Source organism: Amblyomma maculatum, chromosome 3 (genome assembly GCF_055883805.1).
Source record: "Amblyomma maculatum isolate TAMU_Amacu chromosome 3, ASM5588380v1, whole genome shotgun sequence".
NCBI lineage: Eukaryota > Metazoa > Arthropoda > Arachnida > Ixodida > Ixodidae > Amblyomma > Amblyomma maculatum.
The window spans coordinates 80,733,004-80,805,092 of NC_139346.1; the positions used below are offsets into that span (position 1 = coordinate 80,733,004).

Sequence of the window (72,089 nt, forward strand, 5' to 3'; positions counted from 1 at the left end):
CAGCTATCTTGAAACATACATGCTTCAGGATGACACGGGGGGTTGTCCAGGAGGAAATGAAGTGTAGCTATAGCTATAACAAGTGGGGAAAATAAAGCTATTGACCTGCGCACATTAATTTTTTTTAAGGTTGTTTTTTTTTCAACATGAGCTCACGTGAGTAACTTAACTTGTAATGTGGGCAGTTCGGGAACACGGAGGGGACAGCTGCCCAGACGGCCATAGACGTCCGACGGTCGACCGACGGACGTCCTTTTTCGGACCTTCGGACATCCGACGGAAGTCCGGTTATGTTCGATATACGTACAGCGGACGTCCGTCGGACTATCGTTCGTGGATCCGGATCGCGTCCCACGGACGTCCGACGGGCAGCCGGAGGCGGACATTCGGACGTTTCCCGGAACATGCTTGCAGGGCCCGCTATTGGTGTAAAAACTTGCCAATAACATTTGTGTAAAGCTCAGCAAGCATGTGCCATGGAAATTTCAGTCACATACTAGTGCTCAATGCCTTTGTCGTGAGAGTAAAGCAGACAATAGAATATGCAACAGGTTCAAGTTTCCTGTTGTCTGCTTTACTTTCACACACAAAGCACTGAACAGTAGTGTGCAATTAAAACTTCCATCAAAGAGGCACATATGCTAGCTGAGCTTTACACAAATGCACCATTCCTGAAAACATGCTAAGTGCATAGGCATACCAGCATGCGAGGTTGTAAAAAAAAAGCATTTTTTGGCTTTATTGCAAAAACTGCATGCATAAATAGTCTACACTAAACAAATATCGATGTTAAGGAATGGCATGGTAAAATGCAGGCCAACTGGAGTATTAAGAATCTGCTTGAATAATTTTTTTTTAATTATCCTTGGCCGTGACAGCTCTTCCCTTGGGGAGGTGGTGGAGGAAAAGGTATTTATTGAAACCTAATGTTTCGGAATTAGCGAGGAGATGATCGAGTTCTCTGTGGGCGGCCTCCGCAGGCCGGGATTCCAGGAGCAGTTACTATCCTGTGCATTTGCTCGATCAGCTGTTGCTGGTCTTTCAGGCCTAAGATGGAAAGAGCAGGCTGGGCTCCTCCTGCAATAGAAGGGGAAATGAAATTCAAGTTATCTGTGCTGAACTTTGATTACACATCTCCAAGGGCAACTGCCAGTTTCTCTCAATTGCTTTTTCCAGGTGGCACTGTACGCATGCATCTCCATTCAGAACTGTCACATACTATATAGAAAGGTCATATAACTGCAGCAAAACCCATGCAGAATAACAAAAGATACAAACGTCGTTTGACCAGAACCTGGCATTCAGTATTTTAATGCTTTTATGTCGTCTTTTTGAACATGCCACTCTGACCAAACATGGCATGTTATGCTTGCTGCTATGCGCCCTCAGCAATGCCCAAGACATGGAGTGCACATGCAGAGAAACTAAGCATAAAGGATGCTGTATATGAACATAAAGCACAGCCAGAGCATTGCAGTATTACACAGGTACGCATTGGCGGCAGAAACCTGCATTTTGAGCGGTTTAACAGGCAGATTTCTAAAGTCATTGTTCCTGCTCTGAAAAGAAGTGATCAATAATAACATCATTTAAAATTGTTACCTTTTTGTTCTATAAACTGCACATTTCGCTGGTTTCCATGTGCCCTCTACCGAAGACATTCCCTGGGCGTGTCGGGGGTATATCGACATCAACATCTAGGCTACAAGCGTCTAGAAAGCGTCTCCTTAGAGCAGCTGCGACGAAGTAACTTATCTGATAACATGCAAGCTGCTGCAGCAGAATAAAGATAGACATTTGACATGTGGCTAAAGCCCAATGTGGAAGCATAGCCCGCCGCAGTGATTGCGCAGTGTTCATGCTTCTACAAGAGTTAAAAGTAAAGTTATTTGTTTACCCACAGCGCTATATGTGACATTACAATAGCAAGGCTTATAGTCACACAAAACACAAAAAACTGACAACCACAAGCTCCTGATGTATTACCGGCAGCATGCAGCATGGATGTTAGTTACTGAAATATGGCTGCACAATTCTGGCAACCAGCTGTGCATGTATGTCATGGATTTCTCAACTACGCACAACAAATTACAAAAAAAAATAATGGTATTTATAAATGCAGCCAGCTGTTCACAAGAAACACTGTAGCTTATTTATGGGGAAGGTAGTGGGCGCCAAAGAAACTGCCCCTGTAAAGGCGCCTAATTTGCCCCTATGTAATATCGGGGACAAGTGTGTGGACTACACAAACTGCAATCAAAGCACATAACTTTCACATCGACCAGGAAACTCGGACCATACTTGTCGATGTGAAAGTTGAACATTAGTTCTTTCATGTGTGCAAGAGAAATAAGGTCACAACTCGTTTACATCGCGATTCTAGTCCAAAATCTACACATACTGTCCAGAGACTTTCACCCCAGCAGTATAAGCCACCACTTGGGTAAGAGATTAGTAAAAGAAGTGTATAAAAGACATTAGTGCTGTTGGACAGCCATAGCTATAAAAATGGTATTGACATTGGAGTACTGCCTTAAGGCGGGGCCTAGGGCATTACAAAAGCAAGAGTTAGTGTCCGCTGGTCCTCATTTGAACGAACAAAAAGAGGGGGGGGGGGGGGGAAGAAATCTACCTCAACTACATGTTTTGAGTGACACCAAGCCGCAGTTAGTATTAAAGATATCACACAGTTTTGTGCAAGATTTGGGAGCGCTTTGCTGCTTTCTTACAGGATTGGACAAAAGAGCTCACCATCTTCAGAAAGGCACGTTATATAGAAATAAAAATAGTGAATTTACTGCATCTGGCCACAACAACTTGCACACGGCGAGGAAGATGAACTGAAAATTTTATACATGAATGTAGGTATTTACAACAGGTGAAACAATGACCATGATCTATGCCGAAGAGGAAAGAGATCAAAATTTAGCTCAGAACGAGTTCTCCAGGCCGCGGGGCCGTTTCATTAACTTCGGGACTCCGCCCACATTTCTCATCCCCAATGACAACGAACTCACACATGACTGGCTAACAAACATTTTGGCATGTCTTTCCACTTTCATAAGTTCTTCACCCTCTCCCTAATACAAGCAATGCAAAAGGGACAACAAATTCGTTTCACAACAAACAGAATTTAGAGAATGGACCTCGAAATGATTGGCTCACTAGGTCACATGCCAAACTCTCTCCCCTAGGAAAAAAAAAAAAAAATTAGAACCCATCAAAACGGTGTCCCACGTGCGCAACCATTGCCCAAAGCTTGCATCCTTGGCGGCTCCTTTTACAGGGCAATTATTGAAATTATTGGCGTCCGAGTCAGCACCATTGCGGACCACATCAGAAGAGCCAACCCACATCCTCCCGCTCCGCATCATACCATCACTGTTACACACTTGCCCTTTTTCAACGCCGCCATCTCCCACCATTGTTGACATCCAGGGTTGGAATCCTCAACGAGACCCCACTCAGCGCGCCTGCACTGAATAATTGTCACTTTTATGGGCTCCCCAACAAGGAAGCGGGCCTTACACCCTTCAACCTGACAGTGTTTTTTCTTTGAACGATAAGCAGTTCTTCCAAAAGAGGTGCTCGTTTCAAAGCTGTGCTGCCTCCGGGTGATGGGTCCAGTCAGCGTACTAAGGACCCCTTAGTACGCTTAGTACTAAGGACCCCTTAGTTGTATACTGTTCGTAAAGCTCCTTAAATAAAAATGAGCCCCCTACATGACACAGCAATGAGAACAAACTGCCTGTCCCCGTGTCTTCGAGTGCGACAGCAAAGTCCTCGGAAGAGGGGACTTCTTTCCCTCTCTGCCTACGTTTCCGTTAAGCACTGTAGCTGCTGTAGCTGCCTCTCTGTGCGCGTCTCTCCGCCTCCTGTCCGAGGGAAAGTGGGAGACGGCCGCTGCTGGGCATTGAACAGGTGACCCAAAAAGAGCAGACTAATAATGGTGCCTAGCATACCCACCGATCCCTTACAGAAATCGTTAAAGAAATGAAAGCAACACATCAGATAACACTACAATGTTTCTAAGTGCAAAGTCGACAACTCCAAGTCATATAAATATATGTACATCTCCGCACATTAACTAGACAGAAACAGTGCAGAGTAAACTAATAATTCAGTGTCTAGCAACACTATTAAAAGGGGATAAAGGCCACGGGGGGCTACGATTATTAGTACCATTTTGCCTTTAAACTACAATAACATACTTGTTGCAAGCTTAAAATCAAAGATTCACACCTGTCCCACCCACAGCAATGGAACACACATCTGACTCAAGTCTGCAGAGAAAGAGCAAGCTAGACTATTGCAGATGCACCCTTGGTTATTTTTCTGGCATTTCTGAGGGTGAAGAATCTGACTTGTCAGTAGCATGTATATGAATAAGAATCCTATGACAGTAAATGCATCAGATTTTCTGGAGTGGCTTTTCTTTGCTGACCACATATGAGGTGAGCTATAATTTATCCAACTTGGCCTAGGTTTATTCTATGAATAACAAAGCTATAGCAGGTACACAGTCATCCCCTCAGGCTGAACATGCGAGTGCGTGGCATGCACTTTTTGAGATGCCACTGCATCCATCGCAGCTGCACACCGTAGCGAAGAGGCAGACAGCGTGAAGTACCAGCCTCTAGTCCCTCTACCACCACTGGGGTCCCAAACTAGGGACCCCTTGTTTTTGTCAGGACAGGCCCCCTCAGGGTCAGCTAGTGAGTAACCTCCTGTATTTGTATCTGATGGCAATGTTTTCCACCACCACCCACAATACGCAGCTGCGCATCATAGCAGATGTGAAGCAACAGTTCCTGGTCCTTCTATGCATAAGCCACTTTGCCTTGATGCATGCCTGCGTACCATAGTAAAGAGGCAGACGACATGACGCAGCAGCTCATGGTACCTTTACACATGAGCCCCCCCACTGTACTTCAATACGCACCATAGCAAATATACAGACTACGCCACACAGCAGCTCCGGGTCCCTCTATGCATAAGCCATTTTGCCTCAATATGCACCTGCGTACCTGAGCGAAGAGGCAGACGTGAAGCTGCAGCTCCTGGGCCCTCCATACACAAGCCACTTAGCATCAATGCACGGCTGTGCACTGTAGTAAAGAGGCGAAGAACGTTAAGCAGCAGCTCCTGGTCCCTCTACACATCAGCCATTTTGCCTCGATGTGCATCTGCACACCGTAACAAACAGCCAGATGTGACAAAGAAGCTCCTGGTTTCTCTACACATAAACCACTTTGCCTCAATGCACGTCTGCACACCGGAGCAAAGAGGCAGATGACGTGAAGCTGGAGCAGCTAGTCCCTCTACGCACAAGCCCTTTAGCCTTGATGCATGGCTGTGACGGATGCATTGCTATTTTGCAAACTGCATGCCACACATTCCCATTCAAGCTAAGAGTGGACGACTGTGTAAACGTAAAATACTGGTTATTTACTTCAACGGACAATGACAAAAAGTAACATGGTGGACAATGTAAAAAGAATTTGCTGCATAAAGTTTGTTGAAACCAGTTCTACATCCTACATGTAAACAAGCTAAAACCTTAATGTCGAAGGGATGTCCTGTGTGTTTAAAATCATCACGCTCAAACAACTTCAGCACTGACAATCATGATTCAATATTAATAATATAGATAATGATACAATACTCACTTTTAGCCATACCAAAGAAATGAGAATGCAAAGGGATGTTGCTGTTTTTCCCCCGTGGATGACAGTTTTCCATGTTCAAAGTGCTGCTTCCTGTTGGCTTACGAAATCGGCTACAGCAAATGGCATCTGAAAAATTTTTGGAAGCCTCATGCTAGTCTTCAACGAGAAAAGCATTGCCATACAGAAGCAGAACACAAATACTTTTACAACACACTAAAAGCACCAACTGCGGTGCTGTTTTTAGGATGACTAGGTAGAGGTTTTGCTGTAGCAAGCCAAATGTTAGCCTTAAATAAGGAAAGCATTCCCATACAGAAACAGAACACAAAAACTTTTACAACACATTAAAAGCATCAATTGCACAAATGCTTGTAAGATGACCAGGTACAGGTTTCTGCTATAGCCCACATCATGTGACCAGCGGTTATCAGAAGCCTTGTATGTGTGATGCCCTAGATTCAATTTATGGCTATCACTGTATTAACAAGCATGGGTTTAAAGCTACTTTAATATGATAATCTAAAAACATGGTAAGAGCTTTCAGTGCGAGACATAAGCTCAGTATCATGCACTATAAGGTGCTGCATGGCTCTAGTGTAGCTTTGGCATTATCTCGCTGTCAATAATGCAATGAAGTTCTGAGGAGCCTTTGAATATCTGTAAGGACAAAGCAACAACAATTTTGTTTTCATCTCACTTTTGCTCAACTCGTTTTTTTTTTTTTTTGAGCCCGCGGCTTGCATGGCCTCCCAGTATGCCTGTTTTGCATAAAAGAAGGCGTTGCAGGCACCAGAGCTCACAGCTCTAATGTATCGCGGCGGCGGTATGTCAAATTCCTGCCAGAACCGCGCAGAACAACAGGTCAAGAAAAAGACAAGTGCTGACTTTTTTTTTTCTCTCATCTCCTTGTCCGGTTCTGCGCGGTTCGGTCCCACATGCATAACCAACATGCGCAAGGTGCTGTCCTGGTTTGTCAAAGCTGAAGGAGAGTACTAAACCTTTAGTTATTTAGTAGCTACAGCCGTTCCTTCTAGAAACTGTAGTTGCCGTAAAGCTCGAGAGAGAAAGATCAGCGGCTGTCCATTAAAAAAAAAAAAAAAAAAAGAAAGAAAGAAAAAGAGAAAAAAAAAAAACTCGCGACGTTTTCACAAGTGTAGACATGTCGCACGATAGGCTCGAGGAGTGCAAAAGTTTTCTCGTATAGTTTTTACAACTCAGCACGTTGCGCATGGTTAACAAATTAACTCTTTTAAAGCTCGGGCAGGCACTCCTTTATCAGAGACAGAGAAGTTGCGGCTGCGGGAGGTGGTTAGTTCGAAACCCACCGCCGGACACCCACCGGTAAAAATGGGTACAAGCGTCCCCCGGCCTGGCGCTCGGCTTTTCCAGGGGTGTGCGTTTGGGAGAAGCTCCGTAAACCCGTGGCCTAGTGGTTAGAGCGCCCGTCTCGGCTGCGGGAGGTGGTCAGTTCGAAACCCACCGCCGGACACCCACCGGTAAAAATGGGTACAAGCGTCCCCCGGCCTGGCGCTCGGCTTTTCCAGGGGTGTGCGTTTGGGAGAAGCTCCGTAAACCCCGCTGCGCGCCCCTCCTCCGCAGTGGGCCCAAACCCAGTTTCGAACCTCGCAGCCTGCGAAGGTGGTTCTGTTTGTCTTGCAAAGGTACTTCCTTTGACCCTCACCTGAAGTGCTCCCTTAGAGCCTCAGCTGCAGCAGTCTTAAAAAAAAAAAAAAAAAAAAAAAAGAGGGCCACATAATGGGCTTTTGCCGCGAGAGGCGGACTTATTGTTGTCCGATGGCGGAACGAATCACTGCCACATCGGCGCAACTATTTAGGCCGTGACACCTTTTCCCAAGCATTTCACCCCAGAAGAGCCGAGCACCAGGCCGGGGGAAAGCTTGTACCCATTGAAAAACCGGTGGGTAACCGGCGGCACCAGGGATCGAACCCGGTACCTCCCGAATGCGAGGCGGATGCTCTACCACAAGGCCACCGCTTCGGTGGCCTTGTGGTAGAGCATCGGGGTGGCAACAGCCCATTATGTGGCCCTTTTTTTTTTTTTTTCGTTTTGTTTTTTTAGGACTGCTGCAGCTGAGGCTCTAAGGGAGCACTTCAGGTGAGGGTCAAAGGAAGTACCTTTGCAAGACAAACAGAACCACCTTTTCAGGCTGCGAGGTTCGAAACTGGGTTTGGGCCCACTGCGGAGGAGGGGCGCGCAGCGGGGTTTACGGAGCTTCTCCCAAACGCACACCCCTGTAAAAGCCGAGCACCAGGCCGGGGGACGCTTGTACCCATTTTTACCGGTGGGTGTCCGGCGGTGGGTTTCGAACTGACCACCTCTCTGAGAAGTGAACTTCATCAGTGACAGTGAACCTTTACGTCTTTAGACACGCTGGCTTAAAGCGTTTCGCACTTGAAACAAGGCATTTTCTGAGTTTTCGCGTGTGCAGGACACGACTCGTTTTCAGTTTTGAACCCCATGAAACACGGTAACTCGAACCACCTTTGCAGGCTGAAGTGTTCGAAACTATTTTGCCCCAGAGGGAGCGCAGCGGGGTTTGCGGAGCCTCTTCCAAGCGCACACCCCTGTGAGAGCCGGGCGCCAGGCCGGGGGACGCTTGTACCCATTTTTACCGGTGGGTGTCCGGCGGCGGGTTTCGAACGAACCACCTCCCGCAGCCGAGACGGGCGCCCTAACCACTAGGCCACGACTGCGGGGTAGAGCATCCGCCTTGTGGTAGAGCATCCGCCTCGCATTCGGGAGGTACCGGGTTCGATCCCTGGTGCCGCCGGTTACCCACCGGTTTTTCAATGGGTACAAGCTTTCCCCCGGCCTGGTGCTCGGCTCTTCTGGGGTGAAATGCTTGGGAAAAGGTGTCACGGCCTAAATAGTTGCGCCGATGTGGCAGTGATCAATTCCGCCATCGGACAACAATAAGCCCGCTTCGCGCGGCAAAAGCCCAGTATGTGGCCCTTTTTTTTTTTTTTTTTTCAGCACGGCCTTTGCAGACCATGGTTGTTCGAAACTAAGCCCCCGAGGGAGCACAGCAGGGTTAGCAGAGCCTCTCCCAAACGCACACCCCTGAAAGAGCCGGGCGCCGGGCCGGGGGACGCTTGTACCCAATTTTACCGGTGGGTGTCCGGCGGCGGGTTTCGAACCCACCTCCCCCGGCCTGGTGCTCGGCTCTTCTGGGGTGAAATGCTTGGGAAAAAGGGTCACGGCCCAAATAGTTGCGCCGATGTGGCAGTGATTCGTTCCGCCATCGGACAACAATAAGTCTGCCTTGCGCGGCAACAGCCCATTATGTGGCCCTTTTTTTTTTTTTTTTTTTTTTTTTTTTAGGACTGCTGCAGCTGAGGCTCTAAGGGAGCACTTCAGGTGAGGGTCAAAGGAAGTACCTTTGCAAGACAAACAGAACCACCTTCGCAGGCTGCGAGGTTCGAAACTGGGTTTGGGCCCACTGCGGAGGAGGGGCGCGCAGCGGGGTTTACGGAGCTTCTCCCAAACGCACACCCCTGGAAAAGCCGAGCGCCAGGCCGGGGGACGCTTGTACCCATTAGCTGAGGCTTTAAGGGAGCACTTCAGGTGAGGGTCAAAGGAAGTACCTTTGCAAGACAAACAGAACCACCTTCGCAGGCTGCGAGGTTCGAAACTGGGTTTGGGCCCACTGCGGAGGAGGGGCGCGCAGCGGGGTTTACGGAGCTTCTCCCATACGCACACACCTGGAAAAGCCGAGCGCCAGGCCGGGGGACGCTTGTACCCATTTTTACCGGTGGGTGTCCGGCGGTGGGTTTCGAATTAACCACCTCCCGCAGCCGAGACGGGCGCTCTAACCACGGGTTCGTTTTGTTTTTTTAGGACTGCTGCAGCTGAGGCTCTAAGGGTGCACTTCAGGTGAGGGTCAAAGGAAGTACCTTTGCAAGACAAACAGAACCACCTTTTCAGGCTGCGAGGTTCGAAACTGGGTTTGGGCCCACTGCGGAGGAGGGGCGCGCAGCGGGGTTTACGGAGCTTCTGGAGCTGGCGAAGACTCTTAAGAGTTCCTTGGACTGCCAGAAGATCAAATCAGTCGATATTGTCGACCATAAACCCTGACTGCTCATTGGAGGGTCAAATTCTAAAGTTAAAGCTCAGCTACTTTGGTCATCTGATGAGAAGAGAGGAGTCGCTGGAGATAGATTTGATGTTGGGAAAGGTTGAGGGTCGCCGGAGAAGGGGTAGGCAGCGAACGCGATGGTTAGATGGCATTCTCGAGGCATTGCAGATGAAGCTATGTGATGTTAAGAAGATAGTGAGAGACCGGAAAGCGTGGCGTGACATGGTCCATAGGGTCACGAAGAGTCGGACACGACTGAACGCCTGAACTGAACTGAACTGAGAAGTTGCGCGGCTTACTGGCGCAGCGTCCAGTAATGCCGAGAAAGATGGCCCTCAGACTTGAGGCTGCACTTTAGTTAGTCGGCGCGGAGCCATCCTGTCAGTATCGCCTAAAACACTCGACCGTTCGGCTGCCCAAAAGCTCACCACTATCGGTGCATCGAAAAGTTCCACTAAAGAAACAAAAGTTCGGTGAAATACTTACTTTGGAATCGGCGGGTGAACAAAGTGTGCCAGCCGCACCAAGGCACAGCAAAAAACAATGCTAGCAGAGCATTACAGCCGTAGGTATTTGTAACTGCGCAGAAAATGCAGAACACTGAAACGTGAAGCCATCTTCCGAGACTAAACTTCAACTTGTCAGGTGGATTGGATTGGCTCATTTCAGATTTTTTTGAGGATAGGTTCGGTTTCGTTCTTTTTGAGCTTGCTGCTTGCTGCGTCTGTCCAGCCACTGATTAAAATTTCACCGAAGCATCATGATAGAAAAATGTTTAATGGTCATTTAACTTTTAATCAAAAATTTTTGATAGAAGAATTCAACGATGAAACACGCGGAAAATAAAAAAAAAACTGTTTAATGGAAACGCTTTCTATCGCATCGATTCGCTCTGGCGTCATATAATGCAGACTTGACGGCATTACTGATTTATACGCAGTTCAGACGAGCACGACGACTACAAACTATATCATAGCTGTGTAAAAGCAAATCCAGTGGCGGACGTACGGCGGCTGTCCGCTGGGCGAACGGATTCGACCATCCGCTTTCGTATGTACGCCGGAATTCCGGCGGACGTCCGAAATCGGCCGCCGAGTTGCGGCCGAGTTCGGCTGTCCGTCGGACGTCAGTGGCCGTCTGGGTGAAGGAAGCAGGATCTTCAGTTTTATGTTCTTCCTGTAATCGTCATCTGTGAAGTGCAGTCAGTATACCCGTGACTTGTCACTCGGCTCCCACCGGCTTCCTTTTCCGTCCTAGTCCTCCCGAGATATGTTTTTCAGCCATGCTGCTCGACGTACGTTGTGAATCCCATGGGAACTCATGATAACCGATCTTTTCTTGCTTTCGTGGTGCACAGCGGCACACAGCAGTTGTCTGGCATGGTGCTGCATACGCTTAGGACGCTGTTGACACAGGCACCGATGACACGCATGCAGAACTATCAGAACCACGCGGTTATGCTGAGTAGTCAAAACGATAACACGCACCAACCCAGCCAGCGCGCTCCTTCCGCGTCGTCTGCTCGTCCGTGCCGGCGGCGCCTTGTCCTGGAGTGGTGGCGCCCCCGCGGAGAATGACGGCGGAAACTGTAACTTCTCCCAATACGCGCTATTGAGGCGCGACGCGACGGGCCGCACCAAGTGCGCCTCCATTGAGCGGCCGTGGCCAAGGCAGTGCTGCATGCGTGCAGCGCCAGTTCCAGCCGTTCAGGTACAGTGCCTAGAATATACTGGCTAGTGTGACGAGCGCCCGCGCTTCCCTATGGGCGAGGATGGCGCTGTTTGCAATGAAAGCCAATCAGCGGCAGAGGGCGCTGCTAGTCGGGAGGGCGAAGTGGGCCGGATAGCGCTTGGCTGTCACGGTCGAGTTGCTGTTGAGGCGATCCAGGGCGACATGGGATGGTCGACCTTTGAAGCCCGCGAAGCTCACAGCAAAATCTCATATGAGGCGCGCCTACGCACCATGAAGGACATCCGCTGGGCACGGAAGGTGTTCCGCTATGTACACCTAAAGGGCATCCGCACGCGATGGTGTACCCGTGTACAGTCCCTGCGCCGGAAATACGGCTTCTGGTCGAACGGTACAGCGGAGGCCGCTGAGTACAAAACTGCCGTACGGACGCAAGTACGCCAAGCGGAGACCACCATGTGGAATGCCTCAGCACAGAAGAAGACGACACTAACGCTGTACCTAGAGCACAAAGCAGCAATATCAACGGAGCCGCTCTACGACAACAGCGTCGGTAGCACGCTCCTGTTCGAGGCACGGGCGGGGGCACTCCGCACTTTGACCTACCGCCGTCACTTTGACACCTCCCCAGAAGCGCAGGCGGCGATTTGCAGGGCATGTGGGAGCAGGGTTGCCAGGCCCAAAAAACGAAAAGTCGCCACAAAAATGGAAAAAGTAGCCAAAAAGGAGCCATGGGTACCATGGGGCCATGCATGGGGCAGTAAATAGAGCGCTCACTGCAAAAAGACAACCAAAAACATTCGTTTAATAGTCGTTTTATTCCAACGCTCGTGAAGAAACAAATGCCAGTTGCGTCTTATAGCAACTAAATCCCATAGAAAAGTTTTCCGAAAAAAAAAAGAACTGGCTGCGTATTATATAAACATTATATAATATTGCGATATTATATAAATAGACATAAAACTAAACTGACCAGATAAACACACATGTTATCAGAAACTTCTCTGTGATGATTATAGAAACAGTATAAAATGCATAAAATTATGTCCACGAAAATGTAAGTATAAAATGTTAGTGGAGTTGGACGTCTCAAACAATGACTACAAAAGGAGAACATGACGAAACGAAACTGCAACCACTCAGGTGCGATGTTCAGGCCTGCCGTAAGTAGTTGAGTTGACCTTCTCAATCATGGTTTGGGATTATCAAGGATACGGCCAATGTGCAGGGGGTGTTCACATGTTTACACACACTTCTTTTTGATCATGACTACTAGGCGTTGGACGGGAACCTTCGGTTTCTCAAGTATAATATTACATTATCGGGAGGCGTTTACCTTGCCTAGAGATATAGAAATCATTCTTTCATAGGTATACCAAGTATATTCGTAAGCTTTCTTGACACCAGTGCCTAATAATGTTCGGCGAATTGCGGTCAGAATGTTGTCCGCGCTGCTTGATCGCATTGAAAGTGCGCAACTGTTTTATTCACTGAACAAACTAGAGTGCAAAAGCCACTTTCACACTGATGCGACAAACCCATGGACGGAAGATGCACTCATGACTAATTTATTGTCAGCGGGTGCACGCTAAATAAGACCTACTGCACGCAAATATGCACGGGCAAAGAAAAACATTTCGAAGCAGTTCGTGGTAAGCCTAGTTAGTGTGTTAGCTCTGTTGTGATGTTTATCTAAGTTTGGCTAGCTAGCATAATGCGTTTACACTTGCCCTTTGTTGGCCATCTGTAATGCAAAAATTTGGCTTTAAGTGCAGTTAAATAATTAACACTAATTAATTCGGTTCGATAACTAGCACAACTCATTTGCATTCAACCTAAGATTTCGAAAGGTCTATGACTCGGTATATGAAAGGTATACGGTTTTGATTGCATATAGCTCACTAACGCTAATATGGATCGCCAATTCAGAGCATTTAGATTCATCCTAAGCTTTTCAATGGTATGACTTGATCGTCTAGCTCAAAGTTAGGTTTTATACAAAATAAATATTTAACGCAGATTAATGAGGATCGCTAACTACCACAGTGTCATTACACTTGGCCTAAGCTTTCCAACGGTATATGACTCGATGCTGCAGTGCAAATTTGGGTTTCAAGTGCGGTTTACTAAATATCATTTAATTTGGCCCGTAGTTGGTCAAAGTAAGTGTATATTTACCAATGATCCAAACTAAAGGTTTATTACGTGACATATACTATGCTTAGCCAAGATAGCTTGAAAGTAGCGAAATAGACTAAGCGGCCGCTTTGACTTTCTCTGATCTTAAAGTTCAAAGGACCAGCCTGGGTCGTTTTCTCGTTTTGCGAAAAAAAAAAAAAGAAAGCGAAATTGACTAAGCAGCCGCTTTGACTTTCTCTGATCTTAAAGTTCAAAGCACCAGCCTGGGGGGTCGTTTTCTCGTTTTGCGAAGTTTTACCGCGGTGACAGAGTTCACGCTAAAAAAAAGCAACAACAACAAAAAAAAAAAAACAAACGGACAAAGTCAGAGGCAGTACTAGATCCTGGAGCGCAGACTTGGACCAAAAACGCGCGCTTCACTGACTGCTGCGGCCGGCCGGCGGGTACCAGGTAGAAAAAGCGTGTCGTGCGCAGAGCTCGCAGCCGCCCCGCGCTAAGAGAATTGAGGAGGAAAGCGCGGCGCGGGGGAGAGTGTCGCTACTTTCAAATTATCAAGGGGTTTTAGTGGATGGATGTTAAGAGCGTCCCCTTTGAAACTGGATGGGGACAGCCGTTACCATGCACAGTTGGTTGTATTGCAGCGCTACCGTTATTTGCTATCTGTCTATCTATAAAAATGAGCATCCTGAACAGCGCGCAAACGGGCTCGTTGCAATAGGCGAAAATTTTTCAAAGTAGCCAGAAAGTAGCCAAGTAGCCAACCCAAAATTTTTGTCGCCAGGCGGCTCAGAAAGCAGCCAATTTGGCGTAAAGTAGCCAAATCTGGCAACCCTGTGTGGGAGCGCGGACGAGACGGCGGAGCACATCATTCTCCGTTGCGCGAAACTATTGCCCCAGCCGGCAGAGGACACCACGCTACCGCGCGCACTGGGTTTTGAATCGGCCGAACGCGGACAGCACAGTGGCGCCATCCGGACGACGAAAGCCCGGCTTCGTATGTGGTGGACAATAACTAGACGCTGACGGTGTTCATAGCAGCTTTACCCTATCCCTTCTCATTTCTCTCTCTCTCAGTTTTTCTATTTCACCCGGCTAGGGCACATTACTGAGCCCACCCGATACAAAGGGTGCAGCCACAACGCATCATCATCATCATCGTACCACCTGAGCAGACGATGCAGTTTTCTCGCTTCAGAATACGGCAATCTGTTGGTGTTGTGCGTGCGTGTTAAACATGCTTCTGCGCGTCTTTTGCTTTCACGAAGGTGCAGCAGTTTATTTACGGTGTAGGTGTTTGCTCATGCGAGTCGTTCCGCACTTCTACCTGCTCGGCGACGATTGCATCGTTTTTTTTTTTGTTTTTTTTTTTCGCGTTTTGTGCGCGCGTTCTGTGCTCGCGTGTATCCCTTCTTTTTTTACTGTGTCGCCAGTGGTGAAGCGCGGTTCCCGATTGTTGTTTCCCCAGTGCCTCTCACGAAACTGCAGAGAAAAATGCCAAAGAGAAAGCGGTGGTGCACAGAGAATACTTGCTTTTTTGGCAAACGGGGCTACCGCTAAAACAAGGAGCGTACGTATTACTGCGCTATCTGATGCTACGTAAGTACGCATTCTGTACAATGGGAACGAAGCATCGATAGAAATGACGGAAGGTAAACGGCAACTGCTTTTGTTGGCGAAAAACAGTTTTAGAGCATGCAGTTATATTCACAAGGATGGAAACTTGGGCGAGTCGGTAACGGTGCTTCATATGACAGTGTGTAGCACAAAGAGTGTACACAATCAGGCGCTACAGACAGCACCTGTGTTGTGTACAATTTCTGTGTCCCTCGATTGTCCTTTTGCGCTACACATATATGTCATATAGATGCAGTTATATATTAGGCGCATGTTTCACCGTAAGCGCGGCATTTGCAACGAGCTTCCATCGCGATGAACCGGCCGCGTCTCGTGCATATTGTGTGTCTGAGAAAAAAAAAACTTCGTCAGCTTCTTCATTCAAAAGATGGTGACTTCGGCAAAACCTTGTGTGCAATCACAGGCCGCGATGTACCTTAGCCGCTGTAAGTAAAGGTTCCTCGTTTGTGCTCTGCATGCAATTCTGCCACATATGTGCCCGTGTTTGTTGTTACATATACATAATAGGAGTGTTGCGTGACTTTGTTTCCTGTGTTGTTCGCATATACAATATATAAATGAAACTGCGCGTACGTGTTTACTTGTCAGCAAGTGTACAGTGCGCAGAAAGAACCATATGTCAATAAAAATTAAGCATTTCACTTTGTTCCACAGATTACAAATATATTTTATATCAATAAATGCCTATGCTTTAATTGTTGTTAGAATAGAAATTGTGGGTTTTCCTTTGTGAGCACGGGATGTCCGGGACTAAGATGCTCAAACTTCGCAGAAGCTTTCGCAAGCAAGAAGCGTTAAATATGTCCGCCGCTTCCAGTCCAAGACAAAACACACACCCTGAAACTTGTAGTCAGCGGCTTCAGTTGTAGCTGAGGTCTGTTGCGACTTAATCAGAGCTGAAATGCAGTGCAAGCAGCCCTCTTGCCGAAGATGCGAGAGCGCGGTAGGCAGCAGACAGCGCGGCTGGTACCCACCCTTATACCAACCTTATACCCACCCAGTTTGCAGCGCTCCTGGCGGCGGCCGCCGGTATTCATCGTTCATGGTGCCACCCGACAGGCCTCGGTCGGCACACTAGCCAATATATTCTAGGCACTTATAGTTCAGGTGCGGCATGGGCACCAGCTACTTACAAACGAGTAGTAGTTTTGACATTATCCAGCCGCAATGCTTTCGGCCTGTGCTTTGTAATAAACGGCACTTGTCAGCGAGAACACGATCGAGTTCGCCAGGTTATCGGCTACGCGTACTCAGGAGACCACGACCGGCTAGCAGACACACGCATGCGGTGTGATGCATGCTGATTATAAATTTCAATCATGACCATATGCGCTTCGATCGCCGGCTGTCGCAAAAGGTGCATATATGCATTTGCACAAGACTTTCTTAATGTGATGTGCTACTTGAAAATTTTCATGTTTGGGATCATTAGTGCCGTTGATCTGAGCGGCATATACACAGGCGATAGGATTCATTCATTCATGAATATGCGATGTCTTATATGTACAAAAGCCGACCGTATGTGGTCGGCTATCTGTGAATTATATTGCCACTCCCTTCAACCAGCTCCAATTAACATATATGCCGTCAATTTTCAAACAGCATATCGCAATAAAGCGTTGACACAAACCCGCCTCGATCGATATATGTGTATGCGCACTATGCGGCAGCTGACATATGAAGCGCAAACTTCGATCACGATTATGCAAGTGCTTGTATACCTGGTAGACGTGGTTTGAAGTACGCGTTGTCGTTTCTTTAGCGAACACAGGCACCGTTCTCGTTGACAAGTGGATATAGGGTCGCTTCACTGTTTATCACAACACGCAAGCCATCGTCGCGCAAGCTGTCGTCTGCTTTCATGCAGCGGCTGCAGCTGCACTAAAGTGCTCTAGAATATTAGCTGCACCATTTCGGCACTGATCGCTAAGGGGCGCACAGTTTTGCTGAACTTATCGCTTCTCACTTCTCGCTTCTTCACGGTTCTTCAAGCTGTTTCTCGTAGTTAAAAGATAAGCATTTAAAAAGATTAGAGGATCTATAGATATTGGCATCTATAAGCTAGGCCTTCCAGACTTTACAATGGCTGGTACGTCAAGCTCCTGCCTGGACTGATGTACGTGATGTCTCTAACGGCTTCGTAACTGCTGTTTGGTGAGGCGGGCAAGCACAAAGGCTTCTGAATGAGCTCATGATATGTTACCAACCAGCATATAAGCTCTTTATTACATGTATTGAAGTGAATTAGCTGCAGATATGGTTCTTGCTGTTGAATCAGTACAAAATCAGATGAAAAAAATAAAAAAAGAAGATGGTCAGGGGAAGTTAGGAACGCTGACGCTCATTTATAGACAAAAAAAAAAAAAGGATTATAATGCCCACTCAAATTGGCATTCGGCATTACTGTTGTTGATAATATTGTATTTTTGCTACTTTTTTCTTGTAGCGATAAATAACTTAGGTTGATGCAATTCACTTCTAATGCCCTTTCCGGCGCTGTAGGTTATCTTGAATATTGTGTTTTAAAACTGCAGTTCAGTGCTAGTTTGAACTTACATTAACTTCCCTTCAAGCAGTAAAATTATATTGTTTCTTTTTCTGTGTGTGTGTGTGTGTGTGTAAAGGGGGAGGGGAATCTCCCAAGGGCGCGCAATATGTTTTTTTTTAATACACTTATGTGCTTGTTCAGCAATTTCCTTTCACAGTGCACACGCCCATTCTAACTGATTCCTCGTTTAGTAAACTCGATCATTACATAACTCTTCACATCTAAATCTGACTTTGTTTTAGGCGACAAAAGTGTGACAGTGCCGATTCGGAGCTATGTTCTACGCCATACCTCGAAAGTGAGACTTTAAGAAAAGCGCTCTGATTAGGCAACGACGGAAGCCGTTTATTTGTTATCAAGGCGAAAGTCTTTATTGGCTCATACTGTCGTGGACAAAGTGTGTCCCGCTTTGCGGCGGCTCTGATTGCCCGAAGCCGGATGACGTCATAGAGGTCTCGACCAATCAATGAACACCATTACAGTATGCACGAATACTTGCCTTATATGGCCATATGTAAATCGATGAATAATTACAAATTAATGACCAATTAGTTTCTACTAATTGAAGAATACATAGGTAATTTAAAAGGTAACTAATAAAAATAAATTGTATACTATCTTCTTAATAATTAGTTAATTATATAACGACTAACTATAATCACTTGAATTTGTGCCAGTTGCGTATAGCAGTATGCGGCACTCGGGCTTTCGCCTTTCACTACTTAAGTCGTTAAAATCCCTCGTAATTTTTCTCTGCTCACTATATCGTTTGGCGCGAGTAGCGAGTCTTCATGCACTGCATGAACAGGCTGCCCAGGCTATCAGATGTTTGCCTGTAATATGGAGGCAATCTGCGCAACGCAGTAGTAAACGTGACACCCGCTGCGTTACCTTTTAAGGTTAGAGGGCTCCTACGCACTGAACATTTGACTAATTTGTTTGCATGACAGCGTCTATGCCTTGGAAGAACATACTACACAACACAGGCCAGGGAGTAAAGCAAGAAACAGTGCTTGAGAGCTATCCGACGGTGCTCACACCTGTTTCACAGCATTGACGAGTGAATTTCGCATAACACAAACGCATTCTCCAACATAATGCGTCGCTTCGAAGCCAAAGCTGTCGTAATGTAGTTATAAATATACTGCAGCCATGTACAGTGCAAAGACAGTACGTAAAAGCTACATGTGTGCTGGCCGCTCCAGGCTTTCGCGCCGCGTGTAGCAGACGACGTGCCCGGCAAGGAAGAGTAAGGCTATAGTAAGGCTCCTCTAGAGGAACCTTAAGCAAGAGTTGACTGCAGCGCCGCTAGTTCTCGCGACCGCCACTTGGGATGTACGAGACTGTTTGTTCTATAACGCTGCGAAATCAGAGCTGCTCAATCCAAAAGCACCAAGCTCTGTTGCGAAATAGCTTGTTGGATTTTGGTTTCGGTTTCTACGCCGTTGACGCCGATAAAAATGTGTGTCCGACGCCGCCGACAAAATCTCCAGCACCATCCCGCCGCCAGTTGAAACCGGCACGGCGCACGCCTCTAATTCTAGTTCACTATAACCAATGAGGTTATAACAGTTGTAATAACCAATGAAACTTCCTCCATGCTTAAAATGTTGGTATGGAGCTGTAGACATGCTGTAGATGTGTAGATGATGGTTTCAGTTTTACTACTCCATGGGTAGCACCCAATCATCGGTCCACAACATCTAGCATACAGCGTAAATTCAAAATGGCGCGTACGTTCGCGTGGTTTTTCCTCCATGTGGTTTTCGCACATGGAAGGAAGAAATCCGACTGATTTCTCCTGTGTCTTTACCCACATGAGCCTGCTTGCGACTTTCCATGGTATACTAGGTAACTTCTTGTTTGTTAATACTTTTGCACTTGGTTTAATGTGACTTGCGCTAGTGTGACTGACCTCCGGTGACGGCCACAATGTCACGATTGCACCGGCGCTGCTCCTCGGCTCTTCGCTCAAACCACCTTGGCATTCGAAAGGTAAGTGTTGATTTTATTACTTCGGTGGTTAGCTTGCAGTCATGAGTTTTGGGATTGACATTGAAGCCGCGATGTGCAAGCGTTTGCTCGTCTTTGTGCGGAATCAGGCGCGTTGATGTCCTAGCATCGACGCGCTTGAATCCGCACAAAAATGAACAAAAGCTTGTTCTTTGTTAGTGCTACATAAATGCTTTTACGTAAGGAACTCTCCCAAACCGTCATTCAACTGACATCTGTTTGTTTGCGTGTGGTGTTTTTCTGAGTTATGTGTAGCGTTTGTATCGGCGACGCTGTGTGCAGTAGCGTTCTATATCTAAGAACGTCGGTGTTTTTGGAATTTAACTTCACCTGTGTTTGGAATGCTCTGCTGCCTTTGATCTTTTTTTCCCTGTCTCAAGCCTAGGATCACGTAAATTCCTAAGCAGCTTGCCTCTGTACTCCATGTTGTCACGTAGGAGAGTGATGGAGCAACACAGAAACGAAATTGAACAAATCTGAACGGCGTGTGAAAATTTAGGAAGCAAGCTCAAAACAAGCTACCATGCTCTTAGGTCTGGCGACAAATTTAGCCGTTCCATGCACGAGTACCGTGTGTATGCATGTGTTATTGATTTCGAAGAGGCAGTTTGTGGCCAGAGTGTCTCGATTTGCAGCTATTTTGCAGTTTCGGCATGTGGTTTAAAAAAGTAAACAAAAATGATTTTTAGAAGGAATTACACTTGAGCAAAGCCTTCATATTATTATTCCGCATTTTATTCATTAAACTTGGTGATCATAAGTTAAGAGAGACAGTGTGTGTTATAACATACCAGAGCTGAAAGAGGTCTTTGTTGATACGTAGGGCATTTTGCTTGTGTGCTACTAGATCCCTGGCAGCCCGCGGTCTCTGTATTCATATTCTATCCGCATTCATTCTTGTGCTGTCAGTCAGTAATATAGCCCAGTCAGTAATATTTGGGTCATTTCATATGCTCATTGATTGACGAAAATTTTTATTTCTCTTCCACTTTCAGCCCCTATAAGTGGTATGCACTGGTGCTCACGTGGCGCCAAACTACACTGCCGGCCGCCATACTTGTGGTGCACGCAGCAGTGGAACCTTTTCGCTAGCATGCTTTCCTCTCTCGGCGCATTCAGATTGCCTTTTGGAATTCGCGAGCCCGGAAGATTCGGCCGGTCATCTCCGTGGGTGACAGCGGCAAGAAACTACATAGCAAATAAACGCCATTTCGGATGGACAGCTGCGCTGCTTAGTTCTGCTCGAGCCGAGCTAGATCTAGAAACAGGTCCAAAGAAGCTGTGGGCTGACTCGATACGCAGATAATGGTCAGGGGCAGCAGCACTTTATTATTTCTTTATTTAAAAACATACTGCCAGCATGAGTGTCACGCTTTAGGCAGGAGCAGGCATACAATGCATACATAGTATCAGAGAAGAGAATAAAAAAATTAAATACATGTAGCCATAACTAATCATCATCAATACAACTCAACGCTAGACCAGCAAATTGAAAACTAGAAAAAAGAATGTAAAGCGAAACATGTTGCAACAAAAAAGCTTGAATGCTACCAACCCGACGCCACTATTTGAGTGCAATGCAGCAAATGCATTCAAATATTCAGGACAGCGTGTGACAAAATGAAGATACACTTGTGCATTGGAAAACATCAGCAGGTAGGGTATTCCACTGGGGACTTGTTCTAGGAAAGAATGATTCTTTAAAAATGTTGGTTTTGCATGAGTATTCTTTAACCTTTTTAGCGTGATAGGAACATGTTGTGTGCGTGGGTTAGCGGTTTCAATTTGAAGCGATTTATCAATTCCCAATCGGTCATGATAAAGCAAGTAAAAAAGCTTCATTCTTTCCCGGTAGCATCTTGAGGCCTGGCTTTCCAAGTTGGCATCTAGTAAGAGTTGCGTTGAAGATGTGCGCCATTTATATGCATTGTAAATGAATCTTACTATTTACGTTGTACTTTGAAAGCGTTATTGTTACCACACTAGAGAAATGTAAATGTTTTTTTTTTTTACGCAAAGTTTGCTGTCCACTGTCGCAATTAATAGTAGCTCATTAAGGCACCAAATTAGTCTAAGTGCATGTTCGTGGTACCTTTTTGAGCTGTGCGCCGTGTGTGTTAAGAGAAGTCGACACGCGAGTGTGCTGCCGATGCTTGGTAGTTAGTGCTTCATCCCTGTCGTGTCTGTCTTTCGTGTTGCCATCTGTAAAACAAAGTGTATGTACAGTGCAGTAATTGAGATAAACTGACTGTAGGCCGAACTTGGCGGCGAGCTTGCATTATCGCCCTGGCACAAGAATAGATACCAAATATATGTGCACGCAAAAAAAAAAGAAGTAAATGCAGCGTGTCCGCAACATCTCCAGGAAACAGCACATGTTCCAAGGACTCGATCATTTCAAAGTTCGAAACAGGAAGAAGTCACATATTTTATACGTACAGCTTTTGGGTAACTTAATTATTGCCCATCCTGCGCCTATCACGGATGCACCTCGTCCAAAACGTTCGCGAGCTATGTGTAGGTTCTATATGCAGGAGAGATCTAAATTAAGGGTCGCAGTTACATTGTCTAGAGCAATGGAAGAGCACCATAGACCTGCTGCAGAACCACATTACGCTTTGTGGATTTACGGAGCGGCTAGTGTCACCATTGTCTGAGCTTCCTTTCCGGAATAGAGGGAAACCTAATTCCACGAACAACGTTTGTCGCTGCACCATTTTCCTTTACCTCGGCTTTAGCAGCGCTAACCAGCGCATGCGCCTACTCTAAGTGGCATTTCTTAAAACACATTTTCACAAACCTATCGAGTGCGGCAATTACAGGCCCGATTTCCGATGCATGCGGAATCTAAGTGACAACATGAATGTGGCACGCAATCCACTGTAACATGATGAAAGCAGGCTTTAGGTGCAGTACTGGCAGTAGTTCGTCTGCTACGTGCACCGCAAAAATGGCCGCTGCCGGCGTAGTTGGGCGCCATGTGGGCGCAGTGCATACCACCTATATGTTCTGCCCTCTCAGCCCTTATAAGAAGTGCAAAGTTTTACAAAGTAACACTTGCAAACAAGGATGTATCGAAACAGGTTTTAAAGGTTTGTGGTTTCGATTTCCGCGCTGCCGCCTGGAAGACCTCCTTAGGTTTGTTGCCACAGATTAAAACCGGCACGGCGTGCACCTCTACTCTCAATTGTTGCCGTTTTGCAAAATGGAAGTGCAATTATTTAGTATGCAGCCATTTCTAAACCCAAAGGTTGCACCAGAGTGAAGGCTCATAGATATACAGCTAGGTGAATTACTTAAAATTTATTTTTGTGAAGTCCAGAAGCATTTTTTATCCGGAACTTTAAGCCTTTTTCTATGTGTTATATCACGGTTTTTATTTGGTGAATGAGCTGTAAAAAATCTGTTTAGACGACCACCGATTCATCAATACCTTTGGAAAGAATTAACAGCTGTCAGTGAAATAGTAAAGGTAACTGAATCTGCAGGATGTTCAGTTTGCAAATTATAACAGGTGTGCATGAAGCTGTTCAGAATGTGCATCTACATGTAGCACTACTAATAGGCTGCTGGGTTGGACTGCACGCCCTGCTTTGTGGTCTTGAAACAATAACCCTCTGTTGTCCACTAGGAGTCTTTCAGAGAACTAGGACACTGAACGTGCGCCGTGTGTGCTCGCACATTTGCCTACACATGCATGTACATTTATATCACTAAGCTCCTTGTTTGTCCTTATCACTGAATCAGTAAAATGCTGGTCACATGTCTACTGCTTATGATTCAACCCAGGTGTCCACAGCCTAGTGGCAGGACAATGGTGTGCCAGTAATTCAGTTACAGAAGCTATGCGTTAGTTGTGTTTCTCGCCATAGTAAGGCTATATAAGCCTGATCACACCCTTATCAAGTGGTCGAATTATTCAACGCAGGGTCAACAAAAGGAAATTCTAAACCTGGTGTTGTCTCGCCCATAATATGTGTGCTTGAGTAAATGTGTATCTGTACTTAGATTTTTTTGCTTGGGGCCCATCAGGCAGAATTATCTGCCTTTTGCTCCAGGCTCCAGGGTTTTTGATAATCTGATGAATAAAATTCCATTAGCAATTCCAAATGGAAAAGACGAAAGCAGACACAAATCCTGCATGTCTAGCAAAGCAGCTGCGATTGGATTTCAGTAAGAATGGCAAGTGGGGCTTGTTGTTTAGCCATTTTTAATGGTGGTGAATGGCACGAGAAGGAGCAGGGCAAAAGAGAAGTGCACATGACAAGCTCTGTCATGTGCACTTTTTCTTCGTCCTTGTCTTTCACGAACTGTTCGCCACCATTTCATTTCACTTCATTTGCTCGACAGCAGACTGCTTGAGCGTTCTAGAAGCGTGATTGGGTCTGTACACAAATTGTAATTTGACTGTGAGCAAAACATTCCTGCACTTCTTAGGTTATGTTTGCAAAGAAGAATCTTTCTTCTCTGAGCATAGCAGCATTGACAGTAGCGAAAGGGAGGAGGTCAGCGTAGAGTAAAGAATGGATTGGGAACGCTTAGAGAGAGAGAAGGAAGAAAGAATTCGGAGCTGAATTGTCGACATTCAGGTTTTAGTGCACTCTTGGGGCCATAGTAAACGGTCACTTATGTGTAGGGGCTAGGTCTTTCGGTTCTTCTTTTTCTTTTTTTTTTTTAAATTTGGCAGTCTTTCTTTGGTGCTTTATGTCAGAGGGCTATTCTTTTATTGAATATTCTCTATGGATGGATCGGCTCTTCTTTTTTTTTTTGGTAATATATATTCATATTTGTATGCAGTCAAAAGTTGTTTGCAGTTTATTTTTGTATCTTTGTCAGCTGAAGCAATCAATACACCATTAGCTCACTAGTGGTAGCTAATTAATAGTAGAGTACTTGTCACTGTGGTTAATTACAGATGTTTTTTCACCAGTGAGAAAAGTCAACAGGAGTTAATTGAAGTGTTGAAGTGGAACTTGATTTCTGAAAGTTGGGTTTCCTCATTATTGCTGGACTGTTAGGAAGAGCGCGGTCACTTGCACGTGCTGCATGTTTTCAGCAGCTATGGTACTGACATATAAGCACTTCATTAGCCAGAACATGAAACCTTTTCACGACATTTATCACGGTTTCAAGTGACACAAACATAATTAACCAAAATAGGTGCTTGAACCTTGTTATGATAGTAAACTGCATTTGGGGATGTGGCTTCCTATCTTATGGAGTGGAGTGATCCTTGAAAAAGCGCGTCTGCGCTTGTCTAATGAAAGGGTACTGTCCTGACACATCACTGGCTTCTGCTCATTATTAATCGTCTCTCAGTTTAGCCGCTTAACTGCAGTTTGCAACATAAAATAGACTTTTTGAGAGCTGGAAATGTATTGCTGCAATCAGAATTGGCATATTTTAATATTTGCTCTTTGCTTTTCTAGTTGAAACAAAAGAAGTGCTATACCTACTTTCCGTATCATTCTATCATATAGTCATTTATTTTGAAGCCGTTTTTAATAACTTTCATTCCTTGCTTTGCTTTCAGGACTACGCGGAAATCCAGGGCTGTTTGGACAGTGCTGTCAGGTGTTGCATTCGTTTATTGCATCCCCAGGTAAGTGTGGCTTCAAGTATTTAAGATTGGAGAGACGCTCTTCAAGTGACGGTCCTGCCAAAAGACGAAGCGTTGACTAAGAAGAATGTTTAATGTTCCATCACTTAAACAGCCAGAGAAGCATACCCCAGAAAGAAAGGCAACACATTGACACAGCAGGGGTCTCGACGGCGACTCTATGGCGGACCTGACTGCCGTTTTTGTACACTCCGAAGTCCAGAGGGAAAATGGGTATAGGCTCAAAGAATATGCATTGGCCCGTGCGGTCTTGACCATACTTGCATAAGTGAGTCACTCTCCAGCGTCGGTAAACCTCCTTGCACTAGCCGGTGGCGATGACTCTGTGCTCCGAGCGCTGCGACTCACAAACGTTTGCAAAAAGACGCACACACTTACAAAGGCCTGTAATGCTGAAACATGTCAGAACACGACAGCAGGAGAAATCGTTGAGCAGAGGGCTGTGCCTTGCTGAAATGGCTCAAAATGTTCCATCGTACTGGCTGATGATGAATCCGCGGCCGTCGTGTCGGTGATCCCACATGACAGCGGCGAAAACGTAACACTTGCTATGCATTGGGCAGAAGGAGCCATGGCCTGCTGGTGTGCTACTTGCTCTCAAGCCTCCATGGGAGTGGTGCTGTCTGGAATGGTTGCTTCTGTAGGAGGCTGCGGCCAGAGATTTGCAAAAGTGGTGAAGTTTTTAGGTAAGCGAGACCTCTGCCATAGGCTTCCTTGTCATTCAGATTCACCAGACACTAGTTTAAAGGGGCACTACTGCTCCTGGATACAAGTATAAAAATATTGGCATATTCTGGTAGCTCTCATCGTTGGGGGAGTAAAGATGGAAGAACTGTGAATTTAGGGCAGGAATTTATATCTTTGATTGGTCGAGAATATCAGGTATCCTTTCATTGTGGCTAACATGAGGACCTAAAGTAAATATACTACACTTTATGGTGATGTCATAGTATCATATAGAGTTATTTGTGTTCATATCAACTTAAGAAGGAAGACTTTTCTCTCTTTAAATAAATACAGCTACTTTTGTTCTTTTCTTGCTTTGCTTCTAAAATGCTTTCAAAACAAAATTCTCATAACTAAGGACACTGTTAAACTTTTAGCGGCCCTGGCATCGGGAGTGTTAATATAGGCTTCTGCCTGTAGCAACAGTCCTGATGCCAGGGCTGCTATCTGTGGTAGATACCATGTTTAGTTCATTTATTCATTATAGTTTTAACAAAATCTGGTCATCCTGTTTATTGGCACATTCTGCATCGATCTAGGCTGTGGTGCAGTTTTTATAGAGTTGCATAGAGTTATTGTCATGTTGTTGATGTCAGTGTGGGGAAAGAAATAGTTGAAAAAGTCAGTAGACTGTCCCTTCAACATCAGTATTGTGCTGGTAAAGAAAAGATGCAGGCAAGTTTGCCGGCCTAAGAAGCCCAAAAACACATCTTTCAGACGATGCTGATGCGACATAAGGAAAAAAAGGTAGCAAAATTGTCGGATGGAACTTTATTGTGAAACAGGGTTTCATGGCAACAATGCGCTCACAAATGTCTTTCAGCCCTTTGCGAAGTGTGAAGCTACTGGCATCGCCTCATTTTAACTAGTTTTTCTTTTCTCTCTACAGCTGCGCTCTTCGATTACTGGTAAAAAAAAAAAAAAGAGGACTCTGGAGTCATTCACGATACAGCCATGAACGACTGTAACCTCTTTTTTTTTACCATACGGCTGCAAGCACCATGAAAAGAAATGTTAACGGCGAAGCGCACCGACACTGCGTAGTTCGCACTTATCTGTGTTTTCGCTGTAAACGCGTAAGTGAGCTTGCTATGAATGAAGCAACGTAACCCATGTTCAGATCTAGAAGTCCTCTGCTTGTAATAAAAGCACGCAGTGATAATGAAGCAAAGAAAAGGGGGACCTACAGCAAGAAACATCGGCATGCAAGTACACCTGTGCTAACAATGGTTGATCCATTCCGGAATAGGAATACACTCCGGAATAGGAATAGGCAGCCACTTTTCGATGGTGGCGAAAAGCAAGGTGCCCGTGTAGTGTGCGATGTCAGTGCACGTTTAAGAACCCCAGTTGGTCGAAATTTCCGGAGTCCTCCACTACGGTGTCTCTCATAGCCTGAGTCGCTTTGGGACATTAAACCCTACAAACCAACCAATCATTGAACTTGATCTGCATTCAACGCAATGCTGCAGTTCAGTGAGGATCGAAAGTGTTCGTATGACAGAGGCACGAGCTCATCTGACTAAAATCCTGGTTCTTTAACAATTAAAATACCATACCAGTTCACAAACTATAGAAAAATGAAACAAGTGCGACATTAAAATACCAAAGAACATTGGTACATTTATGATGCATTCCTCTCTCCGATGAATGGAGCAAATAGCATGGAATGACGTTTGCTCGCTTACTGGCCAGTCATTTGTAAGTAGCCATGAATCCAAATCCAATCGCTTCTCAATTTCTCACCCATCATATATTCACAACATTTGGTTTTGGCTTTTGGCCCTCTTCAAGCTATCGGACGGCGGGCAGTTGGTTAGCTGCTCATTAGTTTTCATCACTTCTAAATCTACTATTTTATGCGGACTGCTGATTTACGACGCCAACGAGGATGAGACCGTGGAAACAAAAGGAACATGGTTTCATTTCCTTCAGCCGGTTGCCGAATCTTTCTTTGTGTGGGTGCTAGATGCGTGTTGATTTTAATGCAATCTGCGATAATGTGTTGAAGGAAAGACACACATTTATGAGAAGGTTGAGCGTGGGCAGACAGATCATTGGCGCTTAATGTTTATTCGATTGAGGGCACGCTGAGGAAAATACGCTATTTAGAGTTGGATCTCAGCTAACACGTGTAAGAAGCAATACCACTTTTCTGCCGATTGGTTTCAAAAAATGTGCGCGGCGCATCCAGCAGTTTTTTGTTTGTTTGTTTGTTTGTTTAAATTGCTGTTCATGAGCCGCGGCCTAGAAAAAGGATTTTCAATATAGGATCCAGTTCAGTGTGAAGGCGAGACTAGAAACATCCGCTGTTATCAGGTTGTTCTATGCAGTCTCGCGTTTTTGCGACCACTGCTGAAATATGTCTACGAGCCCATGATCTGAGGAATCGATAGGCTGTGAAATTTCCCGAAGTGATACGACGCCATGGTGGCTGACCGATGACCGCCCGGCATCGCACAGCATGCGACCAAGATGGCATTTCGCCAGTGAAATGCGGCCAGAGGCCGAATTACGCTTCGATCACATCACAGAAACTCAGACTATAGTTGGCTCCTATAGATCGATACTGACCAGCGGACCAGTCGATAGGAGGGGGGTTTATTCACAGGTTTGTGATGACCAGAGCGGAAATGATCGCGTGACTTTGGGATCAGCAACCGAATGCCAAGTGCTAGCAAACTGGCATTTGCATTGCTTTATGCGCACTCACGGAGGGCCCACTGGCGACTAATAAGTTAGCAAATTTTTCCGATATGTGACAGCTAATCGTTTTTGGGAACACTTTGCTGTCACCTGTAAGAAATATTGTATTTGTCAGAAACGATGAAAGAGGAGTAAATTACGGATTAGCAACCATGCAAGCAGTCGTAGCTAAAAAGGAAAACAACTTTCCCACATGTGGACTGTCCTAGTTTGCATGTGTAAAGAAGGAAGGGCTGGTTACTGTCTTTCGTAAAGTGACTGCCTTGGTCAAGGAGTTGTCCTGAGTACGTCCTTTGAGCTAGGGCTACAACATTCCTGTTAAAGCATGTTTTTATTTTTTTTTTGCAACGGTGTTTCTCTAAATTAAATTATGGCAAAGTAATAGCTCCCTAGAATATTTCACTCTGCAAGACAAACACAACATTTTTTTCTTCGCCGCAGAGCTGGTTTTTATAATTAAAGAAGTCTTCTTTTTAGGCCCTTGGCAGTTTCAAGATTTCTGCCTTCCCTGGTTTCTCAGTGGGTAGACCGCTGAACACCAAGGACGCGGGCTCAATTCTGGCTGTAGTGACGGCTTTTTGATGGAGGCAAAGGCGCCTATATACTGTGCAATGCTGTGCATGTCAAGAAAACCCAGGCTGCCGAAATTTTCGGAGCCCTCTACTGTGGCATCCTTCATAGCCCGAGCCCATATGAAAGTTACACCGTAAATATCAAACCATGTAGATTTTCTACTGTGACTTAAGGCTGCAGCAGAATCGAAGGGAATAATGAGAGGGCAAATTTAAATTCTTTATTTCAACACAAAGGGTGATCAGGTCACATTTACTGGGGACAAGAGCACATAGGGCAAAACCATGAATATTACCAATGAAACCACTCGGGCACTGGTCAGAGGAGACCATTTTCATCTTGCCATTGTCCTTTTCCTCTCAATGCTCACAATACCAAGTTGTAATTATGAAGTGATTTTATACTGGAAGCAGTCACAAAGTGCTGAAGAAAGAGAAGTCACTTACTTGATGTTAGTGATGACCATGCCTCTGGGCGGAAAAATTTAATCTTTGATGCTGCACCTTGCAGTCGAGAATAGCATTAGACAAACATTCTGGGTGCACTTCAGTGTTACTTTCTTCCAGAAGGTATTCTCCACTCAGTGCACATTTTGCAATATCTCTATTAGTAATACCAATCAGGAGGAAATGATTAAAAGTGAACAGCCCTGCATTGTGAGACAGCGAGTGATCACATTGAAAAAGACGAATATATACATTTAGCTAATACCCTTAACAAACAAAAGTTTAAATTGATTATGTTAAAACAATGAACACAAAACCGACATCATAGTTTTCCTACACAGAGCCGATTTTTCAATCTGCCTTTAAGTAAAAAATAAGTTATAGTCTGTTTACACTTTTCTTGTGACCTTGCTGAGAGCTTGCTGAATGGCACTGGCTGGTGTTCCTCCCACTCTTTTGTTGTCTTTCGTTACCCAAAGCATTTTGGCAGGGTGTCCTCGGCTCTTTACTTCTGGAAGCTTTAGAATGCACTCATCTTTAACAACAGGTTCTTTCCTTTTTTCTTGCAAAGAAACTTTTTCAGCATTTTCTTCCGACTCACTATGATGTGAAGCACTTTGTATGTCATCTGCTTGCTGTACGCCATGTGATGTATGACTTTCTATGTTGTCTTCCTCTGGCTGTGAAGCATCATCTTGTGGGATGTTTTCCACCTAAGTCGTGCTTAATTTTGAACAGTGGACCTCTTCTATGGTTTCGCCCTTTAGCCAAGCTGCATTCAAGTCTTCAAGTACCCTGAGGCGCTTCGCAAATACGTCAGGGCGGCTATCATCAATGTTGTCGGCAACAGCCTTCAATGTCTTCATTGCGAAATTGTACAGTTGGTTGCAATTCATCTTTCCGAAGCTTGGCCCTGGCATTGAAAGAATCTCAATTTCAGGAGCGCTGATGTCATCATTCGTGACTTCTGCACTCAACTGACCAAAACCTACTTGATATGGTTCGAACCAACGCTTGTTGACTGCTCTCTCCAGAATAGATTCAGTGTAATATTTGATGGAAACAGCTAAGAAACGATGGCACAGCAAGAAGTCGTGCAGCTGTATGTTTGGTCCTGCTTGCAAATTTCATGCATAGTCCCGCTGCTTTCTGAGTAAATGCTATATTTTTCTGGCCATGTTTTCTTCACTTCTGCATCACTCTGTTCCATTTTCTGCACCTCTTGTCTGATTAAAGAGCATTATATGGGGTCAAAAATTTTGTGCACTACTTCTTCACAGCGTTTGAGCTGTCATACGAGTGAGAACAGCATGTCTTCAGGAGTGCAGTAGCATGGCATGACTTCTGCTGCATGGTATATGCCAAATTTAAGAGTTTATTTAGAGCTTTGTACATTTTCGCCGCAGGTGAACTCCCTATCACAAATGTGGCTTACCCATATCTCAGGGATATTCTTCCAGTTGTTGAAACCTTCCTATGCTTTAGAGCTTGCATATTTTTCAAACTTCATATTTGCTTCTTCAAATTTTTGTTGTGGTGTAGGAGCATGCAACATTTCACTGAAGCTAGCCACCATGCGATCTCTCTGATCAGCCGACATTTGACTAGCTGCTGCCCTCGAAGGCCTTAACCGCATGAAACTGGTAGCGTTGAACAGAAGGCATACTGGGAAATGAGCTGCTGATGGCACTAATAGCTGTGAAATCCTTGTCGACTACAACCACTTTTGTTTGTTCAGGGCTAGGATTTTAATCCACAGTGATTTCAAGAAGTTTTGCGATGTTGTGATATTGCTCTGAAGCAACAAATGCGTACGCAATGACTTGGCTTCTTCCACACCCATCTCTTGCACTGAAAACACAAACAGTATTCAGCTTCTTTGTTCTGTACGTAACAGCACCTCTGGAAGGAAGGAACTGAGTGCCTGCTGCATGTGAGGCGTCTGAACAAGCAGGATCTGGAGTTGCTTGTTTTTGTCAGTGACGACAATTTTTGCTGTGTGTGTTTTTCTTCTATTGTCAGTTTCTTACATGAGCTGCTGAACTTCATTTCTGTCTTGAAGGCTTTGCCTGAAGTTGTGCAGGTCTTTTTTAATCAATGATTTCCTGCAGTGTGAAATGAAACAAGGTGACACCAGCATTAGAAAAGTGGGTTTCAAATTTTCCTAGTAAATCAGACGATACTGATGCACTGCACTTGGTAAGATATGCATATATTCAATTCTTGGAGTTTGAGAGTGAAATGTCAGCACACTCAACTACAACGTTGCGACAATGAGCAATCCGACACAAATTGGTGGGATTCACTGACTGGCATCAAGAGTCTAAGCAAAATTTTTCTCAACAGTTTTTTCATTCAGGTTTCCCGCAATCACGCTGGGAAGTATATTAAGCTCCATGAGGGGTAGCACAAGCTCCTTGGCTGCATCCTTCAGACGGCAGCACTTTGGAGATGATTTCATAATTTCTGGGCTCTCTTCATGGTTGTGATTCATGTTGAGTTTCATTATCTTGAGTTCTTCGGTTGCACAGCATGTGGTAGCAGTTATTGTTGCTGGGCAATTGTTTTTCATCATCCTGTAGATGAAATGTACGAATTTACATGCTGCATGTAAAAATGACAAAGAAAAGACGGCTAGCTGCCTCCAGACACTTGCCTTTGATTAGGTTGAATCCCACTTTCTCCGTATCTCTGTTTTCCACCATGCCTGCAGACATACGTAGCATTAGCATATTTCAGCTGAGGCCCCAGTTGTTCCAGGCCAGTGCTTAGGCGCGCGTTGACAACTGCAACCATTCTCGTCACTTTGGTACCAAACAAAACATTGCTTATTACTTGAAATTAGAGCAATTTTCTTTCTACTTCTGCAAGACTGCTAAATCTAGCATGTAGTTGAGTCATTATCACCTCACTTGTGGCAACAAAAGCTCCAGACAAACGTAGAGACCACGAGGGAACTGAAGGTATGTATGCCCGCAGAAGCGAGCAAAGTCAGTCACAGCCGGTCTCGAGGGGGAGCGTGCTACTTCTTACGGCCATCGCAATGGAGTCTGTTTCAACCTTCCGCCGCACCTCAATGGGGTCGCCACCTCCTCACTGCTCAGCATCTGCTACCGCCGTTGCAGTGCATGGAAAGCGCGTATAATGCGTGTTCGCAACCTACTCCGCCCGCATAAATTGCAACCTCCAAGTCCTCACATTTCAATCCTTATAGTTCGCACGAAGGCTGCATAATCAGTGTCTAATATTTGCGATCTATGAGGTATAAAATGCAGATAATTTTGGTGCGAGCGCACTTTCCTCAGTGTGACTGCATGGTGGTCACATGAGCCACCGGATATACTGGCAGAGCATTGGGCAGCCACAATTTCAGCCGCAGTCTTTAAGTTGCATATGCATTACGTTCAGAGCATATCACTTGGCTGTAGCTTGTATGATACGTTTTCTCTTATGAAATCAGCAGTGAATCCGACAAGATCGGCGGCAGATGCCTCCTCCCAGATTACAATAAGCAGCATGGTGGCGGCATGGAGATTTGGCAGTTTGTTTGGCTGGCCTCAGGAAGGCGAAAGAACTTGGCTGATATCAAACTTTCTTCAGTAAGGCTCGAGATGTTGACAGCGCCAAGTGTGAAGCAGATGGGTGTCTGGGGACATGAAGGCACAAATCAAAACAGAACTCTTTATTGGGTCATAAATATCAGATGCCTACTCATTTATCTTTGTGTTCTACATTTCTTGTAGTCGACGCATAGTGATGGGAGACATTATTTTTACTCTTCTTGGCAGGCATCCTGCACGTTTTCATCTTTTCACAGAGTAATTGGTTGTCATTTCCCTCCATCTGCACCCCCACCTAATGACGTCTCTGGGTACAGTAGAACCCTGCTACAGCAAGGCTGGATGCAGTAAGTGTATATTGCAGTTCCATTTTGCATTTTATATAGATGATGTTCTCGAGCACCTCTTGTGGATCGCAGCTGTAATGACATGGCCACTACTACCTGGGTGACTGAACGCAAGCAGCCCACGTCTCCACCAGATGCTGCGCCAGCCATCTGAGGTATGCCAACGAGTCGTGTACCTTAAGAGTCCAGGCTGCAGTGTAGGGGCCATCTGAGATGCTGCCGTTGACCGGCACCTTGATTTGGGGCCAACCAGAACCACTGCTGACGCCTAGCCGCACCTCTCTGCCGGACGCACCACCATCCAGAAGGATACAAACACATGAGTGGACTTTTCTTTTGTAGACTATCTTGCTTGTTTGTTGTGCATGTAATTTTTTTTCTTTCTCTCACTTCAGCTTGCGTTGTTCTTATTTCTGTGTTTTTAGACTGTTTTCTTTTTCCTTTTTTTTCAAGTGCCGCTACATCGTGTTTAAATTTCTTACCGGCAGTCACTCGCATCTCACAGATGACTACTTTTTGTTAATGTTGTTGGGACTTGGTTAGCGACGCCATCGGCTCCTCCGGTGTTGGTGCCGTGCTCGAAGAAGCGAGAGGCTCAGTTGAGAGGAGAAGAGGAACAGACTTTATACAAGAGGCTGCATGTTCCAGGTTCATAGAGAGAGCTCACATAAGATGGAGCTCTGTATATCTAGCGAAAAAGTTCCCCAGGTCCCCACACAGAGTCCATAGGCACGCACGTTACATGACGTAACTGCGGGAGAGAGTCCAGAGGAACGCCCAGGGTCAAAGGGCAGCTTGGTGGGGGTAAAATTTATGATCGCGGCGGAAGCGGCCGCTCCTCGGAGGTGGTATCCGAAACCATTGGAAAGGGCTGCGCCGCCGGCTCCTTCCGTTCCGCTTCACGGCAAATGGCCCCGGAGTTGTGTCTCGGCCATGGCGCGAAGTGACGAAAACAGAGCAGTTAGACAGCACAGCGTAAACGCAGTTCTTAAGATAGGCGCCAACTGCTCTGTGTGTTTCTCTTTTTGGGCGGAGAAGGCGCAGACAGTCATAAATTCCCGATACACTTCGAAACAAGGACCGAAGAAAATGCGTGGCACAGGAAGTCGTTCACTGTGGCCTCTTGGAAAGGCACTTGGCCAGATGTCCCGTTGAAGCCGCCATCCGGACGCAACAGCACCCCCGCCGCTAGACACTGCATCAGGAGGTCGCGCAGTTTGGCGCTGCTCGGCTGACTTGATGCGTTGACTCGAAGGCTCGAACGAGTGGTCGGCTTCGCTTTTCTCCGAATCTCTGGTTCTCTCTGCTGCATGGTGTCCTCCTCTCAGCACTCAGCGGCACCCGTCGCTTGGAACTTGTGTACGCTTGGCGCGCTTAGCAAGACTGCCTTTGCCAAACACACCCAGCACAGTAAGCACCCCGTGAAAACCACTCGAAACGCCAGATCTTCAAGAAAACAATCGTTTCTGCTAATATGCTATATAAAAAAAACGAACCAGAGTGCCCGACAAGTGTAAAAGCCCAAAGAAGACCTCCCACAAGGGCGCCTTTACACCACGACGCCATCTGATTATGCAGTTCGACTAAATGAATGTCTAAAATGCAAGAGCATATCAGGCAGGCGAAGGGGACAGCTCATTGTACTAGGAGCGTTGCATTATTCCCTTCTATATCTAGCTGTTTCGATTTACGGTGACTTCGAGGCTCCCCCGAGGTTTCGCACACCTTTTGACAACCTGCACACATTCCCTAGTGCGCATTAAACATAGTGGCACTGCATTAAAACTCACAGCGCGCTTATTCGACTGCATGCGGTACATACCATTCTGAAATCATAAATGTCTATGAATACAATGCATTCGGTTACACCGATGCATAACAAGATAGGAAAGGGGTTGAATTGATTTCAGAATGCTCGACTGAGACCGTCAGCATTGGTATGCAGCTTTCCTTTCTTGTATCGCACTTCGAAGTTGTGCTTCTGAAGAGCTAAACTAAGTAAGCGGCCGTTCTTTGAGGATATGCTTTGCAGCCATGTTAAGGGGCAGTGGTCAGTCTCTATAGTAAACTTTGACCCGGCAACGTAGCAGGCGAGCTTCTGTACAGCCCAAATGAGGCATGCACACTCCTTTTCTGATTTGCTGTATGCTTCTTCTCTAGTGCACAATTTGCGACTAATGTACAGAATGGGTGGCTCTTGCCCATTCGAGTCGGTCTGACAAAGCACGGCTCCCAAACCTCGGTCGCTGGCATCGCACTGAGTGACAAAAGGCTTCGAAAAATGGGCGCTGTGAGAACAGGTCTTTGACTCAACACCCTTTTCAAACTTTCAAACGTGGTCTCTTTCTTGGCGTCCCACTGAATGATCACGGGCTCTGTTTTAAGCAGGCAATCTGTCAAGGGACTTGCAATCTCAGAATGTTGCCTGACGTAATGCTGGTAATAACCAGTAAGCCCTAGAAAAGCCCTTATTTCTGTCTTAGTCTTCGGACGACGATAGTCTGCCACGGCAGCTATTTGTAGTTCAGATGGTCGGCGTCTACCCCTTCCAACGCTACGCCCCAGGTAGGTGACTTCCGCGCAGCCCAAGTGACATTTCTCAGCTCTTACCGTGAGCCCTGCCGCCATCAACCTCTCCATTACCTTATGCAGGCGATCTATATGATCCTCCCACGTGTTTGAAAAGATCGCTACATCATCTAGGTAAGGAAGAGTGAACTTCTCCAGTCCGTGTAGAACCCTGTCCATTAGGCGAGAAAAACAGTAAGGGGCATTCTTCAGCCCAAAGCTGAGCATCACTGGTCGGAATGTTCCTAACGGGGAAATAAAATCCGCGTAGCGACTGGCACGCTCAGTAAGCGGAACTTGCCAGTATTCGCGAACAAGGTCTAAGGTTGAAATATACTTAGCCTGGGATACTGTCTCAACCCTTTCTTCGATGTTCGGTATAGGGTACGTCTAATCGGCTGTTACCGAGTTTAAATGCCGGTAATCTATGCAAGGCCTTGGATCTTTGCCAGGGACTTCAACTAAAATCAGTGGCGACGTGAAATCGCTTTCGGTTGGAATTATCACCCCTAATTCACACATCTGGCGGATTTCAGTCTTCATAATTTCCCTCTGCTTGAGAGAAACCCAGTACGCCTTGCATCGAATCTGCTTATCATCTGTCAACTCGATATCATGTTCTACCAAGTTTGTTTTGCCTGGTCTGTCTGAGAAGACGAGAGAGAAATCCTGGACTACTTGTTCTAAGTCGCTCTTTTGACTTTCGCTTAAACCGGGCTCTGCCTCGATCTTGGCCAGCAGGACACTGTCTGCCGCAGTGGTTCCCGTCATGACAGGCGGAATCTCGGGGGTTTCCTCCTCTGGGAGGTCAAGTGCCAGATTCACCACCGCCTCTCGCTGAATGTAAGGCTTCATGAGGTTACTGTGGTACACTCTAGAGTGCTTTCTTCCAAGCTTCACCTCATAATTGATGTCAGAAAGCTTGGACACCACTTTGGCTGGCCCTTCCCATGGAATATCGAGCTTTGTCTTTTTCGAAGGGCATAGCAACATGACTTCATCGCCCTCTGAAATTTCACCTGCGAGCTGTCCTATCATAGCGTGCCTTGGCAAGCGTCTGCGCCGCTTTCATATTGCTTTCCACTATCTCTCGGGTCTTTCCCAGGCGTTCCAGCAATTGCAACAAGTAAGAGACTACGTCAGGATTCTCGCCTTGACCCTCCCACGATTCCCGCAACAATCGTAGCGGACCCCTCAAGTTACGCCCGTACACAAGCTCTGCCGGACTGAAACCTGTGCTCCCGTGAGGAGCCGATTTGAGGGCAAACATTGCCACAGGAATGCAACTTTCCCAATCACTTTTTTCTTCAAAACAAAGAGCCCTTAAAATTCGCTTCAAGACGGAGTGCATTCGCTTAACCGGATTCGACTGCGGATGGTGAACCGAGCTATGCACAACCTTGATTCCACATCGCTCAAAGAACGTCGTCATAAGACAACTAGTGAACACGCTTCCGTTGTCACTTTGGATCTCTGCCTCTGCTGGGAGTCCGATCCGCGAGAAAATAGCCAGTAAAGCATCCACGACGCATGCCGAAGTTAGCTCTTTCAAGGGGATCGCTTCTGGAAAATTAGTGGCTACGCACAGCGCGGTCAAGACGTAGTGGCAACCTGATTCCGACATTGGTAGCGGTCCAACGATGTCAATAACTAGCTGCCGGAATGGCTCAGTAATTATCGGAACCAATTTCATCAGTGCCTTCCACTTGTCAGTGGACTTCCCAATTCTTTGGCATGTGTCACAAGAGCGAACGTAGTCCTCCTTCAGGCATCCGGCGGTATCGGCTGTCGCGGATTCCATCAGCGGCTCTGAGAGCGGACGGACGTGACTTTCGCTCGCTCCGAGCCCCGTTACGCGATCTCTGGACCGCGCCGCCCCCAAAATCGGGCCTCCCGGGACGCCGCGCGCCTGCAAGGCGAGCCCCGCGTTCCCAGCCGTTTCTCCATCCCGTCATCTTCGTCGCCTGAGTTTGCCTCGGGTTCCAGACGCTGCCAGCTCTTTTTCGACACCAGCATCCACATCCCGCAGCGTAATGACAGATGCTGCGTCGCCGCTACTGCCATCTTATTTATTTATTTATTTATTGCACTTTGTAGCAAAAATACAATTTTTGCCGTGGGACCGAGGCTAAAGGTGACGAACAAGTCGCCTGACGGGGCCTTCGGCACCACAAATGACATGTGCAACACAACGCAGCAGGCACAGAGCAGCACAAAATAGTCAGTCATATGTGAGAGTGTAATACAAACACAAACCACGCCACCTCCTGCCCATTGCTCTGGCACTACCGATATTGGTGTCGACTCGGATGAACCTGCATTTGCAGACAACTGCGATCCCAATACAGAAGAAGGGTGGATAACACCCAGCAAGACCAAGAAAGAACGCCTAGCGCCGCGCCCCAGGCACGAACTACATATCATCGTAGTGCGCGTCTCCCACACCCTGCGATTTGAAGCCGTCAAACCGTATGCCATCTTATCCGCCTTCATCTCTGTGGCAGCGCTTCCACCCCACATTCGCCAAGAAGTGGCCATCCAGACTCGGCCGCAGCAAAGAGTCATCATCCTGAAAACTGCCTATAAAGTGGCCGTGAAGCGCCTCGCCCAAGTGGAAGAAATACGCATGAACAACCATATCCATCAAGTCACACTGTACCTCACCGCACCGCTCAACTCGTGCAAGGGTGTTATCCACGGAGTGGATGCGGGCCTTTCTACCACTGAATTAATGAATTGCCTGGACAGCTATCAAGCCACCATCATCACGGCGAGAATGATGGGTGAGACCGAATCAGTTTTCATAACATTCGAAGGCACCACTGTACCCCATACAGTGCTTTTCCGGCGAGCATCATACAGGTGCCGCCCTTATCATCCAAAAGCCCTGAAATGTGAAAGATGCAGGACATACGGACATCGTGCCATGAATTGCCCCCAAGTGCCGACTTTCTGGAGATGTCCTACGTGTGCTACTCCTTTGCATCAAGATCAGACAACACATGAATGCATTCCCTGGTGTTATCACTGCGGCGGTGAACATCCCTCTTTCGATCCTACATGCTCAGTGCAACAACAAAAGGACAAAGCCAGTATCAAGGCAGCCTACGACCAGCGAGTACACCTCCGCAAAAACCTTCAAAAAGCCATTACACGGACGTCATCACCCGCCAAGCGCGACAGTCGCAGTCAACAAAAAGAGCCGCTGCGAAAAGCGCCAACAACCAATACAAATGCGAACCAGCAGGCACCGCACTATCAGCGACTTGACACATCATGCCACACAGTTCAGCACCAAGCATCTGCGCCCGTGCAAACATCAACGCTGCCACAAACATCGGTATGGGGACGTGTGTCTCCACCTCCTGCAACGCCTATTGAACCGTCACAGCAGCACCCAACAACGACCGATTCTCCAGCTGGCCATTCTACAGCCTCCAGTCGGAAGAGTTCCGAAGCCCACTTCTGATACCAAGGCTTCCAACGCTGACCCCACCGAGGACGCACGATCGCCGTCCACTTCACTGCCCGCAAACCTCCTGGACTTTCTCCGCCAACGAATCTGCCAGGTACTCCTCACCCCTATCCAGTACCCCTTACTCATTCCTCCCCCATAGCCCAAGCTCCCTTTAATCATCTGCACATTAACCAACAACTCACGTTGCTGAAAGAAAGATTAGCTCCGTGTGAACAACATATAGCTGAACTCACCGAACTCATGACAAACTTGGAGGAAATGATGTCCAACATTCTAAATATGGTTAACCCCCTTGTCTGCCGCATAGAAGAGCTCACCAAAGTTGTAGTTTCGTTAGAAAAGACTTTTTCAGCTCTCTCAGCATCACAAACACCTATGGAAGCAACATTTCAATCTCTCAAAAGACCTCAATCACCTGAGCCTGCACAGCCGGGCATTCCTCCTTCACAGCCGCCCCCTCCACTCTCCCCCGCAACCGGATCCTCGTATATTTCATAATGGATGTTAAATCGGCATTCAGCGTCATCCAGTGGAATTGTAGGAGCTTGAAATCCAACCGCACACCCCTTCATCAGTGGATTCTCACCCTCCCGTACCTTCCTCAGGTTACCGTATTTACTCGAATCTAACGCGCCCTCGATTGTAATGCGCACCCGTTTTTCGTGACCCCCACCCCCGAAAAAAAAAAAAGCTCCGATTGTAACGCGCACCCGTTCTCCGCGAAAAAGAGTACCGCGCACCTAACGCTTTCATACAGCAATACAACTTCGTCTCGTTTGGAAAAGCAAAGATTTAATCTCGGTGCACTAAAAAACACACACACAAAAGGAAACGGCTTATCTTGCCAAGATTGTCACTATGCCGGCACAAGGTTCACTCGTCGTCGCTGTCAGACAACTCCTTGTCACTGCTGACGGACCAAAGCATCTCATCCTCGGTGCCGTCCATGGCATTCGATATGCCACATTTTTTAAAGGCCTTGATGACCATGGCAGACGGTATCGTGCACCACGCATCTTTCGCCCATCCAGTGAACTCTTGCAGCGAGGCATGCTTCATTCTGTTGCTGGGAGTGAATTCATGGCAGCCACTCACAAGCCATTCGGTGTAGAGCGCCCGAATCCTATCTCTCACTGGCTTGTTCAAGCAAACATCGAGCGGCTGGAGCTGCGATGTCATGCCACCTGGTATCACGACAAGGTCGGTGTTGCACGCAGCGAGTTTGTCCTTGATGCGTTGGTCGAGATGGCACTTGAAAGCGTCGAGCACAAGCATCGCACGCAGGCCCAAACTGCCGCCGGGTCTCTTGCGCCAGACGTTATCGATCCAGTCGGCGACCAAGTCCGTTGTCATCCAACCTTTTTCATTGGCGCGCACAATCACGCCACTCGGAAACACGATCCCTTCGGGAGCGTCTTGCGCCTGAATATGAGATACGGGGGCAGCTTGTGTCCATCCGCGGTGCAACAAAGCATTGCGGTGACGCGTGTTTTTTCGTGGCCGGAAGACAACACGCGCACTTGCTTCGCCCCCTTCTTTTCAACGGTTGTGGTGGCAGGCATGTCAAAGTACAGCGGTGTCTGATCGGCATTTTCAATCTGGCCGAGGTGGTAGCCGTACTTGCGGCGCAAACTTAGAACGAACCGCTGAAAACTGTGCAGCTTTTCTTCGTACTCTTCAGGTAACTTCTGGCATATCCCTGTCCGCCTTCGAAGAGAAAAGCCTTTTCTCTTCATAAAATTAAGACAGCCAGCACCTGCTCGCTTTAAAGTCGCTCCGCGTTAGCCCTGTTTGTAGGGCTAGCTGCATCACCCGGACTTTGAGCAGGTCCGTCGTCACTGGCCGCTGCGCCGCTCTAGAACATATTCTGCGAGCCGCTCTTCTATTTCGGTGAACCGGCCCTGCTTCGGTCCACTGAAACCTTTTCGTGTAGCCTTGCTGCCGAAAATCTTTTCCTTCTGCTTGCGCCAGTCCCGCACGCATGTCTCCGGAACTCCGAATGCGCGTGATGCGGCCCGATTTCCGTCCGTCTCTGCACACACGATGACTTTCCTTTTAAATGCGGCATCATGATGAACTCGACGAATCTTCGGCACGTCCATACTGGTCGGTCAATCGCAGAAAACGGGTAGGCTAACCAAAGCACATGTACCAAAGCACACGAAGGACGCTACTGCAGCTAGGCATAGACAGCTAGACCAGCTAGTAGGCTCGAAGTGCATACCAGGCGACCATTTTGAAATGCCGATGGCGATATGATGTCGGAGATTTAGGGTCGTACTCGATTCTAACGCGCACCCAATTTTTGGACACGATATATCGGAAAAAAGGTGCGCGTTAGATTCGAGTAAATACAGTATCTTACTTCAAGAAACTCGACATGCGATGAATATTCCTGGGTATCGCGCCCTTCATGCTCAACCAAACAAGGCCCCACTCGTGTCCGCATTCATTCGACGGGATCTCCAGTATGAACCTTTAGAACCTCCCGCAGCTCTTGAAAATCACCTGACTGCATTCGCTTTCTACCCCTCCCCAAAACGTAAACCTTTTTGTTTTCTAAATTTTTACAATCCTCCTAAAGAACACAAACTCTTCAAGGCCCTTTTCAGTTTCACTGCAGAGCTCGCCAATAAGTATGAGGTCCTTTTGGGCGGCGATTTCAATGCCCCCCACGTCAGCTGGGGATATCGGAGCACCCTATGCCCAGGCAGGCTTCTGCATTCGTATATCGCGCAGCAGCATTTCACTATAATTAATAATCCTGATACCCCAACCAGGGAAGGTGTAGGTCGTCAGCTATCTACCTCACCTGACCTCACACTCTTTCTCGGATCTGCATATGTATCCTGGACTCACACTCAAGAACAACTTTTTAGCGATCACTACATTATCATTATTTCATTAGACATGTGCTCTCGGAAACGTAAAATTCAAGTCAAGCACACCAATTGGGATGCGTTCCGCAAACTTCTTGTGAATTCAAATAGCTCCACTGAATCGTATGATGAGTGGGTTCAATCTGTAAAGCGGGCGCAGGCACAAGCAACTAAAGAGGAGGTCACCACGGCCCCTGCCCAGCATCCAGACCCGCATCTGATCCGCCTGTGGAAGTGCTGAAAACTGATCCTGAGGCGGATCAGGGAGCAGCCCCAAAATTACCAGCTTAGGGAGCGAATAGAATCTTTGGATCTTCAAGTCCGTCAGCACTGTGCTTCCATTGAGAACTCGAACTGGACAAAAATATGTGATCAGATTGACGGTAGCTTGCATCAAAAATCTGCATGGCACCTACTTCGTGCTTTACTTGATCCGCAACTGCCCCCCGTGCCAACTCTAGATAAGCACCTAACCATACATGGCCCAGCACAGCTTACTAAAACACTGCAGGATCTCAGCACCCGGGCCAGTAGCACTCTTGTACTAACCTTGCTTTAGTTTTTCGTATGCCCAAGTGGCCGGCCCAAGCGTTGCTATGTGCCAGGTCTAGAATCTGCTTACGATACTTCTTGACCACCTTAGCCAGTGGCAGGCAGACACTCTGCTCTTCTACTACCTGCCGGATCCATGCGTATTCTCCGGTGAAACGTTCCGGAGAAACACAACGCGGATGCGCCACATCCATGGTGGCCGCAGAATCTCTCAACACTCTGCATTTCTTACCATTAACAAGCAGCTCCTGCATGTACGGCTGTAAAAGCCTCATATTTTCATAAGAATCTGCAATGCTTGCAAAAGCGACTTTCTTTTTGCAGCTTCTAGCCAAGTGGCCCCGTTCCTTGCAGTTATAACATATAACTGGCCTGCGCGCCTCGAATGCTCTTGCGTTGTCACCAGGTGACTTGACCTTTCCGCTGGTTTCGGCGATTTTGCCTGGCCCTCCGTTCAGCTCCCCAGTGCCTGCGGAGGAGCTTTTTCAAGATTTTTCGGAGGAGGAAATCTCCTTCCTTCGAGCCTGCAAGGAACAAAGTCCGTTCTGTCGCTTTTTGCCTGTTTTTGCCAATTTCGGGCGTACATTTCGGCAAATGTTGTATTCTTCAGCCAGTTCGGCTGCTTTATCCAAACTTAGTTCCGTCATTCTATCCTGCACCCAGAATCTAACTTCCTCCGAGATTCCTTGATAGAATTGCTCTAGGCCAATGCACTCGACCACTTTGTCGTGATCTTCATATGCGCCTGCGCTCTTTAGCCATTCTGTCATATTAGCTCTGATCTCATAAGCAAACTCCCGATGAGATTCTGTACCCTTCCTCGCGTTTCTAAAACGCTGCCGAAAGGCCTCAGTCGACAGACGGTATTTCCGCAACAGCGCCGCTTTAACTTTATCGTAGTCTTTAGTCTCGGTGTTGCTAAGGCGTGCGACTACCACGGAAGCCTCGCATGGAAGTATAGTCAACAGCTTTTGTGGCCATTCGTCCCTTTCGAAGCCGACCTTTTCGCATGTGCGTTCAAAGTTAACGAGAAAAAGTGCTATGTCCTCGCCCACCCTAAACGGCTGCAGAAGGTCCTTCATTTTGGACTGACCACCTGAAGAAACAGAGCGCCCCGTGGAAATACGAAGTGCCTCTATCTCGAGTTTCTTCAGCTGTAATTCATGCTCTCTTTGTTCTGCTTCCTTTTTTTTTCTCCAGCTTCTCTCTCTGCGCTTTAAGCTCGAGCTCAAGAAGGCGTTCTTACACATAAAAGGCGTTCTTAAAACATATTTCCTTCATACTTCAAACCACAGTGTGCACACAGTCTAGGGACGTCTTTGAGTCACAGACATAGAGCAGGGTTGTCATAAAGTGAATAGGCATAGATGCACGATTATCGGATTATAAAACAATGTGCTTTAAGATGGCTTAGCCACCAGGCCTGCGAGCTGTGAGGAGAAGCCACCATTTTGAAGTCCTTGGAGTTGTGGGGCAAAGTGCACAGTGTGGGTGGGGAAAAAAAGAACTGGCTGCAAACGTGGCCAGAAGGCAGCGTGGGCCACTGAGAAAGAAGGCAGTTAAAGTGCATTGAATAGAAGGGAATGGAAAAATGCATGATCAGGCTCTTACCAGCAATGGCAGCATTTTACGTGTCAGACAGCAGTGAACGGCACAAGCGGAAGTTGGGGCCCCGATGTGGGCTCTGTACGACGACACTTATTCCTTTCTTGCCCTCTGTTACGATCATTCGGGCAAAGCAAGCTCGTCCACATTTTGCACTTTCTTGTGGCTTAAGCATCCACTGTCCTGTACCTGAAAAACATGTACGCTGAACCAGCCACTTACTTTTTTTTTTTTTGAGTACCGCAGACAGGTCCAGCTAATCAGGCAGCAAGGTATGTTGCTGGATGAGTTGTTTGCTTACAATCATCCTGTGAACAGCATTGTTGACAGTAAATGGACAGGGCAAGAAATACGCACAACTGCATTGCTACGTGTAGACTCCCTGTGGCCTGTTTTAACGCGCTAGCATTAAAGGCCTCGTTCACCGAAAATCTGCCTTCAGTGGCCGTCCGCCGGCGTTGACTTTGTGAGCGAAAAATCATGAGCATGGCGCTGGCAGGCGGTAGCTGGGAGCTGACGTGGTCAGACACTAACGGAACATCTGACAGTGCGTTTGGCAGGAGCCGCCAGGGCCTCCCCTTTCAAACGGGAGGGTGATAATTCTACCTCACCAATGGCCTAGGGTTATGATCATGGGCGCTGACGTGGTCAGACACTAACGGAACATCTGACAGTGCTTTTGGCAGGAGCCGCCAGGGCCTCCCCTTTCAAACGGGAGGGTGATAATTCTACCCCACCAATGGCCTAGGGTTATGATCATGGGAGCTGACGTGGTCAGACACTAACGGAACATCTGACAGTGCGTTTGGCAGGAGCCACCAACCAGGGTCTCCCCTTTCAAACGGGAGGGTGATAATTCTACTAAACCAAAGGCCTAGTGATATGAGCAACCACACTGCATGCAAGGGCTGGGGCGGGTTCTCCACTTTGTCACCAAGCACCAGCTGGTTTTCTGACAGATAGATGCTTTCCCCATCCTAAGATCTAGTTGTTTGCGGGTGAAATGTTTGAGAAAAGAGTCATTGCTTGCCTTCTTTTATAGGCCATTAAAACATCTCAGCTCAAAGTTCTCAAGGTATGGACTGTTCAGAGGCGGCAGTCAAAGCCAGTAGTTTTATTGTTATCTGGTTGCTCAAGGTCACGCCGGTCGAAAGGAACATCTGTGTTGTGGGCTGTAAGGTGCTCCATTGGAAAGGGATGATCATTGACAGACTAAGCATGCATAGGTCGCTTTTCGCTTGTCTAGACTTTTATCCTCAGCAGTGCATAACTAATACCTTGAGTGGAGATGCTTTCACAGAGCTTTTACATTCACCACACATGCGCTTTAAAGTGGGGTCACATAGTTCCGTTCTAGGATGGGGTATCCCATGGCCCTATTTTGAGAGCATGTGTGTTTTCCTGAGACTTACCTCACTGCTACATTATTTTCACGAGTGTTACACGATCTTCCAGAATGGCTTGCTACGTGTCGATAAGAACATGTCGTGCTTATTAAATTGTTAATGGCAGATTCAGATTTTTCATCAAATTGTTTTTTCTTCTGTCTGCATCATACTTTTTGCAGAGGAACTTTTTATTTTTAATAAATAACGGCCATTATTCACCGTTGCTGAGTTCGCACCTGTGAGCCGCTGATCACAGAACATACGATGGCAAGCGTTTCAGAAAAGGAGTGCCCTTACATCTACACTCGGTAGTTCTCAGGTCAAGGAAGTAGTTCACAAGAGAGCCAGTGACATGGTATACTACATTTTCATACACCATGTCAGTGGCATCCGAAGAAGGCACTTGCAAGTGAGATGAATCAAGGGTCTCTTGTCTGCTGTGGGCTGGGATTGGTGTGCTGTGAGGTGACAAATGCAGACGCACTCGCCAAGTTGGTGAGGAATGCATTTGTTGTCACCTCCCAGTTTCCTTGGGAGAGTTTGAAAAGTTTGCCAATCGAAATATGTTTTAGGACTGCTCAAATAAACTGGACTGGCGAACGTTCAGAGCTTCATTGCAGCCATGTTTCTGACGGATCATTTCAGAAAAGTTCTCCGGTGGGTCTTGCAGCAACTGGCGGGTGAAAAAATTTGAAAAATCGAGGTCTTCTTTTAGATCAGTTCACAGCAGGAGCAAAGCCCTAATTTTAATCTGCCAACCTTTGAGGGTGTGTGGTTTTTTATCCTGAGGGCTACCGAAGTGCCATAGGGCGATCTAATTCAAGCATGTCTAAAGGAAGGCAGTGTACAGAGTCCTTGCTCATGGCATACCGCGATTTCTCATCTTGCTTTTTTGTTCCTGAGCTGTTAAAGCTATCAAAAAGCTTATCCATTTTTGCTGTGAACTCTCCAGTAAATTTGGTATCTACAGGAAGTTCTCCAATGGCAATGAGAGTGAGTAGTGCCACTGACACAGATTCACTGAACACTTGGGTAGCATACTTCACTCTCATGTCAGTGAAGATGTGCTGATCTGAGCTCTTTGGCCGATCGAGTCTTAAGGGGAGACACCCCTCTTTGACCAATTTTTTTTTAAATTATGGATGTATTTCAATGAAACTTGCCCTGTCTATGTAGTTTTGTGTGCTGATTCTAAATCAACACAGCATTTCTTTCTCTTCTGTAGCAAATAGTTTTAAAAATAATCACAATTTTATGTGTCTTATTTGGAGGTAGAAAATTTTCTGAACAGTTGAAGCCATAATAAAATTTCACATACCAAATTAATCTATAACATGTAAGAAATGCAGTAAAACAAGAATGAGCCTCCTAGGACAATTTTATGTGTCTCATTTGGAGGTAGAAAATTATCTAAACAGTTGTAGCCATAATAAAATTTCACATACCAAATTAATCTATAACATCTAAGAAATGCAGTAAGACAAGAATGAGCCTCCTAGGCCAATCTGGTCTAAAGTTAGGGATTGGCAATCCTATTGTATCAAAAGTTTATGCAGCTGCCTGAAACAGAACATATTTTTTAATAATGTTACTGAACATTGAATCAAATAAATTTAGTCTTACTACAGAGTAGAAGGTTTTAAGTTTCTAGCAAAAAAAGAATTAATGTTATAGCATGGCTTCAAGCTGAGATATTCTCACTCGAAGATTGCTACTGAGTCACAATTGTGGTTTTGAGAAAACAAAGAAAAACATTTTCAAGCATTTTTATGTAGACAACCACTCTTCAACTTACATGAATGCACGTGGCGAATAATCTGGGTGCATTTCAGACTGGTGCTTTTTTCTTGTTCATTGTTTGAATGCCCGTTTTTTTTTTTTTCAAAAGTGGTCGAGCGACTCAAGTCTTTTCTTTGCCTCATTTTGAGCCAGTGTTCGTCACGTTCACATTCAGCTCTTGCAGAATGGCTGTTGCTGCATATTCGTTGCCAGCATTGAAGCGTAGCACTGCTTCTGCCACAGCTGCCTGCACAGCAAAAAGAGAGAAATGCTGTTCCTTGGGAATCAAACTCCAAATTACTGAATGGAGTGGCTCATTTGAGTTTTGTTTCTTCCCTCACTGATACCTTTCCAGCAGCTTTCTGTCTGCCAAGCGCTCATACACTGGCAAAAGTGCCTGTGCCATATCTGCTGGCAAGTTATGTGTGCCGCAGTTGTGGGTCACCTTTTGCCTCTGCCGCATTGTGACGGCACCAAGAGTCTTCACCACTTAGGCACAAGCTGGGGTTAGAGCTATGTTGTGTTCGAAGTGTCTGTCCTCGTCCGTTCTGTTGTGACTGGAGCAATGCGCGCTAATGGACAGGCCCGCACCCATCTTTGCGCTTTGCCGGGAGGACTCGCCGCCTGCCTGCGCTCAGCGGGACGCCCCCCACGGCGGGCTCCTTCACTCTCCTCTAGTTCTGGGAAGCAAGCCCCATCCCCATCTCCGGCCTCCGCTCCCTCCGTTCTTCGCCCGGCAATTCGGCCTACGTATCGGCCGACGCTGGTCGCACCCTCATATCTAGTGAATAAACAAAGTTACATCGACGACGCACAAACACGACAGTGGCGACGAGGAAGTGGGCTTAACCCGCACTACGCAGCGCTATTGACAAGCCAAGGCTGCGCGAGGGTTAATACCAGAATTCAATGGATCACCTTGGTCGTCGTGGGTTGGACGCCTCCAGTTTTACTTCAAGGCTAACAACATCACAGACCCAGCCTTGAAGAGGGCCAACCTGCTAACGCTGGGGACCAGACTTACGACACTGTCTGCGCCCTTATTCAGCCAAGCACACCAGCGGAAATGCCTTACGAAGACATCGTTGCTGCACTTCAAAAGCACTATGACCCGAGGCCATCCGAGGATTACAGCCGAGCCCGCTTCCAGTGACGAGATCAGCTGGAAGGCAAAACTGTGAGCGCCTACGTAGCAGCGCTCAAGAAGCTTGCAGCTGACTGCAATTTTGGGACGCTTACCACAGCCAGGACAGCTACCAGGCAGCATGAAGACACAGCATCTGCTAACACAACCTTGCTTCCATTGGACGTCATGTTACGTGACAGATATGTGTGCGGACTGAGTGACGAGTCACTACAACAGTGCCTGTTCGCTGAGAGATCTCACGTTCGACAGAGCTTACGACATCGCCATGCGAGCGGAGAGTGCTGGTCACCAGCAGAGAGAGATACACCGGAACACCGAGCCGGTACATCAAACAAGCAACCAGGTGCGCAAACCTTCTGTTGTTGCAAAATCGGTCAAAAATGTACAACACTGCTGGCGGCGTGACGGCCAACACAATGCCCAGGGATGCTGATTCTAGTCAGCCACATGTAATTTTTGCCACAAGCAAGGGCATATTGAGAAAGCATGCATTATGAAGCGGAAGCTTGCCAAGATAAAGTTGCCTTCTCAGCCTAACCACAGCGTAGACGCCTCAGAGAATAGGCTGCCATCTGATGCCCACGGAGCAACATCAGCAGTATCATCAGTGTTGTACGACCTGAACACCGTGAATCTCGGCACGCGTCTGATGATTTTTACCGAAGGTACAGAACATCACAAGCTGATTAAGCTTGAGGTGGACTCAGGCGCAGCCTGTACTCTGATCAGTGAGGACACATTCCGAACTTCGTGGCCATCAGATGCACCACCCTTGCAACAAGACGACACGCACCTGCGAACATGGTCAGGACAAAACCTGCCACTATTGGGCTCTACCAACGTGCAAATCAGTTACAACGGTCAGACCCATATGCTACCTCTGCTTGTTGTGAAGGGATCAGGATCAAGCCTTCCAGGGAGGAACTGGTTTTGTCCATTAGGGGTGACGATATGCGGCATACACCAAACGCCGAGCCACAACGTGATTGAACAATTGCAGGAGAAATACAAAAGAGTATTCTCTGAAGAGATTCCAGGAAATGAAGGGCCCCCAGTCACACTGGAGTTGTTAAGCGGCGCGCAACCGTAGTTTTTGAAGGCTAGGCTGGTGCCCTTTAGCATCAGTTGAAAGGGAGTTGGATACACTGGAGCAGCAAGGTGTCATCGAGCCGACCCAACATTCACAATGGGCCACACACACTGGTTGTAGTTCGCAAGAAAAACGGAGCCATACGCCTTTGCGGAGACTACCAGAGCACTGTAAATCTTGCGACTAAAGCGTCGTCTTACCCTCTACCGACACCTGGAGAAGTGTTCACCGTACTACACGGCGCAAGAGTCTTCAGCACTCTGGACCTCACCCAGGCCTATCAACAGCTGAAGGTGAGCGAAACGTCAGAATTACTGACACTTAACACACTAAAAGGCCTGTACAAAGTCAAGAGACTGCCCTTTGGCGTAGCTGCAGTCCCGGCCATATTTCAGAAGTTCATAGAAGGAATCCCAGGAGTTTGTGCCTACCTGGACGATGTCATAATCAGTGGCACTTCCACGGAAGAGCATGCAGTGCGCCTGGAGCACATTCTTGAAAGGCTAGCAAACGCAAATTTGCGTTTAAGCAAAGAGAAATGCTTTTTTGCAGTGTCAGAGGTGCAATTTCTGGGACACCGAATTGATGCAGAAGGCATCCACCCGACCGAAGACAAAGTGCGAGCGATCACCGAAGCACGGGCACCAACAAACAAACAGGAGTTACAGGCAGTTTTCGGACTCTTAACGTTCTATGACGATTTCTTAGAACAAAGAGCTACTGTGGCCAACGACTTATACCAGCTGCTGCAGAAAGATGTGAAATGGACAGGGTCGCCACACCATCAGCAAGCATTCGATACCCTGAAAAACCTGCTTCGAAGGTGTACAGTCCTCAGCCACTACGATGAAAGGAAGCCACTGCTTTTGTCTTTGCGACGCATCTCCGTACAGAGTCGGCACGGTTCTTTCGCAGACTGACGACCAAGGAAGGGAGGCCTCGATTGCCTTTGCCTCACGTATGTTGTCACAAGCGGAGCGCAACTACACTCAACTGGACAAAGAAGGGCTAGCCATCATCTACGCGGCGACACACTTTCACCAGTACATTGCCGGCCAAAAGGTGATATTTATAACGGATCACCGACCGCTACTGGGCATTTTGGGGCCACAAAAGCCTATGCCACCGACATTGTCTCCGCGAATGACACGTTGGTGCATCAAGCTCTCAGCGTACGACTACGGTCTGGTCTACCGCAATGGGACTAAACATCAGAATGCCGACGCGTTAAGTCGCCTGCCACTGAACGAATCAGTTGACGAACCGCCTCCGTCCGGAGACGTTCTTATGTTCAAAGCACTGCCAGAACCTCCGCTTACAGCAGGCACATGCAGTTGCAGCATCTACACAGAAGTGCGCAATTCTTCGGCAAGTTTACACAGCTGTTCAACAAGGCAACGTACACAAACTCAAAGGGGACAACTTCGACGCTTACCGCAGGCGAGCTACAGAGTTGAGCATCCACCGCGACTGCATCCTATTAGGATCCCGAGTTGTGATTCCGAGAGAGCTACGTGCACAAGCTATGCAAGCCCAATTGAAGGCTGCACTTTCCTTGTGCTCGTAGATGCCTACACCAAATGGCTTGAGATAAGGGAAATGCGACAGACTACTTCGGCAGCAGTCATTGACAACCTCCGATCCCTCTTCGCAACATTCGGAATTCCCTGCAAGGTAGTGTCGGACAATGGAACACCGTTTGTATCTGCAAAGATTCTCAAGTTTTATCGCGACAATGGGATCTCATCAGTCACATCGGCCCCTTACCACCCAGCGACGAACGGACAAGTCGAGCGCTACGTGGTCGAGCTAAAACGTGCCCTTGAGAGAGACCAGACAGGGTCGCTGCAGCGCCGCCTTGCACATTTTCTTTTCAAGCAGCACACGACAGTACAAAACACGACAGGCCAGACCGCAGCAAAAATGATGTTTGAGCGCGAAATGCGAACGCAACTCACAGCTATTCTCCCCGAGCCAGAAACAGAGACGACCTGGAAAGAAAAACCGATTCCGCGCTGCGGGACACTTGTTGAGGGGCAGCACGTCCTGGCCCGCCAATTTCTCAGAAAACCACGCTGGGAGGAAGCTACTGTTGTGAGGCGCATAGGCCTACGCTCTTGGCTCGTCAATATACATAGAACAGAGACACGCTGACACCTCAGTCGGCTGCGTGGATTTACGACGCCTTCCGAGAGCGGTCCAGCAGCAGCGAGGACATCTGAACCATCCTCCCACATAGCCTGACATCTCTCCACAGAAGAGAAGACTGAACCCAGGGCAGACTTACAAAGCACAGCGGGCTACATCCAGCCTACAAGTGGTCCTCCCCTGTGCGCACAGAGCCAGCGCGTCTCCACGCGTGCTCGCCGATCCCCTGCACGCTATCAGGCAACTTTTTAAGGGGGAAGGAAGTGTTGTGTTCGAAGTGTATGTCCTCGTCTGTTCTGTTGACTGGAGCAGTGCGCGCTAATTGGACAGGCCCGCACCCCTCTTCGCGCTTCGCCGGGAGGACTCGCCGCCTGCCTGCGCTCAGCGGGATGCCCCTCACGGCGGGCTACCTCACTTTCCTCTAGTTCTGGGAAGCAAGCCCCATCCCCATCTCCGGCCTCCATTCCCTCCGGCCCGGCAGTTCAGCCTACGCCTCGGCCAACGCTGGTCGCACCCTCATATCTGGTGAATAAACAGTTAACAGTTTAACAGTAGCGCGTACGTCTTTACTACATCGACGACGCGCAAACACGGCAAGCTACTGTCAGTGGATGTGACATGATGATAGGTCGCCATCACTGGTTTATGCATGGCCTCTATATCACCACAGTGTGATTTTAGCGCTCGGCCGTAATATGTACTCAGCCTGTTAATGAGGTCAGCTGAAAGCCTCTCTTTGCTACCAAGGCCCCGCACGCCTTCACTTTTGTGCTTCTGCACAAGATTGTGCAGGGCTGATCCCATGCGCTTCTGGATGTGATTTACACAATCCTCCTTCATGACATCTATGAAGCCGTAAACCTTTGCTTCCTTGATGGCATTGAAAGTTCGACTGTCACCGTCGCACAGCATGGTGGTACACTTCACTACATTCCATTCCAGTGACCGCTGAAACAAAATTAATCCCACCTCAACTTCCATTTGTCCAGACTTAGAATCTGTGTTCTTTTGGCATTGGTGGAATTCCCTCCACCCAGCATACTCCGCAGAATCCATTTTGATGCCGATTTCACAGCTCAAACAAAAGTTCGAAAGCACGACGTAGTCAAGGATGTAGCCTGTGAAAAGCTCCACTAGTGCACCAATTCCTATATATGAAGAATGACCCCAGGTTATCCAGGAGCCATCAAAGCACACGGCAACATTCCCTTTGTGTCCGGAGCACAAATTTTCATACATTTCAACTACTTTTTCAACGCACTGCACCATAGCAGCCGCAGCTGCACGCTCCGCAGCGGGCCACAGCTTTTCTTCTAGATGCCGCTGAAACGTTTTGTTATGAAGGTCTCGGCCAGACAGGCCCATCGCCGCGAATATGTTATTCATGGTTGTTTGGCCATTGCCTGTTGCAAGCATCACGCGTCCAGCTAAAATATTAATTTCGAATGGGTGTCACCTTTTTTCGCTGTCCACCCACTGGGGACTCCACTTGGTCACAATTTGCTGCAGCACTCGCAGGCCAGCGTCAGCTTCACTGCAAGGCCATATTCGCGATCTCCTTTCATCGTTTTCACGCCTTCTTGACAAGTTTGGCAGCGCAGAGCACCAAGAAGCGAGTTGTCGACGGCAGTAAACGCAGCCTTACATTTGTCTGGGACTGGTGCTGTCACACTGTCGGATTCCGCAAACGGCTGAACCTTTCGCGTCATTGCTGCCATCGATTCAAGTCTCATGAGAGTAGCCTTTTCTTGAGCACATGCTTCTCTTACTTCATTGTCGGTGACAGGCTTTGCGTCGATACTCACGTGGCCGGAGACCACACACGCGTTGGGTGCACTGACCGGCAATGCATCATCGAGGGAAGCGTCAGTTTCTCCGCGGCTGCCGGGCAGCGGGTCGTCAAAACTTCCTTCTTGTCAGTCGGTGGGTTTGGATGGAAAAGAAGCAGCATCATTTGTTTTTCTCTTCGTTTTTCGTCGTTTCTGACTGAACTGAAATACCAAATGGTGCTTTTTCAGTCCTCCGGGCATAGTTGCATTAGGGTTGCGCTCCGTTGCAAGCACTCACTCAAAATGGCAGCAGGTACAGCTCTCGTACCGGACCGACAAGCCCAAGCCTATCATATTGCGGCACTCGGGTCGCGTGCTCTCACTGACCAATGATAACGCACATTGAAGGAAATTTTGCACTTCCTTTTTTTTACCGCGGCGTGCACAGGGTGGCTGCCCGAAAGTGGAAAGGAAGCCGAAAGCACAAGCTTTCAAACAAGACGAAGATGGCCCTGGTGGGGTTACTTATTTTTGCGCGGCGCATGATCGAATCGGGCACAGTTTAGTCCTCAATTTAGAGGAATCAAACGAAAGCGATTTTAAATCAATATCACAGTGCTGAAAGGTGTCTTTGCAGTCTTCAAATGTGAGGCGCGCCACGGGCTCAACAAGTATGTGGAGCAGGGCCCCACAAAGTGGATCCTGAAATGTGAAATTTGGATAGTATGGAGAAACAAATGGGCACAATTTTTACTGCACAAAGTACACAGTGAACGTTTTTTTTTTTTCCTCTCATAAAAAAAAAGTCAACAGACCGCTTACTCTTCTGAGCGCAATTTAAAGGGCAGTTCACGAAACTACGCGATTTTAAATCAGTATCACAGTGCTAATAGGCGTCAGTTTTAAATGAAAATTTGTTGAAAGGTGCAGAATGATGCCAGGAATACAAAAATGAAAAGACTGAAGATCGGATTTTTTTACCATTTTCAGCCCCTAAGAGCTGTGTCTCCCCTTAAAATGTTCAGTTTGTGTTTTAAAAGCCTGATCTATGCTGTGTTTTTTTTTTTTATAAAGATTTGCGATGTACGGCCAGTCAACAACCGCAGCGGCGCCAGTTATGAGTTTTTCCCAAACTGTTCTTTTTGTATTTCACAAGGTGTGGAATATCAAACATGAGCATGAACAAACATGCGGTTGTTGGCAACGAAACATGGTTCACAGAATGGATCAGCGTTTTTGATAGACATTGTTTGACCCTTGGTCACAGATCACCGCTTTTACCAAGAGACCCTTTCTTTCAATTTGCTGAAATAATACTAATAGCAACTTCGGCATGGCAAAAGCTGGCGTTGCGTTATGAGACACTGCAACTGGCTGCATCCAACTTCTCGAGATGGCAGACACTGCCATAACAAGTGCAGTGTTTGCCCTGTGAGAAGACCTCGAATTTCCATCATCTGCCAATCACGAGGTCTTTTGACTAATCATAAATTAGATTTCTTTTAAGGCCTGTTTCATCAAACATGAAGCAACATGCTTTGTCTTGTACTGGCCAATCTTTTGTTATTGGTTTAATCGAATCCATTGCACCTGGAATGATACCAGGTGCCATTGGGATGTCTGACAGCCAGCGCCTCAATGTTTTCACATGTGGCCAATGAAGTAAAGTGTACTCTCGTTAAACGGAACCTCAAGGGATCGGGAAAATATGTTTCGTTTATTAGTAGTTCCATTTACAGAGAGAATAAATTTAGCATTGCGCAGTCAGCTTCCGCAGTCCTGACTTGACAGGCCGGGCACGCAGTTTGAGGTCTCCGTGGAAGTTGTGGGCGATTCCTCTGCCCGAAGGAGAAGCAAGACATACACACATAGCGGGCCGCGGTAGAAACATCTCTTATCTAGCTCACAGAAGGGGTCCGTTCATGCTGATGCGGGAGGCCAGGGGGGTCGTCTTTGGGAGCAGCCAGGCAGTATCCAGCAGGGAAACCAGGAGCCAAGCGAGAGAGGCAACGGCGTGCGCCTCTCTTTATAGGGTCTGTGCGGGGACTGGTTTCCCCCGTTAGCAGGAGGAGAGAGGCACAATGGGGCGCTCCGCTGGGAATGCTGGGAAATAGCGCAGTCTTCGAATGTGCGGCGCGCCACGGGCTCTACAGGTATGTGGAGCAGGGCCCCACAAAGTGGATCCTGAAATGTGAAATTTGGATAATATGGAGAACAGTATCAAATGGGCACAATTTTTACTGCAAAAAGTACACAGTGAACGCTTTTTTTTCTCTCATAGTTCAGGACTATTAGAAAAATGTCAACAGACCGCTTACTCTTCTGCCGGTAGGATAGTGGGAACTGCGATTTATTGGCTACTGAAAAATTACTTTATGCTTGGTTACTTTAGCTCTCGCAGCCACTTTTTCTGAATGGCATCGCCCATGCTGGACAGGCTGCGGAGAAACAGTTCGGAGCCACCTTCTCACTGGAAGAAACTCAAGTATTTAGATAGTGACTCCACCTGCAGTGGTGGCACCACGGGGCCAATATCCTTGTTCTCGAGCTCTTCCTCCTTGTCTTCAATTTCATTGGAGGGGGGGGGGGGGGGGGGCAGATATCAGCTATAATACTCTTCACAGTATTGTGGGCATGTTGCTACGTCGCTGTCAGTCCTGACGTACTCATCAAATTGCAAGCCCATTGAATCACAATTCACCAGCAGATCTTCCTCAAGAGCACAGATTGTTGGGCGAGTTGGTGCATTGCAGACACGTTCTAGCGCATATGAACGAGGACGAGAGAGATGTAGACAACACGAGCGCTATCTTTCAACTGATGATTTATTGACACCATTGCACAATAAATACAACCTGCATCATGACGTCACCCGACATAAACGCCGACATCACGTGGCCCCGGACAAAAAATTAACTCTTTGGCTGTCAAAGAAACAGATGGTGTGCTGACACAGGATGCACCCGCTTTTATAATCAGATCGGCCTCAATTACTTCCCTGACATCTTTACACACGTTTGGCTACTATCTTGCACGCGTAAAAAAATGGTTTGCACTCTTTTTATTCTTTTCAGCACAATCGTGACAATGCACAGATAGATTACCATCCCTGTAGTTGCCCATGTTCCTCCTGTGCTCCAATAATCTCTCATTGACACATCGGCCAGTTTGGCCGATGTACCTCGAGCCACATGACAGGGGAATCTCATACACCACCCCGGATGAACAAGCTACAAAGGGTTCTCGATGCCTAATTGTGCACTGCTGTTTTGGCCTTGAAAAAGGGTTGGTCATTCTTCCTCGGCTGCATCGCAGACATCAACATCAAGCTCATCCTATGTGCAGGGTTTTTCTGCCGTTTAGGCAAACCCAGCATGTCTGAAGCAGCTGGCAATGGTCGTTGCGCTGACCTGCCGCCAAGCGTCATCAAGAAGGTAAATGGCACAGAGGACATTCACCTTTGTTGTCCTTCCCTTGGTTCATACATAATACCATTCTCCGAAGCAGGTTTTTGCGGAAGCACAACTTTAGTGCTTGGATTACACCTTGATCCATAGGCTGTAGTAGTGCTATGGTGTTCGCTGGCAGGAATTCCAGTGTGATGGACTTCAGCCCCGGCACAGTGCCATGACCAGGGCAACTGTCCACAAGGAATAAAGCTTTCCTCTTGTCTTGCGAGAAGCTTGCGTCCTGGCGAAAAATCCATTCTCTGAAGATATCCTGCGTCATCCATGCCTTGTCATTGGCCTGGTAAGAAACGGGCAAGGTGGCGACATTTTTGAAGTAGTGAGGATGCTTTGATTTTCCGATCACTAGCGGCTTCAGTTTGTCGCTTCCAATCATATTTGTACCGATGAGGACGGTCAGTCTGTCCTTGCTCAGCTTCCCGCCACTGCACTGCTCTCCTTTGAATGAAAGGGATTTTGAAGGCAATAACTTGAAAAATAATGCCACCTCATCTACGCTGTAGACGTTTTCATGGTTGTACTCATTTAGGATTTTAGGGTGCTGTCTTGCTTTCCACTCTTCAGATGCTGTCGCATTGGCATCGGCAGCTTCCCTTGAAATGGCACGGAACACTACAGTAAAACCTCGTTAATATGTATCCACATACCAAGTAGTTAGGGTTAAAACGCACTTGCGAGAATTCCCCGGCTTAGCCACCATTGAAACCCATGTATTGGCAGACTGCTTAAGACGTAGTGGCTCACGAAGTGGCTTAAGACGTAGTGGCTCACGAAGTGCCTACCGCTTAATGCATACCTGCTGTCGCAGTTGTGCTAGCTGTGCTGTGACGTGAAACTTTTTCCGCCTTTCCAGAAAGCATTATCACGTACGTTCTGCCGGCGATACGACATTGCGGCCATTTTGGCCATGTTCCGACAAATGCGGCAATGTCCATGTCAATAGGGAGCCCAGGAAGTGTCGGCTACGCTGACCTGAACGCATTGCTGAGTAGTATTGTCGCCAGCCCTATTGTGGTAACCATCACCATCCACCATCATACTGCTCGCACACGGTCACACTGCTCGCTTGTGCCAAACTCTCACTACTGGCCTGCGGATGCTGTTGCATTGTGGGTGGGTTGTGGGCAGGTAGCGCGCATTTTGTGTGGACGTCTTTTCCTCATCAAGCGTGAATCTCCGGTTAGCCATAATTCCGTCCCCAAAGATGACGTAATCCCCGATGCCACAGTCGCGTGTTATGATTACATCTGAGGCATGGCCTCCATAGGCCTTTGAAACAAACATAATTAAACCACTAGGTGATATGGCCACCAGAAACTTCACTGTATTTTCGGCCCTATAATTGCTATACGTTTGAGCCCTAGGCATCAGCTTTTTGGGACGCTGCAGCATGACCTCTCCAAGATACAGTCCATGATACAGGTTGTTCGGTCATACCCACTCTCTATAAATGACTCAGGCATGCTATTTTGGATATAGCTTTTTGGAAGCCATGTAACAATGTTTTGCATTGCCTTATGCAGAAATCCAAAATATTCTAGCCAGGTGGCCGTATAGCAAGCCAAGATGTAGTCTCGTCAGAGATAACAACTGGTCCTTTCTAGACAAAATACTGGGCTTCTTAGCGAGCGTGGAAGTGGTCATCAGCAGGTTGTGGAAGGCTCCTTGTGATAGTCCAGTGTAGGATAGGATGTCATCTCCAGACAGTCCTGACAAATGACTCGCAGAGTCCCAACAGGGGCAGCTGTGTGTAACAGGGGTAATCATAGGGATCTTTTTCCCACTGTGTAGACTTGTCATATTTATACACCTTTTACTAGAGACAAAAATGAGGTGCCATAGAGAACTGTGCATTAATGACCTTTATTAGGTATAACAAACTCTGACAACAAAGTGCTTCGAAGTACACAGTTTTGATGTTATGCACAAGATTGGATATCTGGGTCAGTTGGTACATTGTAGGAGAGGCGCATATGCCACGATGAGTTGTCGCGATGTACATCTCTCCTCTCATCCATGTCCTTTTTTGACTGGTCTCCCTTTCATTTCAATGTTAGATTTTTTATATACTATGTATTTCAGGAGACTGCCCACAATTTTAAATTGGACTAACTATATAATGCTGTGCTGGAAATGTAGCTGAAAAGAAAAAAAAACATATCCAAGCTGATTTCCTAAAACAAGATGGACCCACTGCGGCTGGAATTCAGACGTTTGACTTGTGGCAGTGCATGCGTACTAACACATTGCATGTACAGTTACTTGATAAAGTTCAGCAAAAGCTGCAGAAATATTGGAAATTAAGAGCAGCAATGGCGTACATATACCATCGAAGCACCGATAGCTCGAAGGCCCAAACATGAAGAATGTAAGATGTGATATTAGCAAAAGAATGTGTCCTCTTTGCACATTCTGGAAATGAATAATGAACAGTGGAATAAAGTGAAAAAGAGGAGGGAGTGTTTGATTTATGCACCAAGACAAAAAAATTAACACCCCTCATCTTAGATAAATGTCTTTCATAGATATTAATTTTTCAGTAAGATATGAATGGAAAAAGCCACATGTGGACAGGACAGCATACACCAGCCCTTTACAACCTGACCAGAAAGCAACATAATCAAAATAACCTATCACAATAAACTGGAGCAAACTACTGGCTTGACAACACTACCACACACGTGAGGTATCGTCACATTAAAGTGCCGGCCTTTTGGGGTGGGCGAGCAGTGCAGTCTCACAGGGCGCCAGCATGAAGGGAGCGCCAATTTGCACTGAGGTGGCGTGGTTTCTACCTTCTTTTGTGGTACATTGTAATGTCTACATAGCGCTCTCTTACTGTACCTCTCTAGTTGCCATGCAGTATCGACAAATGAAACCTGATCAAAAGTACTCACTAAACCCACCAATCTGGTGACTTGATAAGTTCTCAACACATACATACAAAAGTGAGTCCTTCACCATTTCTCCATTTAGCTGTACCCCACTTCTTTCTAGCTTCTGTAAGTCACTAAGGTGAGGCTGGAAGATTTTGTGAAGTCCAAAATTTTTCACAAGTGATGTTTTTTGTTAAAAGAACTAGATACTTTTCACTGAGCTGCGAGCGTAATTTCGGGGATGTGTTCAGAATTGTCAAATGAGCAGAACGAAATTGATGTTTTCCACGCTTACTCTCTAGGGAGTTGCAGACTTCAAACTCATCAAAGTAAAGTTGAAGATCCAATAGCTTTTCATGGCTAGCATATTTAAATACTCTGTGGTGTTTAAAAGTACACACACATCTTCAAGCAAGTTTGAGCAGTAAGCTTCCCTCCTTTAAAATAAGTTGTGAACTCCTGCTATAACCTTGATAGTTCTCATAATTGTCACATACTCATAGGTTTCAGGTGCTTTATCTGAACAATGTATTGTTTTGGGAGCTACAAGTTGTACATGGTTTTCCAACAGTTCTCTTGGCTCCTTTTGGTCTTCAGTACTTCTAGTTTGGAAGTGTCAGCTGAGCACAATGTGTTTTTGAATTCAGTTGAAATCTTTTATTTGCCATCAAAGTTGTAAAGTCAATCACATCATTGGCTATTTCATTGACTGCATTTTCAGATAGGTGTCTACCTTCTTGCCACTTCAACAGTAGTGAAGAGAATCTCTTTACCTATTGATTACTTGGGTCAGCTGCACCGGCATCATCAATGTCATCACAGTCATCTATCTGATGAGCTTGCCCAGTAGAAGGTCCTTCTCTTTCATCATGTGGTTGAATGAGCTGCGGGCTGTCAGGAAGTGATGCTTCATGATGCATCATGGTCATCTATGAGCTCCTCTTTCATCTTGTGGTTTAGTGAGCTGCGGGCTATCAGAAGGTGCAGTACTCTTGCTCCCCGATGCAAACAGGTGTCCAAGATGCCAGCTGACATGCTTTTGAAATGAGGCATACAGTCTAAGCCTTCATGCAACCCTCCAAGTTGCAATGCCACTTTCTATGCCATGTCATGTGCAATAATGATGCAGCAGTGCAGATAAAGAAGGGGTCCTTTGGTGACACCACATGCACTGGTATGTGGTGACCTCCATCTGAGATAAACACACAATGATGAAATGAGCATCTGTTTTCAAAGCGGCTTAGCCAGATTTAGTGTTTGTAATTAAAAGTCACTGCATGCACTGGCACTTGCAAAAATGCAAATATTTTGAACAACATTAACAAAAACTAGCTTTGAAGTTCATGCTCTCTTGGCAGTGTTTATGTTGCATCTTAGCTCTACATCTGCCTCTTGAAAGAAAAAGAAAGAGGATAAATTTTTATCTCTGATGGCTGTGGGATATCTTTATCAAGTTGTGTCTGAGTTTCTTGAAGACATTAGTCATTAAACTTTCCCGACTTTCACTGTAATGAACCCCAAACAACAAAAGATGGTGTGGACATCAAATAGTAATTTGAAGAGTAAAATAAATGGGGCTCTTGAAAAACAGTGAATATATGGTCTGTGTTATCATGTACTGCTATGGACTGCAAATCAGCAATACATTTTGCAAGGTAGAGATAAACTACAAGATTCTTTTTCACATGAACAAGATCAGATGTGTTATACTTCTTCCCGCACGGTACAAGATAGGAAATTCGCGCTTCTTTTCTTTCTTTCCTCTTATCTTTGAACTCTCCTCTATCTGCACGCGGCAGCGGCAGGCCCGTGCACTTTCCTTTTCATCCTTCCCTCAGTCGCAACAACAACGCTGGAGGCTCCAGCAAGGAAATAGGCGGCTCGCCTCGTGCGTGCAAAAATGCGCGCTGCTTATTTATTCTCGTCGCTGTGCATATTAAAAAAAAATTTCAATGCATTGTACTCGTTACGAGGCGACTTCTATTTACGAGAAGCAATGTCGGCTGCCGGCTCCTAGTTCGAATTAACCGACGTGAGTACCGGTACGTTCGAATTATCGGGCGTTCTGGCCCATTGATATACATAGGGCTTTGCAGGGACCCGGGCATCAGTTCGAATTAACCGGCGGTTCGAATTAAGCGATTTCGAATTAACGAGCTTTTACTGTAATTGCAGTCATGGAACTTGGGCTAGCAGTGCTGGATCCAATTCTGACAATGCAAGCAGCTGAAGTGCATCCTGGTACACATCTCATGGTACTGTGTCACAGTCATATTTAATGCCAACTACACTCACTGAGGGTGCAAAATACAAGAAAGTGCATGCACTCATCAGCAAACAAGTGTTCACTTATTATGAACGCTGATACTACAAAATAGTATTTATCATTGTCTGGTGTAAGAATGGGTAGTTTTTCAAATTTCAAACGTGTACGTACCTTCAAGGGCAGCAAACTTAATTGGATCCAGTGCTGGCTTTGGTTCTCCTTTTGTTCGGTTTGATGCGGCGCCCGTGACGCTACTGTTGATGGGGCCTGCAGTCGAGAATAATCTCACACAAGCCTCCCGTACAAATACACTGACCTTGGGGCATGCCATCAAGTAGTGAAACGCTTCTTTGACCAGCCAGATGTCATGGCCCAGATAAACCTGAAATGAGAAAAGAGACAATGCTGGAAAAATTTCACTACAACTATGTCTAGCACATCTATTCACCATGGTACACCACACATGGTACATATTCATAGTTAGGTAAATGGCAAAGAAAAAGATCTTCCCACTTCTCTGCTGTTACCTCATCTGTTCAAACATTTTTTTGGGGCATCCAAGTTCTTAAGCTTCATTAGTGAACCCCTGATAGTAAATATTTCTTGATTCTGCAAACCTTACCAGGCTTTGCAGTAGTAATGGAAAAAAAACTAAAATAAAAAACAGTAAACAATATATACATCAGGGCACATCTAGCTTGTAAAAGTAGACTCAGCAGAACCACTGGCAGGAAATACGTGCTCGGATTAGCGTCTCCTCAACCGCCTCACAACCTGTGCATAGGAAATAACTGGAATAGGATAAAAATGCCATATTCCTTTGTGCCAATATCATAGAAGCCTTCTGGTTTCGGAGCTCTGGCTCACATGGGAAACAATATCAGCTACACATTAGGAGCAATGCAATCCACAACAAAGAAATTAGTTCTGAGTTAAAGAAAGAATGCCAGCAGTTCTCTTAGCCCATAATAAAGTTTGCAAAATCTATGGTGATGAATGTATTTAGTTATCATGACAAAATGTCAGTGCAAAAAATGACACACCTCGCTGCCAGTTTCTGAAAAGGGCACTTCAGTATTGGCCACTTCAGCAACATGGCCTTTATCGCCATTGTCAACTGTAGACTCTTGGTCACAGCTGGCACAAGCAGAGCTTTCGGCTCTGCGCTTTCTGCTCCTCAGTCTTCTACTTCTCAGTTGAAGGTGAAAGTGCCACTGATGAAACCAGAGGCTCCGAAAGCCTTTTTTTTAATATCCACGACCAGTTCCGCGGTGGATAGCAGTGGTGCACGTTGTTTGCATGGTGACTTGCTTATGCGTTCATTTTGAAAATGAGAAAACAGATGGCAGGGAGCTCAAATGGGCAGTTTTGATAAATGATAATTGTAAGCTGGTGATCAGCACAGTTAAATTTTTTACTTTAAAAATTGTAAGCTGGTGATCAGCACAGTTAAATTTTTTACTTTAAAAATATATATTTGAGTATAGCACTAATTCTTTTACTTCTTAAAAGCGCCGCCCACGGGTGTTATCTAACACACTCCCGCATAGGCGTTTCCGATGGGTATCGGGTTAATGCTGGTGTTTCCAGAGTACAGCACGTACACAGGCCCGATATAATATTAAATGGCGTGCAGTCTTTGGCATAACCTAAGGCGTGTTTTCAAGCACTCCTCACAACAGAATAATTTGTTCTACCAGAGGATTACACTGGCCAGTCAGTGTATCAGCGGCACCAATGCATGCCTTTTCGCGCCGCATCCGGTGTAGACCGCACCCTCCCTTGTGACACCACTGAACTTTACAGTCCTGCCAACACTACTATATGCCCTGCAATCAACCTTTTCTGTGAAGCTTCATTTAGCTTGAGAACAAGCAACGTCGCAATCACATTTGCTTACAGTCTAGAGGCTTTCCCCTATGAATTCATAACCAGTGGTTGTGGCTTCTCAATAAAATAGGACAACTGACACAAAAATAACAAAAGGGATCTAGGCACATTTTTTATGAGCTCTTCTTTCAGATTGCACAAGCCAGCGCATCGGTAGATGGCGGACGAGCATCAACATGTTCAATATTACTTGCAGAAGCGCAACCGGCAAGGCTCGCACATCCTTCCCGGCGAGGCCATCTGGCCCCGGGGCTGTGCCCAATGGCGGCATGGCTGCTTTAATCTCAAGGGTGGAGACTGGTTTGAAAGGGTCAATCCCTTTCCCCTGTTGCTCGGGCACCTCCACACAAGAACGCGCCGGCGCCTCCATCACCTCTGTCCAGGTGTCCAGCAGTAGTGATGGGTCCGTCATCCTGTGCGCAGTCATTCCATCCAAAATCTCCCTTGTGCATGCAGCCTGCCTCTTCTTAAACATGTCTTGCGTTTCCGCAAAGTCTTGCCTTCTCTGGCGACGACGGCTAATTCGTGGAGCCGATGACCTTACCCGGGGGCCTCCTCTGGCTCTCGTAGACCTATGCAGATGTTCTTGCAAATAGGCATTAAACCTCCTAGACACGTCTTCTCCTCTTGCAAGGCGTTTGCCCAGCTCCCAGAGGACCACCCCTCCATGAGAGGTGGGACATTGCTTCTGACACAATCTGGCCAATTCATCGCGAAGGCTCTCGTCCGCCTCCCACCAGGGATCACCTGCAGCCTGACCAGCCGCTGGCAATGAAGCGTCTCCCCGGGTCCCGCTGTTACCCCAATCCCTTGCATGGTCTCTGAGTCTTCTGGAATGCTGCTAAGTCCCGATGCTGTCTTCCCGGGCAGGCTCAGCTCCGAGCCCCTGTGCCCATCTTCCTTGGCTGCATTTCCATCGTTGGACACTCTTGATCTTGTCTGCCGGGGCGGGCTCAGCTCCGAGCCCCCCTGGCCAACCTCCATGTCTGCCTCTTCCTCGGCCATGATGTTCTGTCTCGACCTCGTCTGCCGGGGCGGCCCGCTACCCGCACAGTCAGTTGCATCGTTCCTCCTTGACCTTGTTCCTCGTGATTTCGTCTGCCTGGGCGAGAGCTGTGCTCTCGAATCCACGGGGCATGGGTCGGCATCATTATTCTGAGTAAAAGTTGAGGATACCAGCTCCTCCCTCACCACGGGCTGAGATTGCAACAGGCGGTTCACCAATGCCTGATAGGCTGCTTGCCGCCTATGCGATTTCACAGTCAAAAGAACGGTGCGGCAACTTCTCCGCTAACCGCCCGTTTAGATTGTAAACACCCTTTCTACGGAGAGTCACCTCTCGTCTTGCCATGATCTCGTTTTCCTCCTGAGACCATCTGGGTTTCACCCGGGAGACATCAATCTCCACATTGTAGGCAGCCAAGTATTTGGCTCTCCTGTGTAACCCAAGGCCAATGTTCGATGAATAAGCCCTTTGGCAATCGGGACACACAAAGTGTGACTGTGCATGAGAGGTGGAGGAGGGCATACATGACTGTGCCCTCACCCCTCTTGACTCCAACTGCAGCGCCAGGTCAGGAGAGGAGTCTGATTCACTCTCCAGGTTCCTCTTTCCACTTCTCCTTTTCCGGTCATCACCAGAGTCTGACCCCGCCTCATTCTCACTTTCCGACAACATGAGGTCCTTCAGTAGTTCCTTGACTTTCTTGGAGCTCTTCCTTGGGCCACCCACAAGTCCTGTTTTCGTCTTAACGGGGGGTGCCCGACCAACAGTGGGTTCAAAGATCACCCTTTTAGGGATAGCCCCGGACTCTGGACCCGGAGCAGTGGCACCAGCACCACAAGAAGTGACTCCTCCGTCACTCAAGGAACCCTCCTTCCCCAAGGAGGGTAACACCGCCCGGTCCAGGGGCAGACAACCCTGGATCGGACGACCCTCGGACTCAGCCATTGAAACTCTACACTGAAAGAGTGCAAAAGTCCCAGCAGCTGGTGAGCCAAGGGTTGAGGTTCCGCCAGGATCCCCTTCACTACCAGGAGGGTCCGAGAGGTCCACCGGAACAACCAGGTCACGGCGGACAGGGACAGCGGCCTTCCTCACGACCGGTACTCGGACCGCAGGAACCCGCAGCTCCAGACCACGACCCGCACCTGCCACCGCTCCCGGATCTCGAAGGCCTTGGTCGGCAGGGACATCCTTTTCTCCTCCAGACAGGCTTCAGAACCACAGGCGCCTGATACCGCCGGCTTTGACTGAAACTCGCCGCAGCTCCCTGCATATTTCTCAAACTTAGTCGCTCCCTGTGCCGGCTGCTTTCCTTGGTCTCACTCCACCTCCTGGTTTCCACTGGCTTCTTGGTTTCATTCCGCCTCCTGGTCTTCACTGACTTCTGGTACTTCTCGCTGGCACCACTTGGCTGCAAAGCCATCTCCACGCAGGACTCCAGGGTCTTCTCCACCTCCGCCTCCGCTGTTCTCCGGTCGTCGCTCTCCAACCATGTAGGCCCCGGAACATCTTCAGAGGGTGTCTTCAGCTTCTTCGTCTTCTTCACCATCTTCTCTTTCTTCTCTTCTGCCGTATCCACCACCAGCGCAGCCTCTCTTCTCATCCTGGACCTAGTCCTTGTAGCCGGACCGCACTGGTCATCCATTGACGGGACACCATCCGTAACACCATCACCGTCCGCTAGAGGGTCCGCACCACTTCCAGGTGCATCCCGTGCCGATGGACCGCCCGCACCATCCTCTTGCCGTCTTGGACTGACTGTCCATGGACAGCCAGTGGTGTTTTTCTTTCCTTGTTTTCTCGTGCGAAGAGATGACGGATCAAGGGGTTGGCAACCCCAGAGGTCCCGAGGTTGATCAGTTCTCCGCCAGGCACTGGCAGTACCGCCCCTACCCACGGAGGAGTTACCTGCCTGCACAGGACTCACCACGGGTAGGTGGCTGATATGGGCTTAAACTGAAAATTAAAAAGACAAAGATCATGGCGTCTTGCCATATCAAGTCCTGGAGCATCAAGGGACAAGAAGTGGAAGCTGTGACAGATTTTCTCTTCTTGGGCTCCAAGATTACCTCGTAAGGAGACTGCAGCCATGAAATTAGGAGACGCCTGCTTCTGGGAAAGAGAGGCATGGTTAGCCTTGACCGCCTAGTAAAGAGCAGAGACCTTGTAGTGCCATGTGCTGCATTGTAGCGCCTTTTTCCTGGTGTCTGCTGTTCGGAACGGCGGCATTAGCCAAGGCCTGCACGGGTACCCGCTGTCTCCAAGTAGCACTCCGGTGTAAACACCGCTCTTGAAGTGTTCTGTGATACTGCTGTTCACCAGCATCCGCGCGTCGTGAGTGCCACTCGGCCACCGCGAGACGACGATGATGCGGCAGTGGCTGTCAACCACCAGTTGCACCTTTATAGAGTGGTAAAAGTGTCAGTTGACATAGGCCTCCTCATGTTCTTCTGGTACCTGTATCCGCACATGAGTGCCGTCTATCGCACCCACGACACGGGAAACTGGCAACAGCGGAGAAATCTCCTTGTTCATCTCGCAGCTCATTCTGTAATGGCCAACTGGAAAAAAAAAAAGCTTAGTGATCTTTAGTTCCCCAGTGATGTCATGCGCAGGCATGCACACCCTCGCGCGCGCACATATGATGAAAAACACGTCGGCCGAACTAAGTCGCGAAATGCGCACGGTGAGCGATACCTTTGTGTCCAGTATATAGGTTCCAAAAGCAGGTACTACATATATACACACACTTGTGAGATCCTACGTACAGCACGCATGCTCAGCTTCTCTGACCGCACGACTGGTTAAGCCGCGTAAGCTAACGTGCCGAGTCAAAATAAGCAAGCGGCAATGAAACAAGCGAGGGAAGCAGATAAGAGGCTTACCGGATTCAGTCTTTGCTGCGGTTGACGAGGGCGAGGGCAACTCGACATACTGTGCGGCTTGCTGTCGATTCGTGGGCCGCGATCATATCTCCGGCAGTAATCAAGAAACATCCGGAGGCAAAAACATTGAGTGCCAGCACCACCTGCAGCTCGGCGCTCAAAGCACCGCTTCGGCGTGTCAGGCGCTCGATTTCAGAGCGAAGCATGTCAGCAATAGAGGGTATGCCGCCCCACCCGAAGCGTAGACGCCGCTGCAGCTGCTCCTCGCTGAATGCATCGAGGGGATTCGTCCTGTCACGGAACACACGTTCGCGGCGCAGCAGGTGTTCGGCGAGCATCTCGAGGCAGACCAAGCGCAGGGCAGCCATGTTGAACTGACTTTAGGATTGGAATAGGCAGCCTAGGTTTCAGTCTGTTTCATGCAAGCGTCTTATCAGCTAGGGAACGTTTAGACTCCAATAAGATTTCATTAAGCCTGAAGATCAGAATAAGACTGGACTTAAATTTTTTGTGCAAGCGGGCCCAGGACGACCAGAACCAAAGGCCTCATTAACCTGTTATGCTGTCAAAGGTATAAAAATCTGGGGCTTGCTTGGCACACAATCAAGGAAATTGAAAGGAAAATATATGAGCTACATTTTTCTGATTGCAGAGGAAAATGTCTAAACCGGAAGGGTGAAGTCGCTAGAAATGCTCAAATTTAGACATTTAAAGGTGGCTATGTGTGCTTACGGTCACCAACTAGAACTTCATTGATCTCATGTTGAGCATGCTGGAGAGGTGCTTGTTCCTCTCAACAGTGTGTTCACATTTCAAGTGATATTGCAGCATCACTGATGCATATTCATCATTGCAACATTAAATATCCAGTTACACGTCAACTACAATGGAGGCACTAATTTTAATGCAGAAAAACTCCACCACATTAAGGTACCAATTCTAATTTCATTAGATAAACTGTATTTATGATATTTATAAACATTTTACTGCTGCTTGTGTTGAATGTCTGTTCATAAAACATACTATAATTTGGCCATATTAAGCAGCCCTATTTTGCCTGGCTATTGTGCAACAGTAGTAAGTTTGGCTGTAGCAGAGTAGCATGAAGTGAAGTGCCCGCACATTCACCACCAGCGCTTAAACTTTTGACTGTAGGGATTTATTTCATACTAGGCGCAGTTGCTAAGTATACTGTGTTGAAATGCCCAGAAATATCCAAAATAATCTTTAGTACCTGTTTCAGCGGCGTTCTCTGTATGCATCTTTGCTGCAGACTCATGGCCTAAATTGTTCAGTCTTTCAAGGATGTCACCTTTCAGTTCAGCAGGCTCTTTGATCTTAGCCTGGAAACGAGAAGAGCCAGGTCTAGACCAGAACGATAGAATAAATATGACAACACAAATTTGATGTCAACCATCAAATACACGTCTTGCTATGTAAAACTTGAACACCCCAGTACATATTGCACCAGTCATTACCGCCCTTTCTCTCAGAACAAGTTCACCTTACTTTATAGCTCTTTGTAATCCATGTAATTTTGTAAAAACATGGTTCTTCACGTACCTTTTTTGCGCATGGAAGGTCGACTATAACTCTTGGCTTATATTTTTCTTTTATCCGGTCCTTCTTGGCTTTGCCCCACTTCTGTGGCTGATCAGTTGATAACTTGTCAATTGTTCTTGCTGCATTAATATGTAGCAAAACAGCCACAATGTGTTCGCATTTGTAGTTTCTGTAAAAACAAAATCCAGATCAGCACTTTGAAGAGGCCTCAGCCTAACCACATATTGTCTCAACTGCAAAAGACATTCAGTTGCGAATGTGATACAACAGTCATTAATTAGAGCATGCCTGCAAATCGAAGGGTTGATTGCTTCAAAGAATGTTTCGAGCTTTTTTCCACAACTCATTTGGCCGCGTTTCGACGGAGACAGAACTCGAAAAGCACCCATGTACTCGCCGATGTGACTATGGTAAAGATCCCCTTGGGTGGTATAAATTAATCCACAGTCCTCTTTTAAGGCGTAGCCAACAGTCCATATGTGTCACTTTGGGGCATTACACCAGCCACTGTTAATTTTTACAAGTTGTACAGATAAATAATATACACAACGCAAGACACTGTCGGTTTGTCTACCCTGCATCAGATGCCAAATATTCTGTGCATCTAGCCTGCCGTAGAGAGATCATACAGACCCGGCTCTGTAGGAGCAGCAGGCTCGATCAACCTCAGAGTTGCGCACGCTGATCTTGACTTCATCTGGGCATTGCTGAGTGCGGTCATCTGTAAAACAGATGCCAGAAATTTCACACTACCATTTTCTGCAGCTTCAACGCAGCACTCAACTACATGGCTCGCGTAGTACACATCGTCTGCTTCAATGAGGCAGCGAGTCATCTCGCACGCCTTGTCCACATAGCAATTGATGCTGCTCAGTGGAAAGGTGACTGAAAAAAAAAATTGCAAATTAGCATCACCCGAACAGTCCACACACGTCCTGCTACAGCGCAGCACACAAATGCGAACGGATTGCCGGAAATGTTGATGATACAGTTGATAATTCATCATATTTCCATCAATGAACGAGTGAAACACATTATTTATGCACATTGTTTTCGGAAGATATAATTGCTACTCAAAAATGCTCGTAAAGCCAGATTAGTCTTGCAAAAGCGTTAATCGGTATCCTCTTAATGAAAAATTTGTGTACAAGTGGGATAGCGCGAAGCAAACGCAAGACTGCGCGCTCGCAGCGTCTACATCAAAACGATATAAAATTATTGCATCACAGACGTAACCATACATTCACCATACAACCATGCAAATAGTAACATGAATCCCGGCCTCGGCGGCAGCTTTTCGATGGGGGCGAAAAGCAAGGCGCCCGTGTGCTGTGCGATGTCAGTGCACGTTAAAGAACCCCAGGTGGTTGCAATTACCGGAGTCCTCCACTACGGCGTCACTCATAGCCTGAGTTGCTTTGGGACGTTAAACCCCACAAACCAAACCTAACCAAATAGTAACACGAAGAAAACTAACATTACTGCACATCAAGAGGAACGAAGCAATGAAGGCTCCTGTCTCAGCGAGAGCATCGGCTGCGCCTGTTGCGGCGAGCACTTGGGCACATGTGCGTCTGCGCACTCGCGGCTACGAGTCCCATTTCGTGTTGAAAGCAACATGGATCATGCTTTCATAGTTTTGCTTACCTGAGACTCTATCGCAGCTGTCGTTCATAATGCTCTTGTGACGAAAAACAACCGAGACTGCAAACTCGAAAGTACTAGGCATCACGAAAGAGCCGGGGCTGTCGGTGTGGTTGGCGGAGTCCTTTCTGTGACGACATGTGGGTTTGTTACGAGAGGGCGCCACTCAAACTTCTCGGGGCTAATAGATGCTAGTTGGCCGCAATCTCAAATGGACTGTTGAATGATTGTCCAGGAGTGTTCTTGATAATCTGGGGTGCATGCTCTATAGGAAAGTGCGACCAGTTGAGGTTTGAGGTTTCTGGATATGCTCCTGAAGGG

General features: G+C 47.0%; 1 protein-coding gene and 1 long non-coding RNA gene across 4 annotated transcripts; one reads left to right on the forward strand and one right to left on the reverse strand.

Annotated features, from left to right (window-relative positions):
- Positions 1-738: 738 nt before the first annotated feature.
- LOC146195074 (uncharacterized) lies at positions 739-10,316 on the reverse strand. Its single transcript, XR_014705952.1, has 3 exons — positions 10,253-10,316; positions 5,670-5,795; positions 739-1,077 (listed from the first exon to the last, which is right to left on the reverse strand). It is a non-coding gene; the product is annotated as an uncharacterized LOC146195074 (long non-coding RNA).
- Positions 10,317-19,184: 8,868 nt separating this feature from the next.
- LOC146195075 (uncharacterized) lies at positions 19,185-38,391 on the forward strand. 3 transcript variants are annotated; one of them, XM_084597675.1, is made up of 5 exons: positions 19,185-19,628; positions 19,683-19,772; positions 25,324-25,392; positions 33,650-33,768; positions 33,841-38,391. In XM_084597675.1, the coding sequence occupies exons 2-5, from the start codon at positions 19,710-19,712 to the stop codon at positions 33,920-33,922; spliced, it is 333 nt and encodes a 110-aa protein (XP_084453801.1). In that variant the 5' UTR covers positions 19,185-19,628; positions 19,683-19,709; the 3' UTR covers positions 33,923-38,391. The 3 variants fall into 3 exon arrangements, with proteins under 3 accessions (XP_084453801.1, XP_084453802.1, XP_084453803.1); XM_084597676.1 differs by lacking the exon at positions 33,650-33,768 and having other exon boundaries at positions 19,195-19,772; positions 33,808-38,391; XM_084597677.1 differs by lacking the exons at positions 33,650-33,768; positions 33,841-38,391 and adding an exon at positions 25,505-27,073 and having other exon boundaries at positions 19,199-19,772.
- Positions 38,392-72,089: the final 33,698 nt, after the last annotated feature.

Excerpts from the sequence above, each read along its gene's own strand:
- LOC146195075 (XM_084597675.1), top strand. The coding sequence starts at position 19,710 with ATGTCACGATTGCACCGGCGCTGCTCCTCGGCTCTTCGCTCAAACCAC. Across the intron at positions 19,773-25,323 it reads ACCACCTTGGCATTCGAAAG|GACTACGCGGAAATCCAGGG; the intron begins GTAAGTGTTGAT and ends CTTTGCTTTCAG. Across the intron at positions 33,769-33,840 it reads CTACAGCAAGGCTGGATGCA|CTGTAATGACATGGCCACTA; the intron begins GTAAGTGTATAT and ends TGTGGATCGCAG.